At 42.0% G+C, this 56,761-nt stretch overlaps 2 protein-coding genes across 2 annotated transcripts in view; both read left to right on the top strand.

The window, feature by feature from the left end:
* The first annotated feature begins 12,251 nt into the window (after nucleotides 1–12,251).
* On the top strand, nucleotides 12,252–45,276 carry smpd4 (sphingomyelin phosphodiesterase 4). Its single transcript, XM_080728910.1, has 20 exons — nucleotides 12,252–12,362; nucleotides 13,507–13,585; nucleotides 14,044–14,130; nucleotides 17,943–18,079; nucleotides 19,948–20,023; nucleotides 21,618–21,726; nucleotides 22,761–22,813; nucleotides 23,598–23,749; nucleotides 27,509–27,641; nucleotides 29,356–29,427; nucleotides 33,542–33,631; nucleotides 35,249–35,397; nucleotides 37,510–37,600; nucleotides 37,976–38,073; nucleotides 39,427–39,590; nucleotides 40,124–40,329; nucleotides 41,088–41,318; nucleotides 42,408–42,539; nucleotides 43,154–43,282; nucleotides 44,600–45,276. Exons 2-20 carry the CDS (start codon nucleotides 13,547–13,549, stop codon nucleotides 44,912–44,914), a joined length of 2,463 nt encoding a protein of 820 aa, XP_080585036.1. The 5' UTR covers nucleotides 12,252–12,362; nucleotides 13,507–13,546; the 3' UTR covers nucleotides 44,915–45,276.
* A 4,636-nt stretch (nucleotides 45,277–49,912) lies between these two features.
* Nucleotides 49,913–56,761, top strand: part of LOC308287621 (DDB1- and CUL4-associated factor 1-like) — a 61,553-nt gene continuing 54,704 nt past the window's right edge. Inside the window, exon 1 of the mRNA XM_080728848.1 lies at nucleotides 49,913–50,028. The gene's annotated coding sequence lies outside the window, so the exon portion shown is untranslated. The remainder of the gene's footprint in view (nucleotides 50,029–56,761) is intronic.

Genomic DNA, 56,761 nt, shown 5'->3' with positions numbered 1-56,761 from the left:
ACATGCTCATTTTCAGCAATGCCCTGCACATAGGCTTAATACGGGAGGCTCTCTCCATTCCGACATGTCGCCACTCCGAAATGGACTTCTTATTGTCGGAGTGGCGACACTCCCATGGGCCTAAGGTTTAGGGTTAGGGGTAGAGATAGGGTTAGTGTCGGAATGCAGACATGTCGGAAAGGAGACATGTCGGAGTGGAGAGATGCACCCGCTTAATACGCACGCACACACACACATTAAAACCAACCACTGTCTTATACTGTCGTCCACTGAACAGCTCCACTGGAACAGTTTGGGGTTCAGTGCCTTGCTTAAGGGCACTTCACTTCCCCACACAGATTTCTTCCTGCCGATCCGTGGAATCAAACAAGTGGATTCCTCTAATTTGTTTTAAAAAGATTTCCATGGATGTACTTACCAGTAATAACTAGTAATTGTCTTGATCTCTTCCTGTAAATGTAATGTAATGTAATTCCATTTTATACTTTCCTTGAGTTCTCTAGGTATATGGTTGATTGGTTTAATTACAAACAATCAATCAATTAATGTGCATTTTATGGATGCAATATGGTTGTCATTTGTAGTCTCTTGGCCAGTTCACTCTTGTAAAAGAGACTATAGCCTCAATGTAGTTTTATTATTGACAATCTGAAGACACACCTCTCCAGGCCCCATCTTAGGTGGAGACAGAGCTGGATATTTCTGAAGCTAGACATTTCTTTGTGTGGTTGGGGCTTGCAGCCACACAAAGCTGTGAAGCTGGATATTCTTTAAACTGGATAAATAAGTGAAGACATTGAAAAATATCTGATTCACTGGATCCGTGCAAGCATGGAACACGGTTATCTCTGAAGACTGACCTAGACACAGGATGGGACACACATTTTGATGGACAAGATTCAATTTCTCGCCAACAGGCAGGCTAAGAAAGTTACATAGTGCAGTTTTAAGTTGCTCTGGATAAAGAGCTTCAGCTAAATGCCTAAATAGTAAATTGTAATTGTAGATAGCAATAGACGATGCTAGACAACAAAACCAAACATGCAAATAATGCAGGGGCTCTTCTTCCCCCAGCGGAACCCAAAACCACAGATTTTAACTATTTACTGACCCAAAAACTGTCAACTGTTATAGTGAGTTCTTCAGCATATATATGATAAAAACAAAAAAACACACAAAAAAACAAACATATTTTCCTAAATATCCACGATTTCAGGAATGCCAACAGGAGGCACCAAGTGCTGGACCCGGCCACATAGGCTATGTGGAAAAAAAATCCATGGAGCTACACAAGGAATTTTATTTCAGGACGCTGGACACGTGATACTAATGTATCTCCTCTATTTGTTGCAGAGACACTGAGGAATCAGAACCAAACAGGAACCCAGGGTAGAGGGCTTCAGTGAATGTGGTCTGGATGGTGTACAGGTGTGTCCGTGAGTCAGTACATACTCTGTAAAAACTCAGAGTCCCAGCATCCCAGTCCAGATACACTCCTATTCTGTTGGAGATGGAGGGATAAAAAGGGACCTTAGTTAGCCTCCTATCGTGTCGAATACTGTACCTTTTACAATGACACAATTCATAACATTCCAGACTCCATGACCGGTCATTGAATCCCAAACCACAGTCACCGCTCAGTCCTTTCCTGTGGATTCCTCTGTATGTCACTGCTATAGAAACCCTTCCACTCCACTCTATGTCCCAGTAATATCGTCCGGTCAGACCCTCCCTACAAAGAACCTGTTCCCAGGAGTCAAATCTGTCCTGATGGTCCGGAAACGCCTGATTGTCTCTAACGCGCGTCACCGTCCTGTTGTGGTCAGAGAGAGTGAGGTTCCTGTGTGCCGTGTTTGGGTCCAGCGTGAGCTCAGAGACTGCAAGTTGTCTCTTTGTGAACTCGCCGTGTTGCACCGGAGAGAGGAGCTGCACCAAAGACTGTTTCTCTTTTGTCAGCAGGGCCTTCTCTCCCTCACATCTCTTCTTGTCCTCCGCCCATTTCCTCCTCTCGTCGCTCCTCTCGCCCTCTATACCTTTAATCTTGTCTTCCAGTTTCCGGACCGTCATGTGCAGTTCGTTTGTCAGGTTCTCATTCTTCTGCTCTGAGGCGAGGAGCCTCCGTGCCAGAGCCTCCTTATCTTTGATCAGATGGACTTTCTCCTCCTGCCATCGCTTCTTCTCCTCCCTCTCGTCCTCCATGTCTCTAATCTTGGATTCCATTATAGGAGACCTTGTTCTCTTTATAGGAGAACAAGCGGAGCGGAACTTGTGTGACAAGTCCTCGTTTTCTCTCGTGAGTTGGATTCTCTGCTCCTCCCATCTCCTCCTCTCCTCCCTCCTCTGCTCCTCCATGTGTTCCATCATCTCTCTCATTCTCTGGACCGTCGCCTTCAGTTCGCTCGTCACGTTCCCGTGCGTCTGCTCTGCGCTGAGGAGCTTCTGTGCCAGAGCCACATTTTCGTTTGCCAGCTCAATGTTCTCCACCTCCCATTTCTTCCTCTCGTCCTTCTCTCCCCCCAAGCTTTTAATCCGCTCGTCCTTTTTCAAGGCCTTGCTTTCTGTCGTCTTCAACTGTAACTTCTGTGTTGCGTCCTCTTTTTCTCTTGTAAGTTGGAGTCTCTCCTCCTCCCATGCCTTGCTCTCCTCCCTCCTCTCGCCTTCCAAGTGTTTAATCCTCTCCTCCATCTTTTGGACCATGTCCTCCGTTGTCTTCGTCTTGCGATGCATGTCTTCATTCTTCTGCTCTGCCGACTGGAGCTGTTGTGACAGAGCTTGTTTTTCTTTTATCAGCAGGTGGAACCTTTGTGACACATCCTGTTTCTCCTTGGTCATTTGGACCTTCTCCTCCTCCCATCTCCTCCTCTCCCCCCTCCTCTCCTCCTGTATGTCTTTAATCTTCTCGTCCTTTCTCAGCACCTTGGTGTCTTTGGTCTTCATCCTGCTCTTCATCATGTCACTCTTCTCCCTGGCGGAGAGGAACTTTTGGGACAAGTCCTCTTTGTCTGTACTCAGCCGGGATCTCTCGTCCTCCCATTTCCTCCTCTCCTTCCTCCTCTCGTCCTCCAGGTCTTTAAACCTGTGTTCGATCCTCGCGATCTTCTGCTCCGTTGCCTTCATGTTGCTGTGCATGACTTCATTTCTCTGCTCTGCAGAGTTGAACTTCTGTAACAGAGCCAGTCTTTCGGTAGACAGTTGGTAGTACTTTTGTGACAGTGCATGTTTTTCTCTCGTGAGTTCCATTTTCTCCTCCTCAAATTTCCTTTTCTCCTCCTTCCTCTGATTTTCCTTCTCCTTCATTTCTTCTTCCATTTTCTGGACCCGGTCCTCCCATTTCTTCTTGGACTCCCTCTTGTCCTCCTTGAGGACTGAAATCACCTTGAGGTTCCTTTTCTTCTGATCCTCCATCTCCTTAATCTTATCTTCTTGCGTGTTCTGCATTTCAGCCATTGTGTGTTTCTGTTGTTTCCAGTCAGTCCGTTTGATCAACTTCCTGTTGATGTCGTCCATGGCTTTGAGAAGGACATTCTGTTCACTTTTGAAGATTTTCTTATGAGGCTTCGCCACGGTGAAGGTCCTCTCACTCCGAGGCGATAGAGGTGGATTGTAGTATGCATCTCTTTTTAACGTTGCTTTGGAAAATAAAGGTTTCTTCATTTCACAAAGTAAACTATTGTCATAAATGTGAACAGAGATGCAGTTATATTTATGGGTAAGTGCAGGGCAGGCACGCTCATTTATATTCACAAATTCTACAAAGTTTGTTTGAGTATTGAAGATGTCATGGTTGCTATGGTAGCAAAGGTCAAACTCATTAATTACCACGATGTGACCTATGGTGCGAGCCACCTGGAACTCTAGATCAGGGGTTTTCAAAGTGGGTGACGGGGCACCCTGGGGTGCCGCGACAGCAGTCCAGGGGTGCCGCGAGATCATTTGATAATATTTGTAATTTATTTGGACACTTGAAAATATATTATTTAGTATCATTTTAAACTTGTACAGTACAAAGTTATTTTCAGTCAGTTCTAACCAAAATGGCTGTTATCTCAACGTTTTCCTCACAACATAATCAGAAACCTCGTATCTCCAAGTTTCAAATGTGTACATCTTTTGGTAAAGCAAAGCCCTGCTTCATCATACAAGACTGTCGCACAAAACTAGTGAAAACAGCCGATCTAATGTGTGCTTGTAGATCTGCTGTTTTCACTAGTTTAGTACATTTTATAGATGATAAATACAAAACGAACAGTTTTGGACATACAATGTTTTCACCCGACAATGACGATATGCTATGGGGTGCCTCGGATTTAAAAAATATTTATGGGGTGCCCTGAGACAAAAAGGTTTGGGAACCCCTGATTTAGTCTCTCCCCTGTATGAATTTATGCCCCCCATATTTTTGTGTGTGCAAATTTCTGAGTACACGGCCATAATGCCCAAATACGTTAATCCTTATACAGTACAGTACAGTACAGTACACACACACACACACACACACACACGCACGCACGCATGCACACGCACACACATGCGTGTGCACACACGCACACACGCGTGCACACGCGTGCACACGCGTGCACACACACACACACACACACACACACACACACACACACACACACACACACACACACACACACACACACACACACACACACACACACACACACACAAGAACACGCACACACACACATGCTACTGTATACGCACATTACTGTATATCAAAAGGGGAAGATGAATGTACAGCTGCCACTTTCCAAAACGGAATGAGCGGCAATTATGACAGATGAATGTAAATCATAACAGGTGTATGCGACAGTCACCTCCCATCACATCAGTTGTGAATGGAATTAACTCAGCTGGGATATATATATATATATATATATATATATATATATAATGTGTATGTATATATATATATATACTGTATATATACTGTATATATATATAATATTATATGTTATTGCTTGATACTTTCCCTTGACAGACGTAACCGCTTTAATGTATTATATAATAATTCAAAAACAGCAGATCTAAAAGCTCTCACAATTTGACACGTGAGCTACTGTACATATAGACTATTTTCACTGCCTTTGAACAGAACTGTAAAACGACAAAGTATTAAATTGAGCATTCATTTATGAAACATAAAAACACATTTATTATCCTGTGCAACAAATAGGCTACAACACAAACAAACAAACAAACAAACATCCATTTGTGTTCATGATTCACAAATAATTTTAACACAAGGTTTGTATTTAACATTGACGTTTAATATCTTAAATGAAAGGGGGTGCAATTACATTTAAAAATATTACTTTGTAGAAAGCATACCATAGCAGTTCTAATTGTGATAAAAGCAAGACAAGTCAGCTGTCTGAAGGAGGGAATAACAGAGATAGAACAGTGAGTATAACCAGTGACTGCTCTCCATTCTGTATTAACCATTGGGCCGGTGGGGCCGTTGCCAGGGGCCCTTGGCTCTCAGGGGCCCTTGGGAGAACTGTGCCGTGTGGTCATTGACAATTTACTCAAATTAAATGTATACATTAATCAAATATCAAATGTGTGGGCCCCTCCTCTGTTGTCTACAGATGCTTTCATAGCCCACAGATTATCATCATGGCTTAAAATCCGAACTGGGTAGTGTGTGTCGGGAGGAAAGGGGGGTTATGGTGGGGGTTGCGGGGGCCCTAAAGAATTATAGGCCAGGGGCCCTCGCAGGGGTTAATCCGTCCCTGCCGACATGTCTCCACTCCGACAGTGACTTCTTATTGTCGGAGTGGCAGCACTTCCATAGAGGTTAGGTTTAGGGTTAGCGTTAGGGATAGGGTTAGTGTCAGAATGGAGACATGTCGGAAAGGAGACATGTCGGAATGGAGACATGTAGCTAGCTATAAACTAGAAAGGTGCAATTCTGGGAAATTGCAAGTGTGGTTGCACTAACGCAAGTCTCGAGGAATCCACTGTGAAATGAATTCTGTCTTATCATTTATATATTATATATTGTGAAACAGTGTGTGAAGAATGACCAAAAGCTTCACTTCACGTGTAGCCTTACAACCTGGATAGCATCGCTCTACAAGTTTACAAAACACAGGTTCACACGCTGGCTGGCAAAAACCTCTCTGACCTAATACTGTGTTGCCTTTTTCAACCACACTAATAATAACAGTGCAAATCCAAAACAAAAATGTGTTTTCATTATATTTATTTTGTATTTGGAAGCACTCATGAAAGAAAAAAAAAAGATTTATAAAAAAAAGAAAAGGATGGGTTAAATTCCTCCTCTTATCTTTGTCCAGTGGTAATATTCAGTAATTATCTGCATCCCAGTTGCCTCAAGGATACCAGTGTTCTGTGCATGAGCTTAACCACTTAAACCCTCCATTCTTTGTAAAACATACTTGAGTTCCAATTGCACTCTGACCACTTTGTTCCATCTTCTACACCAATTCTCTTTGCCAGAAATAGCTGAGCTCACAACACGTTGATGTGTTGTGTGTGAGAATCTATCTACAAGGCATGGGGTTCATTCAAGTGCTTAAATCTCCTCAAGGGCCTCCGCTTACAGTACTTCACCTCTTGAACCCCACCCCTGCAAAATCTGGTGCAAAACCGCTAGATGTAGTCTCCTGGTGTTTAGTCCTTGTGTAGAAGATTCAGAATCCCGGTATCATCAGCAAATACGCAATAGTCATAAAACAGTACAACATACAGTAGTAGAGTGTTCAGTAGGTGATAGCACACAACCTTGTTATACCCCCTGTGCCTGCGGTTTGATTTCTGCAGTATCCCACTGACTTTCACTTGCTGTGTCCTAATAGGTTAGAAAATTATAAACCCATCTAATCAGGGTAGTGTTGACACTCAAGTTGCTTGGAGATAACGTGCAAAATACTGGATGGCGTCTTCAGTGCTGCGCTTATACTTATAAGCAAACTGACGTGTACTTAAACATTAGCTCCCCTTCCCTCTTGAGCAGGGGATCTCTCAAAACCTTTCATGACAATCTAGTTTGAATCTAAAGGACAAAAAATATATAATCATCCACTATGGACTGACTTCTTCCACAGAGCTGGAACAGTGTGTCTAAGGGCCGTTGGAATATGGGACCTGTGCTGATTATCCTATAGGTAGCTCCATTTACAACCACCCTGGTGGCATCATGAGGGAGGTCTTATGAATCAATGCTCAAGTAAAGGTCATTTAGGTTGTTTGATTTTTTTGGGTGATAACTTGCTAAAGGCAGCCAGTGCTTTCCTGATGAGCCTCCTAAACTTCTCCCCTTTTGACTTCTTCACCGGCTGCCTGGTGTCCTGACCGTTCTCTGGGTTCACAGCCGTCCCCGCCGCCGAGGGGACTGCATGGCCGCTGTCACCGACAACCTTCTGCGCATCCTCTTCCTCCAGCTCTTTGTGTAGAAAGCTCATGACTTCACCCTTCAAGGAAATCTCCTGAGGCTGTTGTTCCCTGATGTTCTCCATGGACGAGGCTGACCGGGACTCCACAGGGACCGTAGCAGGCACCACGTCGATAGCCGTGTCTGGAAGAGGTGCAGATTGACTGCACCGTTCAGGACTGCAGTCTGCAGCCTCCAGAGCCTCATGTCTGGGTTTCTGCGTCTCGGTCACTGGGCTGCTGGTGGAGGCCTCATCAGCTTCCTCATCTACCTCATATAATGTCTCCAGAGGTGGTCTAAAGCCGGTCTCACTATCTATTGAGTACGCATCCTCCTCCCCACATATGCCAACAATATAGGGGAGATACTTGAGGTGATCATTACCACTCAAAAGGCGCTCATTCTCGCACGTGCACTCGTACTCACACGGACACTCGTGCTCACATGTGCACTCATGCTCACATGTGCACTCGTACGTGGACAGGCACTCGTTCTCGCACATGCATTCATACTTGCATGGGCAGACATGCTCGCACGTGCACTCGTACTCGCACGGGCACTCATGCTTGCTCGTGATCGGAAACTCAGCGAATGAACCGAGCTCTGAATCCATATCTGAAGTACTGTAGACTGCAGCCGCAGTTGGGTGGTGGTGTGTACTGTTTAACAGTAGTTCTAAGCTACCAGGAAATGACTCTTTCAGAATGTGAGACAAGAGTTTTTATACTCCTGGCACAACGTATGACGTCAGAACTGTGCAATGACATGTGTCTCCACTAGTAAGAAGACCTTATATATCTCTCTACCAGGCTGAAGGCAAGGTGGAGATTATGTTTTCATTCTTGTCTCTCTCTGTGTTTGTGTACTTGTATGTCTGCAGCTAATCTCTCAAACTATTAATTGATCAGCGTCAACAATTCCTTTTTTGTTTGTGGCACTGCTATGGGCAGAAGTGAAACGAAAGCGTTTTCGGAGGTGTATAGCAAGGCCCCTCAATAAGGCCCCTCTCGACCCCTCCATGAGGTGTTAGTGGGGCGACCGAGGCAGTAGGGGTTTGGGCTGATTCATCTTCCCTCAATCAACTACGATAGACTTGGTGGCCCGAAATTCCCTGCCCCCAGCCATTCTGGTCCATAAAAAAACAATCACACCCAGTGTGAGATGAGCGGTGCCTTTTATGAATTGACTTCATTGTGGGGTATGGGCACGGGACGTAGCCTATGTACACACAGACAAAGACAGATGTAGGAGCGGAACCAGTAGGCCACCGAAGTACCTCCACTATTTAGTGTGGTGCCCAGACTATAGTACCTGTCTCATAAATAACACCGCTCACGTCACACTGGGTGTGATTTTAAATATAGATTAAAGACAAAACCCCCAAACTCCATTGAGTTTAACTCAGCTTGACTTTTGCTGTTCCTTTTCTGATTGGACAATATATAATGGATTTGAGGATTGGTCAAGCTTCACGTGACATCACAATATTTCATATAAACCACACTTGCAATTTCTCAGAATTGCGCCTTTACAGTTTTATGTTTTATTCCAACTGTAGGTCGCATTTAGTTTGACAAGTAGGGTGATGAGGGCTGTCTGTGGGTGTGTGTGTGTGTGTGTGTGTGTGTGTGTGTGTGTGTGCGTGCGTGTGTGTGTGTGTGTGTGTGTGTGTGTTTGTGTGTGTGTGTGGCCATATCTTGGCTTTTAGCCAGAGAGCAGCGTTTTCGGTGACGTCACACCACTAGACTGCACTCTGAGTTGCCAACATGTATCAGGTTGCTCTTGTTGGTTGGTGGTGACATCACCGAGATAGATACCCACATACACACCCACCCAGACAGCCCTCGTCACCCTACTTGCGCACTGCTGGCGTGCAAGTAGGGTGATGCACCCTAAAGTGTGACCTGATACAAGGAGCAAGTTGGCACCTCGACAGAGTGCAGTCTAGTTTTATAGGCCCTAATGCAGGGGCGTCAATTGGGTATGGCAGGGGTATGCAGCTGCCATACCCTGGGTCCAGAGGGGTAAATAAAAGTTTAAATATAAATCCATGAATGTCTCTTTGTCTATCTGTGCTGGTTATTATGTTGTTAAATTACAGTAAAATAACTACAAATGCAAAATTTTACAAAATGGTCACGTTTACTAACATGCCAAGTTTAGCTGCACTTGAACAACCATTCCAGGCTGCCATATCCAGCCCAAGAAACTGTAGAAACTGTGGGAAAATAGAATGTACTTAAATGTATCATGCCTGTTGCTAAGGTATGGCAACATGACTGGTGTCTTGCACGCACGCCTCAGTCATGTTGCCATACTTCAGCATTTTCTGAACTGACGCCACTGCCCTAATGGAAATCAATGTGTTCTGTGATCACACATGATGCCTTGGCCATGAGGGCCCTCAAAGTCTCCTGGAAATGTGCCTCACCCAGGTGGCAATGAGGGGAGTTCCAGTTCCCTAAATTGGGTAATTTTCTTCTGAGAACTGGTTGACAGGCTTTTAAGGATCATCATCATCAAGAGGATGTTAATGATTGTCTCCAGCCCAATGATGAGAATCATTATTTGTGCTCTTTGGAAATTATAGAGTGCACATCGAAAAACAAGACAGCAGAAAACTTATGATAAATGCCTTCTTTTATGTCCCTGAAGCAATAATTTGCATGATCCGGTTGTTCTTGTTGTACTCATAAAGGTTGTATTCATTCAGAAATATGCCTGGTGTTTTATTCATGCACTTGTCGACTTGTGTACCTGCCTCGCATTAATGCATTGCATTCGATGATTCCATCGATTGTTATGGCCTTACCCTCCCCCTGACCCTACTATTGTAAATGTATATTTCTTTTGCACTGTTTTCTTTTTTTTTCTTTTTTTTTTTTTTTTAAGCGGTGAAAACCGCTTCCAAGGTATAGCTTTGTCTGTCCCGTATATGTCCCGTGCATGTCCAGTCCAGAATGAAGAATTGAGGATTGGTCAAGACTCAAGCTTCACATGACAATTTGGCTCTCCAGCGTCAGGACAAAATCATTCATTCATTCAGAACTAACTAAAGCACATAGAAAGTATAGATCTAGAACACAGAATGTATAGATCTAGAACACATAGAATAAAAATTCACCGCTTCACTTCGAACTGAGGTTCGATTTTTTTTCCTGACGATATCTACTGTCTGCATGCATAGTAGGCTACTGTGTTCTAACCAGTCTGTCATTCAATGTTATATGAGATATAAAGGTTTCCTGTGTAAATAAGCCGAAAAGCTTATTAGGATCTCCTTTTAGTTGACCTTGTACCAGTTATGTGTACCGTCATGAAACTGTACCTTTTCCTATGCAAACTTCTAATAAAGTCTTCAATCAATCAATGTTAAGCAGTCTTCTTCTTCGACGCTTACCAGGCGTTAGAACGTGACCTAGACGGCCTTTCCTTCTTTTGCACGAATCTGCCAGCCTTTTACAGCGCGTGATTCCTAAACCCACCAGGCTTGAGTTAAGACCCGCCCCGCCTGAGAAAAGCCTGCATTTGCACAATGCACAGCTATTAATTTGTCACTACAGTGCTCAAAATAAACTGTAAAATAATAATAATAATAATAAACTTACTTTGTACTGTGCTTTAAAAAGGGAAAACTGTAACTCTAAAGAGAAAACGGACACATGCATTTGGCACAATGCACAGCTATTAATTTGTCACTACTGTGCTCAAAATAAAAACTGTTACTGATTATCAGTTAAATTGTTATAGTTTGGATATGGCATGGTTGGTATTAGCCTACCGATCCATTACAATAATACACCTATACACGCAGCATAATACCAACCATGCCATATCCAAACAATTTAACTGATAATCACTAACAGTTTTTATTTTGAGAACAGCAGTAGTGACAAATTAATAGCTTTGTCAGTACGTTTTTGTTTTCTCTTTAGAGTTACAGTTTTCCCTTTTTAAAGCACAGTACAAAGTAAGTTTATTATTATTATTATTATTTTACAGTTTATTTTGAGCACTGTAGTGACAAATTAATAGCTGTGCATTGTGCAAATGCAGGCTTTTCTCAGGCGGGGCGGGTCTTAACTCAAGCCTGGTGGGTTTAGGAATCACGCTTTTACAGCGCAGTGCCGTTTAAAACCCCATATCCCGGAGGGGTGGTTGCGCCTCATTGGCTAATAGGTTGCCCAGGGAAACAAGCTAAGTGTGTTTTCTATGACCAGAGATGGGATTTATGGTTCTTTGAAGTGAGCTGGATCTCTGGGATCCGTTCCTTTCAAAGAGCCGTTCAAAAGACTGGTTCATTTTAGTTATAGTCTACTTTGTAGATTTAGATTGTGATTACAAATCAGGCTACTTAAACCCTATGTACATTTCTGCCATATATACATTTCTGCCATTTGAAAATAGCCGTCACGTTGCAACGCATTGATTGCGAGCTTGTAGATCCGCTATTTTCTAACAATTTTTCTACATTTTATCCTTGGAAAACATTCTGTATAAATAATGAGTACTTTCTACTGTTGGTACTTTAAGTACATTTTGATACCAATACTTTTAATGTGTAGGCTAGCCTACTTTACATTTTGAATTCCGAACTTCTACTTGTGGCAGAGTATTTCAACATTGCATTATTGATACTTTTACTAATAAGTAAAGAATTTGAGTACTTTTCCCACCACTGTTCATTAGAAAGGAACGGCTCCCAGCTACTGCGAACCGGATCTCATCGTTCATTTCAAAGAGCCGTTCAAAGGATTCGATTCGTTCGCGAACGTCCCATCTTTGCCTGTCACAGTCTAACCTCGCCTCACCAGGCTTTCCCCTGTCACAGTCCGTGCGTCCCTCCGGGCTATGGGATGTTTGGATGTTAAGTTTAGTGTTGTGCTGATGGAACATAATAAAGCGCGGCTCTTTGGAAAGTAATTAAGAAAGGCTTAATTGTTATAATTAGTAGCAGGTAAGAGTTTTGATTTATCAATAGTTGTCCTCTTTATTAAGACGAGGTTGTTGTGGTAAACCAGGCACGTGCTGCTGGGAGTTTGGATGTGCTAGCCGATGTGAGCTAACTGAAGTTAGCATGTTTGAGTGGTCCTCTTTCAACATGCATTCATTCTGCTTTTACTATCATATTTTTACTGAGTCATATTTATGGAAATGTATTTAGTCTATGAAATGAAGAGTAGGCTGTATTGAAATATATATCATAAGTTAGTTAGCGTGTAAAATGTCTGCGTCTCTGTTGTGTGTCAAAAGGTTTATATTCTTGTCATTCTTGTCACATTAGCCACACACACACACACACACACACACACACACACACACACACACACACACACACACACACACACACGTTAAATCCTTTAGTGGGGGATTAACCTCTGAGTCTTGAGTGTACTAAAAGGTACTACCTATCATTGACTCGTAAAGGTCTCATTTACAAATGGATAATTGAAAACTGGGATTTACTCTGTTAAAATGTAAATGAATAATAATACATGTAGCTTATTTGATTTGTAAATAATAGTTAAATACAAGTGGCATAGGTGAGTTTTGGCATCCATCAATCAGTCACTCCCTGGTAAAAGGTTATTAGTCTTGTTTTCCATGAAGAGGCCATGTGTTTTAAAACCCCTGAGAGTTGTTTAAATGTCTTAATGACTTCAGTAAGAGACATCTGGGTAATCTGCTTTCTGGGCAATGTCACATAACCCAGTGGTAAGATCATCTGATCTACAAGATCACAAAACAAAACATACAATGCGTTGTGAGCTTGTAGATCAGCTATAGGGATCAAGACAAGTGCATACACTGATTTTGATGGCTATAATTATATTGACTCATTTGGCAGGGGAATGGGGACCCCTGGAACCCCCTCCTCAAGGACCCCTGGGAGTCCCCGCATCCCACCCTGAGACCCACTGATGTAACACATAATAGCTGTAGTCGAAAAACGCCTACAGGGAGAGTAGTGTTTCTGTAATTCACTGAATGAACTGTTGGTAGCCTGTGATTAATTATAACAGTGTACAGTACAGATTAATTATAACAGTGTACAGTGTGTTTTGTTGTAAGTCGAGAAAGTAACCCATGTTTATGTATAGGAGTGCCGCTCATCGCTAGAAGACCTCTACAGGGTCCACAATGGCTGCTCCTACTTTACAACAGCCCAGTTTCCTGCTGGTATGTTGCTTTATGTTTGTAATGCATTCTGAAGAAACTAACTGGTCTATAACAGTATGTGTTTTGTTTAAGACCATGATTCGTATTAATGTAATTGATAGAATAATGTGGAGGCCCAATACATCATATTTACACAGCGGCCAAAATGCCACACTGTTGCCGGCCGTGTTTTTTATTAAAAAAAATTCCCTCAATGCAAAATACCAACATGGCTGCTGTGTGAATGTGGTTTATTGGCATTACCTGTCACCTGTTACCTTGTTGTGACATTCATTGCATTCTTCTCTCTGTTCTATGATGCTTTTTACTGTACTGTATATGATGGCCTCGTGTCAATGTGTTGTTAATGACGCTTGTAACCATGTCTGTATCAATGCAACAGATTAATGTATCATCATTGCTCAATTAATTCATTCTGTCCATTCATACTGATCTATTTATGTGCTATTTCTACCCAGGCCAACCTTAAAGCTGATTCACTCAACAAGTCTCTGCTTCAACGATGCCAAGATCTGGTGAAGATCATCGATGATTACCCTGCAAAGGTACAGTAGCTCGTTAATAGAAAACAGTACATTTTTCATATCTGTGTTGAAATTGCAATGATGCTGATAGCATTGGGTGTGGAATAGATATAAATAAACTATGCAAAACATTAAGTACAAAATCCCCCAAAAGATTGATAAGAAAGGACATGTAACTATTCAGAACTGACATCTAGAAACAATAGTGCATTCATTGACACTGGCACTGCATGTTATGTATAATAGTTGTACTTGTCTGTCTGTCTACATTGTGTTCCAATTAGCTGGTGGAATAGACATGCTTACAAGGGAATGTCATTGTATTTCATTGTAGATGTCACTGTGCTGGCAAGCTCACGCTGCAGCCCATACCCTTGTTTTGCCTCTTGCTTGGGCAGGGCAAAACCCAGCCATCCATTGAACTGAATGCCTTTAGTGTCTAAAGACAGCTGCTGCTGTGTGTTACTGTGTTAGGCCTGCTTTCACTTCCAGTAGTTTGACTATAGAGTGAAATTGCTGAGGGGTTCATTTGATTGCATTCTAAAGGGGAGCACACACTGAACGCGGACGGCTGCGCAGCGTCGCGGTATCGACGCACGTTAAGTGCCGTGCGGTAACCCCAACTAGATCTCGCGTCTGACAGGCGGCAGACGGATGTGCGCGTCTGACACCGCCGGTGTGGGTTAGTTCATTGAAAATAATGGAGCCGTATGTTTTGACACGCCGCCTCCGCGTCCAGTGTGTGTTACACACTCACAGAGTTACAGGGTTTCCTGCAGGGAAAAGTCTTGACCAGGGGGGGATTGCGCGTGCGCCGAAATTTTTTGATAATTAATTAATTAATTCGAGTAATTAATTCACTTAATTTTTAATATTAATTCTTATTTTTGCCCTATAAAAAACACATGAATGTGCCCATGATGACGGAAAACACAACTACATGCTATCATCCACATTTATTCAACATTGAATAACTTATATTGCCGGTTCGCCACCAAAGGGTTAAAAAAATAGTGTGCACGCTGGTGTACGAATTTGTGCACAGATGATGCACTATGCATGTACACGCTTTTCACAGCTTTCAAACAAAAAAATTCGCTTGGAAATCCGTGCAGGCATTCAGGGGATACCAGCCCTTATGTTTTCTTCAAATGTAAACAAACATGGCTGCCATGTTTGAAAGATAGGGTTGGTATGGGGGTTAAACATGCAATTTCGCGATCGCGATCATGCCTAGTACATTGTTGGAGGTCCAAAAAGTTTTTTTGAAAAAAAAAAAAAAAATTGAAAAAAAAAAAAAAAATTTTTTTTTTTTTTTTTTTTATACCCTTGGGGGGGCGGGGGGGTTTTCTGGCCAGGCGGGGCGCCTGGCCTGTAAAGTGCTGCAGGAAACCCTGAGTTATAACTGGATGAATTAACGTTGGGGATTGTGTATAATATGTAAAAAACAAACTATTCAAAAAAAAGTGCAACTCTAAAAACTAGGGCACTGTGCCACTGCCTACACATGTTATCTCAACCTCAATGGGTTACATTTTAATTATGTGACATTTCTACCAGACCAGTTGCTTAAGCCAGTGTTTCTCAACCTTTTTTCTGCATGGGCACAATTTTCATGTCCCAAGAATCCATGGGCACACCAACATAATATCGTCACTGTCGGGAAGAAATCTTGTACCTCCAAGTTTCAGATTTGTACGTTTCTTCGCAAAGTAAAGCCCTGCTTCATCATACAAGGCTGTTGCACAGGGGCGTTGTGTGCTAAGCTTGTAGATCGTCTGTTTTCACTAGTTTAAATCATTTTTAAAATGATAAATACAATACTGGCTTTCAAGCAGTTTCAAGGGGCACACTTGACCCTTCTCAGGGGCACCAAAGGCACAGTGGTTGAGAAACACTGGCTTTTAATAATTGCTCATCTTTCAGGATACTGCCTGCGTTTCTTTTACATTTGGTTCTATTAAAGGGGAGTTTCGGTCAAAAACGACTTTCCTACCTTTAAAATGTTGATTCAGGAAGCTTCTGGGTTGATCCTGGTTAGTTTTGACCCATAGCAGCATTTTGTTCTATTTTGGATTTTCTCCCCTGCACCCCACGGCTCCAAACGGCACCTCTTGGGTCACTCCATAATCCGGTTATTATTCTCGCTCAAAACTCACTTTTCTCGCTCGGTCTCAGTCCCTGGTAACGTTGTTAGCATATACGAGCTACAACAGCCCCTGGTCGCCGCCATGTTTGTTTACAAGAAGCTCAACTCTGAACTCTCAGCCCTGCAAGAGAAACACTGGGAAATCCCATACCCGTTGGGAAACGCGCGTTCACAAGCTGCTGCTGCTGCTCACAGCTCCACCTAGGGTTGTTCGATATGGCCAAAAAATAAAATCTCGATTATTTTCTCTGAAATCCCGATTTTCGATTTCGATTTCGATTTTTTGTTAAAAGAATAATACATTGTTTCAACTATTTTGTTTTCATTTAAAAAATGCAAGGAAATGTTTTTTTTTTCATTATTGTTTCATTTTTTGATTTTTTTTATATAGCCAAATAGCAAAATGCAATAAAACAATAAGGGTATTAATAATAATAACTTTAGTTGTGCAACAATCACATACAACTTAGCGTCCTTAGTGTTTCATTATCAATAGTGAGTGACAAAACAGCCAAAACAAGCCAGCTCTTGGAGGCTGGTGAGGCATTTTGGTAGGCATTTCGCCTACCAAAATGTAATTCCTGGCTACGCCCCTGCCCTGCACCACTCATGCACGGAGATGTTGACTGATTGTAAACGGAGGCGAAGCGCTTCGCTTCCCGACGCAAAATTAACACGGTGACAGGGACAGTAGGACTAGGAGTAGACTACAGTCAGTAGGTGGGTAACACAGAATTAATAAGCTTCTTTCAAACTACAACAAGTAACTAAGTTTACCAGCTCAGCAGCGTTTTGTTCTGTTTGCTGCTTGAACCATCGCGAGTGAGCGCAGTGCGCTGGTGAACTCTGCTCAGTCTGACGTGCGCTAAACGCGCATCAAAGAAATTACACATCAGATAGAAAGTAGTATTAATTTGGTGTCGGACCTTGTCGTCCTGCTTTAGGAGGACGGGGCTGTGTACTTTTTGCGCGTGCAAGGCTCCAATGAGTAAGAATTTCCCTAATTAAAGTGAAAATCGATTTTACGATTTCCATTTTTTTAAATCTTCCAAAGGAAAAAAACCGGGTTACGATTAAAAATCGATTAATCGAACAACCCTAGCTCCACCCCCCTCCCCCCACAGCCTGTTGTGCCTGTTGAGGTAGACAAGAGGCTACACCATACATCACTCTGCAGACTTTGTCGACATAGTTACATCTTTTTTCTTTGGCTAAGAGCATTTTTGTGTTTTATTGTTCGTCGCGCGTCGGGGAGTCACGCGATACAAAACGTGATTTCACAGTGTTCTCTCCTGGGCTGAGAGTTCAGAGTTGAGCTAAAAGTAAACAAACATGGCGGCAACCAGGAGCTGGTGTAGCTTGGATTTGCTAACAACGTTACCAGGGACTGAGACCGAGCGAGAAAAGTGAGTTTTGAGCGAGAATAATAACCGGATTATGGAGTGACCCAAGAGGTGCCGTTTGGAGCCGTGGGGTGCAGGGGAGAAAATCCAAAATGGAACAAAATGCTGCTATGGGTCAAAACTAACCAGGATCAACCCAGAAGCTTCCTGAATCAACATTTTAAAGGTAGGAAAGTCGTTTTTGACCGAAACTCCCCTTTAACATGATCTGTAAAAAAGTAAAAGTAAAACATATGAAGACACGTAATGTCTAAAATTCTAAAACACACTTGTATGTCCAGGAGTTGCACTCTGTCTTACCCTGGCTGGTGGAGAGTGTGTTTGGCAGTCTGGATGGGGTCCTTGCCGGATGGAACCTACGCTTCCTGCACCCCCGGACCAACGAGTACAACATCGTCAAGGACTTCCTGGACCCCAGGTTCGTTGGCTAGGAAACAAATTAATCGATCGCCTTGACTATCAAACTGATTTGAAAAGGAAATAAAAATAATGTGACAGAAAATTCACAGAACAGAAACCTGGTTTGCGTACATTTTCACCCCCGTTGATCCATTTTGGTTAAACTGTCAAATCTGAAAAGAAAAAAAAAAAAACATGTACATTAGGAGTTTTTAACTATATTTCCAGTCAAATTAATTAGTAGGAGTATAAGATTATGCTTCTCATGAATGGTTTGAGGTTTGAGGTTTCAAAGAAAGTAGAACACTTAACTCTTTCTCAGCCTGATCACACTTTTACACAATTATAGCTAAGGTGTTCTCAGCCTGATCATACTTTTACACAATTATAGCTAAGGTGTTCTCAGCCTGATCATACTTTTACACAATTATAGCTAAGGTGTTCTCAGCCTGATCATACTTTTACACAATTATAGCTAAGGTGTTCTCAGCCTGATCATACTTTTACACAATTATAGCTAAGGTGTTCTCAGCCTGATCATACTTTTACACAATTATAGCTAAGGTGTTCTCAGCCTGATCATACTTTTACACAATTATAGCTAAAGTGTTCTCAGCCTGATCATACTTTTACACAATTATAGCTAAGGTGTTCTCAGCCTGATCATACTTTTACACAATTATAGCTAAGGTGTTCTCAGCCTGATCATACTTTTACACAATTATAGCTAAGGTGTTCTCAGCCTGATCATACTTTTACACAATTATAGCTAAGGTGTTCTCAGCCTGATCACACTTTTACACAATTATAGCTAAGGTGTTCCCAGCCAGAACACACTTTTACACACTTTTTCTAAATAGGTGAAATAAATGATAATGATCGGAAAAAAAAACTATCGGTAGCCCTTCTCTGTCTCACCACCGGTCTAACCAATAGCATGATTCTTCTCTATACATGAACCGGAAGTGCTTTTGATTGCTTCCGGGGCAGATTAGCCTTTTCCCATAGACTTACTGTATAGACGTTAGCGTTAGCATAGCCGTTGTCCTAGCGGCTAGGCTAATGAAAACTTTTCCATGGATTGTACACACGGAGATGATCACATGCACCCACATAGATGTGCACGGATCGTGCACGTGAAACGCACGGGTGGAAAGACGACTCGGCCAAAATCCCCACTATATGCCAATGCAGATCCAGATAGTTATGGTGAGTTTATGACCGTGGGATCGAAAAAAAGAAGGAACAAATGGCGTCCAAGAAGGAGGGGGGGTGGGCTGATGTTTATAAACATAATATCAGATCATAATACAATATTAGAAATTTCCGGCTAGTCCACAGACAAGCCCATTCTGACCAGGCTAGTCCACAGACAAGCCCATTCTGACCAGGCTGTGAAAGAGTTAAGAGGAACACACACTGGACACGGAGGCGGCGCGGAAGCAGCGCGTCCAAAAATACGGCCCCATTATTTGCAATGAACTAACCCACACCGGCGGCGTCAGACGCGCGCAGCCGCGGGTCTGCCGCCTCGCCTGCCGCCTCGTCTGCCGCGCCGATACGCCGCTGTTCTATTTTTCCAGCGTTGCCGTGTGGTGAACATGTTCTCCCATGGTTCTCCCCCCACCGGGGGAAATGGATGTGCTGTGTGGCAGCACGCCGCATCCAGTTGGGGTTACCGCACGGCACTTCACGTGCGACGATAGCGGTGACGCGAGGCTGCGCAGCCGCCCGCGACCCGCGTCCAGCGTGTGCTCCCCTTTAGCTTTGAGGCCCAGCCCAGGGATCAGCTTCATGAGATGTGATTGTCTTTACAAATATTGGGATTTAAAGCCACATTGATGATGATGATGATGATGATGATGATGATGGGATTTGTCGTTTCAGTGGGCCAATGATGAAGCTTGTGTATAAACTTCAGGCAGAAGAGTACAAATATGAAATACCTGTCAATTATCTTCCGGTAAGAGCTTGGTTTTATTGTATCTTTTTATAAGCCATTTGTATTTGTTCAGGGGTTCCAGGGGGTCCCCAGCTAAAAACGAGGGAAAATGTTAACGTGATTATACATCTGTTATATCATAGTATAACATATGAAATCTTTTGGACCATCTACAAGCTCACAACGCTTCAAAATGTGACACGTTGTGAGCTTGTTGTAGATCCTAGATTGCCTATTCTCGATAATGACAAATCATCGTGAAAGGTTTTGAGACATTGCTGTATGTATAGTAAATGACTACATGTTTGGTGGTCCTCTCCGCTGCAGGGTCCAGTGAAAGGTTTTGAGACATTGCTGTATGTATAGTAAATGACTACATGTTTGGTGGTCCTCTCCGCTGCAGGGTCCAGTGAAAGGTTTTGAGACATTGTATAGTAAATGACTACATGTTTGGTGGTCCTCTCCGCTGCAGGGTCCAGTGAAAGGTTTTGAGACATTGCTGTATGTATAATAAATGACTACTGTACACTTAGCTTGTTTGGTGGTCCTCTCCGCTGCAGGGTCCAGTGAAGTCCTCCATCCTTTTTAAATGCATGGTGTATCACCTTTAAACATGTTTGGTGGTCCTCTCCGCTGCAGGGTCCAGTGAAGTCCTCCATCCTTTTTAAATGCATGGTGTATCACCTTTAAACATGTTTGGTGGTCCTCTCCGCTGCAGGGTCCAGTGAAGTCCTCCATCCTTTTTAAATGCATGGTGTATCACCTTTAAACATGTTTGGTGGTCCTCTCCGCTGCAGGGTCCAGTGAAGTCTTCCATCCTTTTTAAATGCATGGTGTATCACCTTTAAACATGTTTGGTGGTCCTCTCCGCTGCAGGGTCCAGTGAAGTCCTCCATCCATATCTATGTATAGTATATGTATGTATAGTAAATGACTACTGTACACTTGGCTTGCTGCAGGGTCCAGTGAAAGGTTTTGAGACATTGCTGTATGTATAGTAATGGTGGTCCTCTCCGCTGCAGGGTCCAGTGAAGTCCTCCATTTAAACATGTTTGGTGGTCCTCTCCACTGCAGGGTCCAGTGAAAGGTTCTACCTGTGATAGGTGTTAGTGTTATTGTGTTAGGTGATAGTGATAGGTTCTATCCTCTCCGCTGCAGGGTCCAGTGAAGTCCTCCATCCATCTAAATGCTGTATGTATAGTAAATGACTACATGTCTGGTGGTCCTCTCCGCTGCAGGGTCCAGTGAAGTCCTCCATTTAAACATGTTTGTGGTCCTCTCCACAGGGTCCAGTGAAAGGTTTTAAGAACCACTGCTGTATGTATAGTAAATAACTATGTTTGGTGGTCCTCTCCACAGGGTCCAGTGAAATCCTCCATCCATATGTATAGTAAATAACTATGTTTGGTGGTCCTCTCCACAGGGTCCAGTGAAATCCTCCATCCATATGTATAGTAAATAACTATGTTTGGTGGTCCTCTCCACAGGGTCCAGTGAAATCCTCCATCCATATGTATAGTAAATAACTATGTTTGGTGGTCCTCTCCACAGGGTCCAGTGAAATCCTCCATCCATATGTATAGTAAATAACTATGTTTGGTGGTCCTCTCCACAGGGTCCAGTGAAATCCTCCATCCAGGAAGGAGTGGTCCCTGACTGTCCACTGTTTCACAACAAGCTCCAGTTCCCCCTGTCCGGCCTGCTGTCACTCAACCTGGCCCTCAGTATCCTTTACAGCAGAACACAGCAATTATTGAATGCTTTAACCAGTGAAAAATAGCAGATCTACAAGCTCGCAGCGCGGCACTCCGCTTGTAGATCTGCTATTTTTGAAAAAGTCGTGAAAATGTGTGCAAATCTTTGAATATACTGTATTTTCAAAGCGAACGTTTGTAACTCAAATTTTGCTTCTGGGGGGGGGGGGTCCCTGGAACTAAATATTTTGAGATGGGGGTCCGTGGCCAAATACATATCCGTTTGGGGGTCCTTCAAATGAAAAGGTTTGAGAACTACTGACATGGTAGTCTCTCAAGAACAGACTAACTGAGCTCCAGTTAAGTGAAAAGGACCGATGGCTGGCCAGATTGCTGACATAGAAACATAGGTTTTTCAAAAAATCTTAGAAGGATTCAAAAGACACTTATTAATTTTCAAGATTTTTAAAAAAGTGCTGCGCTGTTATTTGCCGCGATGCGAGCTTGTAGATCTGCTATTTTTCAATAGTTAAAGCATAAAATAATGATACACAATAATGTGTACCCGTTCTAAATGGGTTAAATGTCCACAGTGGTATGGGTCAGTCAATGTGCTTTACAGTTTGTACATGAATGAAAACAAAGGGCAGACTCAGACTTGTGCCTCGTGACAGGAACAGCAGACCCACAAGCTCACAGCGCGTCAGTGATGCACTGAGTTGTGAGCTTGTAGGTCTGCTGTTCTCAGCCGTTCTCACGCAACGGGGCATAACTTGTGCTTGAGGATTACTGACGTTTACATGTTCTATTCAGATTCATGAATCATTTTGATGGGTTCAAGACATCGTTTTTTACAAACTCATACAATTACTCATACACAACTATATTTATATTATATTTGTAAAATTACAAAGTGGACGCCTATTAATATATTTTTTTTTAATAATTAATGGTACTTAAACAGCTGACTTACAGATCTAATGGCATTTTTATATTGACAGTATGTACATACTGTATATGTACGTACAGTTTATCTAGGCTAGCTTTTCCTTAACATTCTTCAGATCCTTTTGAATTCTATATGTTTAACTTCGCCCACTGCCTTGTCGCACCAAAGGTGAGTTTGCTGTTATTTGAATTGCCCGCTAATTCACGCTGTATTAAAACAATTAAGAATAATAATGATAATAACAATAATAATAATAATAAACCACATCTTATGTACACTGAACCTGCTGCTACTATTAATCTTGGCCGCACCGTACTGTATGTACAGATCTGCATATGATGCTATTGTTCTAACTTCATGTACATGCCTGCTACTAACTTCTTTTGGTGTATGTCCTTTTGATTATTTGACTACAATAGTACAATAATTTGACTTTTCTATCCTGTGTTTTTCTCCTTGCTCTTCCTCGATCTCCATCCTACTCCCTTCTCACAAAAAAACGACAGCGTGCACGGAACAAAAAGAATTTGACCCGCTTCTTTGATTTGAATGTAAACCTATTGGCCATTCTCTTCTCCCCTTCCCCTTGCACCCCCTATCCTCCCCAGTTATAGTTAATCTTTATTAGAATGTACATTTTACTTACTTTCACTGCCAATTTATTCACTCTTAGTAATCTAACGATAACTGGTCTGTTTCCCCGTCAATTATGTTAGAGTACCAGTGTCTTTGGTGTTAGTTTTTTTGTGTGTGTGGTTGTCTGTTGTGTATGTGTGTATAAAATATGGTGACATTATTCAATCAAAAATATTTGAATAATAATACACCTGCTGTAAACCTGTGATGTGACAATACAGTTGATTGTGATTCTGAATAGCTTCCACTCTAGTAAACACATTTGCTAAATGTTTAAGATCTTGTGAAAAGTCATACTGTTTTCACTTGCCCTCAGAATTGCCCTCCCGGCCAGCAGGGGACGAGCACAGACAGTGCCTACTTTGTGCTGGTGGACACCTACCTGAAATACTTCCTCCCCACCGAGGGAAGTGTCCCCCCTTCTCCTTTCTCTGACTCCAGAGGCTCCATCACTGCACCTTCTACAAGGTACTGTACATCACTGCACCTTCTACAAGGTACTGTACATCACTGCACCTTCTACAAGGTACTGTACATCACTGCACCTTCTACAAGGTACTGTACATCACTGCACCTTCTACAAGGTACTGTATGTACATCACTGCACCTTCTACAAGGTACTGTACATCACTGCACCTTCTACAAGGTACTGTACATCACTGCACCTTCTACAAGGTACTGTACAGTGCACCGTAGCCATATTTTAGACTTTACCAGGTTATACTGCTAAGTATGGGTACTGGGGTGCAATGGTGCATGCCACTATATTTCTTTGAGTAAGGTTACGTGGGTGCGTACCTTTTGCGCGAAGCCCGAAAGCGCGAAGTGGGGAAATGTCCGATACCGTAGCGATCTGGCGAACGTCTTCTGGACAGGGCGTTTATCGTGCGCTTGCCCAGGCCTTACGGCCTGGGCATAAATATAACGATTGCATTCACCACGGCTTCGTAACTCGCGCGGCGCTCCGCCGGCCGCGCGGCCCTGGCCCGCTCTTCGCGGCCACTCGCGCCTGCGGCGCTCGGGGGCGAAGAGCAGGACCAAGGTCCGCTGGCCTTCGCGCCGCTTGCAGTGTCGTTTCCCCACTTCGCGCTAACGGTGCGGTAGGAGACATTTCACCACTTCGCGCTTTCGGGCTTCGCGCTTTCGGGACTTTCCCGGTTACGTTTACAAGGCAACGATCAGAACAGAACACGAGTAACAGAACACGAGTAAGGTTACGTTTACAAGGCAACGATCAGAACAGAACACGGCAAAGTGCTGGTGCGTTCACCCTTTTTGTTCTGCGTTTACTGCCATTTGTTTACATCCACACTTGGCGCGAACCACGACGTCACACGCATTGCCGTTTACTCCGTTTAAGTCTCGGGACGCGGATACGCTTTCTAGTGCGTTTCTTCAATGGCTACGCTTGGCTACGATTATTTTCTGCAGGTCACACTTGACTATGTATATGTTACAGTTAGATTGGGTAACTCAGTTAGATCGTGGTAAGAGTGCTCGTTTTGAAGCGGTGACATATATACTGTAGCGTACCACGGTAGAACACACCTCTGGCCTAAACATACTGTATCTGATGTACAGTTTGTGTGTTTAAATGTACTGTATCTGATGTACAGTTTGTGTGTTTAAATGTACTGTATCTGATGTACAGTTTGTGTGTTTAAATGTACTGTATCTGATGTACAGTCTGTGTGTTTAAATGTAGTGTATCTGATGTACAGTCTGTGTGTTTAAATGTACTGTATCTGATGTACAGTCTGTGTGTTTAAATGTACTGTATCTGATGTACAGTCTGTGTGTTTAAATGTACTGTATCTGATGTACAGTCTGTGTGTTTAAATGTACTGTATCTGATGTACAGTCTGTGTGTTTAAATGTACTGTATCTGATGTACAGTCTGTGTGTTTAAATGTAGTGTATCTGATGTACAGTCTGTGTGTTTAAATGTACTGTATCTGATGTACAGTCTGTGTGTTTAAATGTACTGTATCTGATGTACAGTCTGTGTGTTTAAATGTACTGTATCTGATGTACAGTCTGTGTGTTTAAATGTACTGTATCTGATGTACAGTCTGTGTGTTTAAATGTACTGTATCTGATGTACAGTCTGTGTGTTTAAATGTACTGTATCTGATGTACAGTCTGTGTGTTTAAATGTACTGTATCTGATGTACAGTCTGTGTGTTTAAATGTACTGTATCTGATGTACAGTCTGTGTGTTTAAATGTACTGTATCTGATGTACAGTCTGTGTGTTTAAATGTAGTGTATCTGATGTACAGTCTGTGTGTTTAAATGTAGTGTATCTGATGTACAGTCTGTGTGTTTAAATGTAGTGTATCTGATGTACAGTCTGTGTGTTTAAATGTAGTGTATCTGATGTACAGTCTGTGTGTTTAAATGTACTGTATCTGATGTACAGTCTGTGTGTTTAAATGTAGTGTATCTGATGTACAGTCTGTGTGTTTAAATGTACTGTATCTGATGTACAGTCTGTGTGTTTAAATGTACTGTATCTGATGTACAGTCTGTGTGTTTAAATGTACTGTATCTGATGTACAGTGTGTGTGTGTTTAAATGTACTGTATCTGATGTACAGTCTGTGTGTTTAAATGTAGTGTATCTGATGTACAGTTTGTGTGTTTAAATGTAGTGTATCTGATGTACAGTGTGTGTGTTTAAATGTAGTGTATCTGATGTACAGTGTGTGTGTTTAAATGTAGTGTATCTGATGTACAGTCTGTGTGTTTAAATGTAGTGTATCTGATGTACAGTCTGTGTGTTTAAATGTACTGTATCTGATGTACAGTCTGTGTGTTTAAATGTACTGTATCTGATGTACAGTCTGTGTGTTTAAATGTACTGTATCTGATGTACAGTCTGTGTGTTTAAATGTAGTGTATCTGATGTACAGTCTGTGTGTTTAAATGTACTGTATCTGATGTACAGTCTGTGTGTTTAAATGTACTGTATCTGATGTACAGTCTGTGTGTTTAAATGTACTGTATCTGATGTACAGTCTGTGTGTTTAAATGTAGTGTATCTGATGTACAGTTTGTGTGTTTAAATGTACTGTATCTGATGTACAGTCTGTGTGTTTAAATGTACTGTATCTGATGTACAGTCTGTGTGTTTAAATGTACTGTATCTGATGTACAGTCTGTGTGTTTAAATGTACTGTATCTGATGTACAGTCTGTGTGTTTAAATGTACTGTATCTGATGTACAGTCTGTGTGTTTAAATGTACTGTATCTGATGTACAGTCTGTGTGTTTAAATGTACTGTATCTGATGTACAGTCTGTGTGTTTAAATGTACTGTATCTGATGTACAGTCTGTGTGTTTAAATGTACTGTATCTGATGTACAGTCTGTGTGTTTAAATGTACTGTATCTGATGTACAGTCTGTGTGTTTAAATGTACTGTATCTGATGTACAGTCTGTGTGTTTAAATGTAGTGTATCTGATGTACAGTCTGTGTGTTTAAATGTAGTGTATCTGATGTACAGTCTGTGTGTTTAAATGTACTGTATCTGATGTACAGTCTGTGTGTTTAAATGTACTGTATCTGATGTACAGTCTGTGTGTTTAAATGTACTGTATCTGATGTACAGTCTGTGTGTTTAAATGTACTGTATCTGATGTACAGTCTGTGTGTTTAAATGTACTGTATCTGATGTACAGTCTGTGTGTTTAAATGTACTGTATCTGATGTACAGTCTGTGTGTTTAAATGTACTGTATCTGATGTACAGTCTGTGTGTTTAAATGTACTGTATCTGATGTACAGTCTGTGTGTTTAAATGTACTGTATCTGATGTACAGTCTGTGTGTTTAAATGTACTGTATCTGATGTACAGTCTGTGTGTTTAAATGTACTGTATCTGATGTACAGTCTGTGTGTTTAAATGTACTGTATCTGATGTACAGTCTGTGTGTTTAAATGTACTGTATCTGATGTACAGTCTGTGTGTTTAAATGTACTGTATCTGATGTACAGTCTGTGTGTTTAAATGTACTGTATCTGATGTACAGTCTGTGTGTTTAAATGTACTGTATCTGATGTACAGTCTGTGTGTTTAAATGTACTGTATCTGATGTACAGTCTGTGTGTTTAAATGTACTGTATCTGATGTACAGTCTGTGTGTTTAAATGTACTGTATCTGATGTACAGTCTGTGTGTTTAAATGTACTGTATCTGATGTACAGTCTGTGTGTTCTCCCTCAGGTCTCCCAGTGTTACTTTCACTGGCTACGGCATTCACAGTCCCAGCCTCCTCAAACATCACATCTTCCACCAGCCTTCTGTCAACGCAGACCCTGCTGCCCAGGAGATATGGAGGTCTGAGACCTTACTACAGGTAATACGGGAGATATGGAGGTCTGAGACCTTACTACAGGTAATACGGGAGATATGGAGGTCTGAGACATTACTACAGGTAATACAGGAGATATGGAGGTCTGAGACCTTACTACAGGTAATACGGGAGATATGGAGGTCTGAGACCTTACTACAGGTAATACGGGAGATATGGAGGTCTGAGACCTTACTACAGGTAATACAGGAGATATGGAGGTCTGAGACCTTACTACAGGTAATACGGGAGATATGGAGGTCTGAGACCTTACTACAGGTAATACGGGAGATATGGAGGTCTGAGACCTTACTACAGGTAATACAGGAGATATGGAGGTCTGAGACCTTACTACAGGTAATACAGGAGATATGGAGGTCTGAGACATTACTACAGGTAATACAGGAGATATGGAGGTCTGAGACCTTACTACAGGTAATACGGGAGATATGGAGGTCTGAGACCTTACTACAGGTAATACGGGAGATATGGAGGTCTGAGACCTTACTACAGGTAATACGGGAGATATGGAGGTCTGAGACCTTACTACAGGTAATACGGGAGATATGGAGGTCTGAGACATTACTACAGGTAATACGGGAGATATGGAGGTCTGAGACCTTACTACAGGTAATACAGGAGATATGGAGGTCTGAGACCTTACTACAGGTAATACGGGAGATATGGAGGTCTGAGACATTACTACAGGTAATACGGGAGATATGGAGGTCTGAGACCTTACTACAGGTAATACGGGAGATATGGAGGTCTGAGACCTTACTACAGGTAATACGGGAGATATGGAGGTCTGAGACCTTACTACAGGTAATACGGGAGATATGGAGGTCTGAGACCTTACTACAGGTAATACGGGAGATATGGAGGTCTGAGACCTTACTACAGGTAATACGGGAGATATGGAGGTCTGAGACATTACTACAGGTCAGACACAAGCTCAGAGTTATTGAATGATGACTATTTACACTGCCACTTCTAACCACTTCATCATTTAACCCATTTAGAACGGGTACACGTTGTTGTGTATCATTATTTTATGCTTTAACTATTGAAAAATAGCAGATCTACAAGCTCGCAGCGCGGCACTCGTGGTTAAAGCATTCAATAATTCTAGGCCTAAATGGGTTAATAATTCATGTCTAAAATGAATGAGCAAAGCCGTTGTGCTTTAAATGATAATTAGACAATAAGAGACAATGAGAGTAGTAATCAAAGTAGCTAAAAGCGGATGTATTCAAAGGGAACAAGAAAGATTGCACTCAATACAGTGTACACTTCCACCAGTGATACTGTATGTCTGGTCTATCTGAGATACTGATTATGTATTTTGACCTTGCCCTGTGACTTTGGCTTATGCCCCTTTTGATCCAAACTTCATAATATTATATCTTCTATTATATCTAATATTATAACTCCCACTTAGTTAAATACAAATCTGTGATTAACTGCAGGTTAATGCTACTGTACAGTATGTATGCAGACAATGAATTGAAGTAGAGAAAAGTTAAGGTACAGTATACTTGCTAGGGTTATGTCACAAGAGTGTAGGATAATAACCTAATGTTTTACATTTGTGTATCAGTTATTAACTTTGTCACTCTGTAAGGGGCAACAATTACTTTGTTTGATAGCTCTGTGTGTGTGTGTGTGTCTGTGCCTGTGTGTGTGTGGCGCACGTGTGTGTGTGTGTGTGTGTGTGTAGATGTTTGTGGAGATGTGGCTCCATCACTACTCCCTGGAGATGTACCAGAAGCTCCAGTCTCCCCAGGTGAAGGTAAGAACGAGACACTTGGCCAAAAGTCCCCCGTCTCCCCTTCTGTCTCCTCCTGTCCAACCCCCACCCTTGCATCGCTACGTCACCGCACGGCTGACTGGCTGATCACAACCGTCTCCATTACACCGTCACCAACACCAGCTACGCTCCTCTCCGTCCAACTCGGGGTGAACTTGTTCTCCATACGTTGTGTAGTGGTAGGTTTCCCCGCTCTGCAGGCATGGCGTGGTGACCGGGGACGCTGGTACATAAGACTAGGGCTGGGCAATATATATGTATGATGCAACGATCTATTTTTATTATATTTATTTTTATATGAACGAGGATATAATTACTTTAAGGTGAGACATTGCAGGTGAAAACATGTACAAATTCTAAATCTTAAATGTTTTACTATTTTGCTCCCTAAACATGTCTTCTTTCAAACTAATAAACAAAACGAACGTTAAAAATAAAGGTTAGAAATACACATATAGATGTTTATCTTAATGTCTGAATGTGCCGTGTTATTTCAATTACTTTTTTCATTTATTTTTTATAATACAATAAAAAATAATAATTAAAAAACATGGCCCCAGCCCTGACACTTGGCAACTTCACCCTATTTTGTGTTCACACATCTAAATCTTTCAGGCCTCTTTTACTCTTGTGAAATGCTAGTGTTTCTGTAGCCCTGGGGTGATATATTGTACAGCTGATGCATACTCCATACTAAGGCGCCGGCTACACGGAGCTGGATATTTCTGAAGCTAGACATTTTTTTATGCGTTTGGGGCTTGCAGCCACACGGAGCTGGATATTTCGGCTGCGAAGCTGGATATTTTTTAAACCGGATAAATAAGTGGAGAGATTGAAAAATATCCGATTCACTGGATCCGTGTAGACATGGAACCCGGATATCTCTGAAGACTTTACTGTGTGCGTGCTTGTTAGACCTAGATATCTTTGTCGTGTGGACATAGATATTTTTCTATGTGGATATCTGAAAAAACAGGATATATGAAATATCCAGCTCCGTGTAGCCATGGCCTAAGTCAACCCTTTTTTGGCACTGCAACACAGCCTGGTGGAGACCTGCGTACCGAGGAGCATAGTTTATAAGTTCTTACTCAACCTGCTGGCTTTGCTTGGAGTATGCTGCAGGTTTTGATGACCATCATAGACTGATTTCTCATGTTGCTTGCTTGTCACATGAACATGCTGGTGAGCTTTTCTTCAGGAAAGGCAGTACTGGATTTTCTTTCGTCTTGTGACAGATGAAGTGACCGTTTTCATCACTTGTTTGGTATAAAGGCAATTGTTGAGCATGAATCTTCTTATAGTAGTGCTTTTGCTTTCTGTCACGACCGATGCATGCAACCTGTCCGTCTAACGGGGCTCTGTCTGTCTGTCTGTTCCTTCTTTCTGAAACACCAGCATAAAGTCAACCACCACTAAAGGGCTTCTGGTAGTTTGGTGTGTCGGGGTGTATACATTATGGGTGATAATCTTCCTGTGTATAAACTTGACTGTGGACCAGTCGGTGTGTGACTAATCCGTGTAAAAAGTAAAACAACTCAAACTCTTTTTGGCTGTCCAGTCTTTAACTTTGTCTCTTAATATGAAACTCACATCCTTTGTGACTGAGCAGCATGTGTGGGCAACCATTTTGTGTCCTTTTACTGGAGGTGTCTTTTGATTAATTATGACAAAACCCCAACCAGCTCCAGAAAGGCTGGTTCCTCCTGACCGTCAGTAGGCGCTGAAAACGCACACAAAAGGAAGGCAGGTTCAAACCCGTGTCTCAATATTCAAGATGATCAATGCCTCCGGGAGATGAGGTCAGAAATTGTTTAATTGTAGCAACCTTTAAATGAGAGATGAAAAATCAATCAGTTGCAATATTTGGGCCCACAAAATAGACATTTTACGATATAAAAGTCAACAACGTTTTGAGTCCTTTATTCAATTGAATGTGCATATCTAGTTCCCATGTCATTGTATGGGTGGAAGTCTTTATGGTGGTGTTTCTGTGACTTTGGCTGTACCGTTTATACAGGAGGCCTCTGTGTGAGCAAAATGCCACCAACCCTGTAGACCGCATGGTTTAGCAACTCCCTAGAGCATACATGGGCAACTGGCGGCCCGGGGGCCACATGCGGCCCTCACCTTTGCTTAATGCGGCCCGCAGGTTAATACCGGAATACTGATAAATTATTATACTATATTAGTAGCTTAATAACTAGTATAGAAGTATTTTTTTATGTCCAATGTATTTGTATTTAAGTTAATAAAGTTAACATGAGTATATAACTAAATGCGTTTGAAATTAAATCAAAATGTTACATTTCAATATCCAATTCAAAAGAAGCAAAAATAGCTGATTTACAAGCTCAAAACGCATCGCAGCTTGTAGACCTGCTATTTTTGCTTCTTTTGTATGAGATAGTAGAATGACAAAGTAGGACGTAACAATATGCAATGTGGCCCTCTGGAGTGAAGGTGGAAATATAGTGGCCCTCACCATCATCAAAGTTGCCCACCCCTGCCCTAGAGTATGACAGCTGCAGAGTATGACAGCTGCAGAACACCGTCTATCTTTGGTCTGATCCAGTCTTAACGTTAACTTGCACACTGAAAGCGGTGCCGGCCAGACCGCCATTGTTGGCGAGGAATTTGCCTCCTACCACGTAGATAAAGAGAGGCGAGCACCACAGCACCACGGCACTCAAGCAGTGGGAGGCACTGGCGCTGCTGACTAGGGGTTTAACAGTTAACCGAACATCGACAATAAAACTGAATCAATACTTTAATGAAATGATCGATGAATACCGGTAATCAATCCCTGTTTTGGGTATGCCATTAAATTGAAAAGTTTCAAAAATGTATCTACTGGCTCAGGAGCTTGTAGATCTGTTATTTTCACATTTTTACATGACACAATTGGCTACGATGTATTAAATTGGATCCATGCCGTGAACAGTGAAGCTGGCAATTGCAAAAACAAATACATACCGTTTTTATAAAGATCTAATCATTATTTAAAAAATATTATTGTCAGGTAAATCTACATGCTGAAATATATTTACTATTGTGCGTGCTTGCATATACCGGTACTACTCACATGATCTACATTTCGCCATGCTTTGTTGACCGCTTATCAGTGTGCAAGCACTTAAATGGTGTTTTTAATTTAAAGTGGGTCCATGTTGCTACAGTCTGTAGAACCAAGCATCATTCCTGAATCAAGTTAAAAAACAAGTAGCGCTTCACTCTTCTCTTGCAGCAGCCTGTGTTACTGAAGCATTCTGCAGTTTTCCTGTCCTCAAATCTTACACAAACTTCTACAGTTTAATCACGGTGCTGTCCTGGTCTCGTGTCCACCTCATGAACTTGAATCACAAGATTGTGACCAGATTGTCTCGCACAAACAAACACGGAAGAACTGATTCGTAGTGGTCTTTTTTTTAGGACATAAAACCCAAATGCTGTTTTTAATTAATGTGTACATTTCTAGGGTGACTTTTGGGGGCACAGCAAAATCGTGTGGTTCAAGTTCACCCTAAATGTATTATTATTATTATTATCATTGCTGTTATGATTGTCATTAACTAGGTATTAACTAGGTACTGTATGTACAGTAGTAGAGGGCTCCACTCCTGCATCGTCCCCTAGGTGTCATCACTATTGTGTTTTTTTTGTGTCTCCTCTCTTGTTCTGTGTTCTTCCACCCTGTGATGCTTCTGGCCTTCTGTGTGTGCTTGTACTTTGTCCTTTATTCATGTTTACCATCTCCTTTTCACCTGTTCTCATGTTTACCTTCCTTCCTTCCTTCCTTCCTTCCTTCCTTCCCCCTCCACTTTCCTCATCCCTTTGTATTTCTGCTACTCGTCCTCTGCTTCCTCTCCTCTCCCCCTCCCGTTGTGGTCCTCGCTCCTATCCTATCTATTTCCTCCTCCCTCCTACTGTTACTGCTCCTGTATCTCCTCTTCCTCCCCTTCCTCCCGTCCTAATACATGTCCCACCTCCTCCACTTCCCCCTTCCTCCTGTGTGTTCTCCTCTTCCTCCTGTGATCTCCTCTTACGTCCTCCTCCTCCTCCTCTCCCTCCTCCTGGTGGTAACCGTGGTGACCAGCTGGCAGTGCTTCAGTACCGGCTGAGTATGTCCAGCATGCCACTCAGCGCCCACGTCCCACCAGGCACTGGGAGCCTCCACACCTACCAAGTACTTTTACCTTGTTATCATTCACCCCCGCCCCTCCGGGGCGTCCTGGAGGTAAAACCAAGGCCTGCTGCTGCCAGAGTTAGGACTGAACGTTACGCGGTCAAGGTTACTTCTCTGTGACGCAGTCGGTTTCTTTTGGTTTGTTTTTTTGCTCATGTAAACGTATGGCAGAAGTAGCGTTTCCAAATATGGGTTTTTACAGTACAATTCTGAACAAATGTTTAATTAAACAAAGGGTTGTATTACTGATTTAAAGCGGTCACTTTCAGCAGCCAAATATATTTTGAAGAATCTATCATTTTTGATTACCTGCAGACTGATGCTGTGTCTGTTCCTTTGCTCTTGGAAACATTTTCAATCTAGAGCTAAAATGAGAAAGTATTTCACTGTGGGTTGAAGCTGATGCTTAAAGCTTAGTGCCAAAGATACCAAATAATGCCTTTGTGCTTTTAATTTATGGCCTGGAGTTCCTGTGTATTGACACAAGAACTCCAGGGCTTTGGTCACATTAGTACAATATGTAATTGTGACGTAAATATCAGAGTTGACTACCACAGAGAAGTATCCTTGACGGGTAAATTATGCTGGAATGAGGTTTTGTCATTTGAATCAGTTTGTTTTTCACCTAATTTGTGTGTGTTTTTATTTTTTTTTTTTAAGCATGCTTGTGTATGTCTGGTGTTGATTTTTGTTGCTTTTCACTTTCTTGTGGTTAATAAGCGTGTGCTTCATCTTTATTTAACCTCACAGCATTTTCAAATTAAAAGCAAACGCTGCTACTTGAGAACACCCAGTGCCAAACTGCCTGATCACAAGGATTCATTTGTTCAATGTTCAAAGCCATATTTTGTTATTAGAATAACTAAAAGTTCAGTTCATGTAAGGAAGTACTTAATTTACACAAGGAAGTATTGTGGTTTAATTGTCAAGATTGTTAGGATTATCCTTTTAGATAACACAACTACTCTTAAAGTAGTAAAATGAAAATGAAAGCATGTCATATTTATGGAGTGGTTACCATCAAGTGTATCAAATGTAGTGAAATTATAAAATGTTTATGACTAGCCCTCTTTTAAATACAACTTGAACTACACAATTTAGGTTTTTGTTTCATCATTGCATGTCCACTTCATATCCACTCCAGACCTGTCCCTTTTTAGAATTATTTTACAATAGAAATACATTTTGCAACATTCCAGGTTAAGTGGCAATTTTAAGTTTGTTATGCCCTCGCTGATTGATTGATTGATTGGCTGCTTATGAATCAGGGAAGCATTGTGATTTGTTTATATTTAAAGGACAACTTTGGTTTTTTACAACAAGGGTTCATATTTTAGATTGTAATTAGAGAAAAGAAAAAGTGAGTGTTAAAATGTTTTAAAATGTGGGGCATGCGTACGCATTGCGGCATGCCCCCAACCACTGACATAAGAATCTCTAAAACAATAGAAAGAAGTAAATTAAATCAATTTAACACTCATCTTTTATATTCTTTAATTACAATCTAAAATATGAACCCTTGTTGTAAAAAACTAAAGTTGTCCTTCTTCAGGGCCCTGTGTGACTGTTGACTGTTTTTCTTGGGGGTCCCTGTGTGACTGTTGACTGTTGCTTCAGGAGCCCTTCACTCCGACAGAGGAACACGTGCTGGTGGTCCGTCTGCTGGTCAAACACCTCCACGCCTTCACCAACAGCCAGAAGCCAGAGCAGATCTCACCGTCCACCCACTCCCACACCCAGACCAGCCCACTGGAGGAGTTCAAGAGGTCAGTACCCACTCCCACACCCAGACCAGTCCACTGGAGGAGTTCAAGAGGTCAGTACTACCCACTCCCACACCCAGACCAGTCCACTGGAGGAGTTCAAGAGGTCAGTACCCACTCCCACACCCAGACCAGTCCACTGGAGGAGTTCAAGAGGTCAGTACTACCCACACCCACAACCAGACCAGTCCACTGGAGGAGTTCAAGAGGTCAGTACCCACTCCCACACTCAGACCAGCCCACTGGAGGAGTTCAAGAGGTCAGTACCCACTCCCACACTCAGACCAGTCCACTGGAGGAGTTCAAGAGGTCAGTACCCACTCCCACACCCAGACCAGCCCACTGGAGGAGTTCAAGAGGTCAGGAGGAAAGATTGAAACCGCAGATAAACTAAGCACAATAAGAAAGGGAACTTGACTTCAGTCAATATCATTGTTATCGTTGATTTGTCACCTTTACAACAAGGTACAGATTGTAAGGATCTGGCATGCGTGGAATGAGCAACACAGCCAAACGTGTGGGTAGCACTAGGGTTGGACACGGTAACCGCCGTACCGCCGTACCGCGGTAAACCGAGGTCTACCGCGGTGTCAGTGTGCTTACCGCGGTAAAAAAAGACAAAAAAAGTCTATTTTTTATTGGAAAACAAGCGAGTTTTAAAACAGGGGAGAAGCGAGGACCGCATGCGCTCCATGCCGCTCTGCTCTAGGCCGTGTACCACAGTTTGGAAGCCACATACGTCACTCTCACTCTCAGAGACACAGACAGTCACTGCTGCTGCCTGCGTAGAGGAGTACAGTGCAGCGTAAACTTTCTCTGTAATCCACACGACACAAGGATGTTAATACATACCTTGTGTTGTGGCATATCTTTTTTTATTCATACGGATTACTGGCGGAGCGCGGGCCGCGTGGACTAAAACCTAAAATGAAACTATTTTACTTTTTCCATCGCGTCACACGTTGTGCCCGTTCGGCGGCGCGTCGGAGATTTTATAACCTTTTCTGTCAAGTCTTGTAACTAAAACCTGTATATAGCAGCACTCAATCACTGGGATTTGAGAGTTGAGACGTGACGTGAGTTTACAGAATCACTGTACACGATCTGACTACCCGTCCTCCTCTGGTTTGTTCACACAGCTGTTTGTGTCTGAAAAGCCTACTAGCTAGCCTACGTTACTATGGTAACCCGACAGTGCAGATCTAAAAGCTCAGAGCGCGTCGCGGATGCAATGTGTTGTGAGCTTGTAGATCTGCTCCTTTCAAAGCCATACCCGCTGTGCTGTACGGAGAAGTATAACTCGGGCGGTCAGGCTGTGTCGCCTCTCCACTGTGGAGAGGCGACTTTAGGGAAGATGATTGCAATATTTTGGCTTATCGCCGAACCTTAATTAATAGATACGGGGGTGCGGTAATTACCGCAGTACCGTCGGTAAATGGGAAGACGGTAATCGCGGTAACAAAATGTCGATACCGCCCCAGGCCTAGGTAGCACCCCTCAAAGAAATGTCAAAATCGCCGGGCAGGCCTGCAATACTGTTCTTTTGGTGTTCACCTTTGTTGCTTGGTGAGTTGAATGATTGCACTCTCCCACAGTAATAAGGAAAAGAGAAAAACAGCACATATTGACCATTTTTACACTTTGTTAATTTTAAGCTCAGTGTCAGGGAAGCCCAAAACGAGATTAAATGCCAGAACAGTGTTGCAAGCCATTTTGGCAAAATGTTGGTCGGCGCCACCCACACGTTTGGCCGTGAAGCTCATGCCTTGAATGCCCGATGCTTACAAGCTGTACCTCGTAAAGGTGACGAATCAACGATAAAAACAATATAAAACACAATACAAATTGGTATTATTAAAGGGGCTAAATAATGGACCGAAGTCAAGTTGAATTTATTTTTGTGCTTCGTTTATAATCAAATTACAATGCAATACTTCACTTGTTTCAGTTACTAATGATTAACTAATTTGAGGAATTCCTACATTGACATTCCTCAGGATACGTTTTGAGAGAATCCAGGGTGTTCTGTTCTAAATAAGTTGGTATCGTATTCGTTTAACATAATTATTTAGCTGTTGAAAATGTCAATTAAAACTCTGTTTTCCCGTCCTCCAGAGTGGTGGTTCAACGCTTTGTCCAGCAGAAACTCTACCTGTTCCTCCAGCACTGCTTCGGTCACTGGCCCCTGGATGCATCTTTTAGAGCGGTAAGTAGCATTATTTGTTTAACTGTTTCTACCATTTACTACTGCTACCACTACTTCTAGTACCACCACGACTACCACTACTTCTAGTACCACCACCACTATTACTACTAGTAATTTTAACGATAAATAATAGTACATTATTACATTTTTTTATTTTATACGTTTTGTGATGTGTTGACTAAATTATTGCATTTGATTACCGGTAATTGCACATGCATGTAACGACCATGTAGGCTGCACTATGGTGTATGCAGTTACCTTTGTGGGGGTTTTGATTTGAATATGTTGATCGTCAAACAGCTACAAGACATACAACAACATAAAAGGTGTGCTGCCCTACGATGCACTCACTCCACCCGCTGTGTTTGTGTGTAGGTGTTGGAGACGTGGCTAAGCTACATCCAGCCATGGAGGTACACAGGAGAGATGGCCGCTCCACAGGCAGACCAGAACAGAAATGTTCCAGACAGATGGTAAGGGCAGGGGTTAAAGTTCTCAGTCCTGGGGACTGATTTCAGTCTTGAGGATTCAAAAGGGCTTTTTCTGAGTTCAGTGCAGATCTGCAAATAAATGAATAAATAAGGGGGAGGTGTAGCGATGAATAACAAAGTCGTCAAAACGCTAATCAAGTGATCTCCAAACTAAGAAGCAGAATTTTAAGATATGAGTATTTGAATTGCCCAGACTAGCAATAGAATACAACAGAACTTCAGAAGATACTTCTATAAAATGAAGCATGGATTGGCACACACACATTCAGTGAAGACAGTTCAGAACTTCAGGGAAACACCCCAAATATTGGTGTGCACTGCAAAATCACATAGAAACTTCAGAAGATACTTCTATAAAATGAAGCATGGATTGGCACACTCACATTCAGTGAAGACGGTTCAGAACTTCAGAGAAACACCCCAAATATTGGTGTGAGCTGCTCGCACCATGTTTAAATAAATCACATATTGGGACGTCGGTCTGAAAATACATTTCAGTCAGGGATTTTTTTGGGTGGCCTGTGTTTGATACATTTGCAAATCTTAGTAGGCTAATATTACTACTTAAGACAGATGGGTGACCGGGTGGAGCAGGGGTAAAAGGTTCCTTCCTACCCCCTGCTCTGGACTGGAGGTTGATTCCTCCATGATTCTTCCACCTTGGTCAGCCTGGTGCCTGCCGATACGTCCTCCCCATAAAACTCTTCACTGTCAAGAGGCTAAGGGTCCATTCATACTCCATTTTTAGAGCCTAATGTATTTCGGTTCGGCTCTGTCTAAACTATGATATGGCTTCATTCGGAGCCCAATTAATGACGTTACCGCCCCCCCTGATCCTCTGAATGACACCATATCATAGTTTAGACAGAGTCGAACCGAAATAAATTATGTATGTTACGTTACGGTCGACCGTAACGCTCCATGTGTGTCAGATTAGACGTGGTTGTCTACACCCTCCCCAAGAAAGCAGTAAGGGTTGGCAGTGACAGGGACTAAAGACACACACACACACACACACACACACACACACACACACACACACACACAGAAGGAATTGGCATAATAATGACTAAATTAGGGAGAAACTGGGACAAGATGGAAATTAAAATGTTGTACAGTCTACATGCACAGATCAGGACAGGACTGAAGGTGTACTACATGTGAAAAGTAAGTTAGTAGGCCAACTAACAGGGCCTTCAGCTTCAGAAGACAAGTGGAGATATTGATGTGTGTCGAGATGAGAATAGAGATAATTCTGAGGATGATTTAACCCTGTGATGTCAATGAGAACACTGAAGTAGTTCTAACTGAGTGCTGTAACTTGTATTCCTGCAGGGCATCGTTTGTTCAGGAGAACTTGTTGATGTACACCAAGCTCTTTGAGGGTTTTCTGAACAGGGCGGTCAGAACAGACCTGGTCAACGCCAAGAACGCCTTGATGGTCTTCAGGGTGGCCAAAGTGTTTTCTCAGCCAAACCTAGCGGAGATGATCCAGAAAGGTTTGTGATGTTATATATGGTTAGAATCAGCTTTGTTTGCATTGTTTATGTCAGGGGTCTTCAACGTTTTCAGGCCAAGGACCCCCTAGTTGAGAGAGAGATGAAGCAACCTTTTCATAATTCCATGTAGTGTCAACGTTTGACAGCACAATCATCAGTGTATTTTGGATTCATGTCAATTACCGTTAGTGTTTTCGGATATTTAACCACTTGAGCCGCCATTACTGTACCTACTAAACTTGATCGTTTACTCTGTACTTTACTCTGTCAGCTCTTGTTTCCCAAACCCCTTTGCCAAAAATAGCAGATCTACAAGCTCACGTGAGCTTGTAGATCCACTATTTTTGGCTAAAGTTCTCAGAATATGGACACTAGGGTTCAAGTTGTTAACATAAGGTTTGGAATATTTGGAGGACCCCCTGTAGTAACCCCTGTTGAAGACCCCTGGTTTATGTGCAGAAATAACTCATTAAGCTTTGTTGTATGTACTGAAATGTATGAAGTGAAATCCAGCTAAAACATCTTCCCCTCAGGTGAGCAGCTGTTCCTGGAGCCGGAGCACGTCCTGCACCACCGCCAGCCCCGGGGGTACCTGACCCCCAGCCAGGGCGGCAGCTACCTGTCCCCACGCCAGAAGGTGGTGACGGACACCGTGTTCCGGGTGAAGAGCCACGTCTACGCCCTGGAGGGCCAGGACTGCCAGTACAAACAGATGTTTGGCAGCGATCTCCGAGCAGCGGTCAGTTGGTGTTCTCTTCTTATACAGATATAGTACAGTATGTCGGCTTGAGGGTTTAAACACTATTAACCGTCTAGACTTTGTAAAGTAAAGTGGACTGCCGGCGTAGGCTGGATTAACATTTAGGGTGAGCAAAATGGTTGCTTAAAGTTGAAATCCAACATTTTATGATGCATATTATTTACATTTTATTTGAACAAATTTGCATGGGGGGACACTGTGGGCGCTGGGGGCGTGTTCTCTCCTCCTTGTAATCAGCACCCACACCCTAGGTGGGGTTGGTGAAAGGGCCTTTCTGTGTGGAGTTGGCATGTTCTCCCCGTGTCTCCTAGGGTAGATTGTCACAAAAACATGCAGTAATCCTGGTCTCTATACTGCCTCCCCCTGGCCAGCCGGGGCGCCTGATTTAGGGGAAAGGAACTGGTTGGAATAACGTGTTCCTTCCCCCTGTCTGGTGATAAGAAGCGGCATGTTCACTACTCATTTTGACACTTTATGTTCACTTATTTGAAAAAGATCTTCATCCAAGTATAATCATAGTACCTGATGATCATGTTTTAGGGGGGAAAGATCACGGCAACCCGTCTTTAAATTAACTGTTGCTGAATCCCTACAAGAGATTGGTGTTGAGGGAAAAATTTGAGGACGGGGACTGCGGTCAATGTAGTTTATAGGGTTTAAGCCAATTAGATCTGAGGCCGATTTTAAAAAAGCCTTCTAAAACATGAGTTTTCAGCTATGATGGTTTGACTGTGCAGGTCCTGAGGCTCATCCAGATCATCGCCCAGGCCAGACAGACAGCCAGGAGGATAGCAGACCACTCAGTGGAAGTAGCAACCAACAACTCCTTCCTGTCCTGGTTCGGTCTGGGCTCCTCTGACCTCAACAACACCTTCAATGTCAACGAGCCGGAGGAGAGCGGAGAGCTGGTGAAGAAAACACACGAGTTCCTGGACAGAGCCCTGGAGAACCTCTGTGAGATATTCAGGGTGAGGGGTTTTGGCTGTCATATCGTAAATCAGGGGTCTTCAACGTTTTCAGATCAAGGACCCCCTGGTTGAGAGAGAGATTAAGCAGGGACCCCCACAACCTGTTCATAGATTCCATATAGTTTCATTGTTTGACAGCACAATCATCAGTGTATGTTGGGTTCATGTAAATGTGTGTTTCTAGATATTTAACCACTTGAACCGTCAATACTTAATAAACTTGACCTTTCACTCTGTACTTAGTCTGCTCTTTTCCCCCTCTACACCAAAGCTCTTTGACAAAAATAGCCGATCTACAAGCTCACAACGCCTCGCAACGTGAGGCGTTCAGAGCTTGTAGATTGCTATTTTTGGCTAAAGTTCTCAGAATATGGACACTAGGGTTCAAGTGGTTAATATAAAAAAGGAGAAAGAAACTTCCTATCACTCAAAGATTTGGAGGACCCCAGACCCCCTAGGGGTCCTGGACCCCCTGTTGAAGACTCTTGTCTTAATTTGTCTTTATTGTACCAACCAAGATATAAACCATGTGTACATTTTTATGTTGTAAAATAAAAGGAGTAATACTCCTGTGTATGACTGAAGAGTTAACTTTGAAACAGGTCTTCCCTAAAATGCTTCATTTAAAGGGCATGATGCATCATTCTGCATCATATGATGAAAAATGCATCATTCATGCTGAAATACTAAAATATCTCAAAACACAGATTGAACACAAAATATTACTCAGGATTGTGTTGATTGTGTCCCAAACAACAATAAAATAAGATCAGGTTGTCCCAGAGGTGAACTTTCCCTTTAATGTGTGTAAAAATAAACGCATCCAGTCTGTAAAACAGTACCACAACGTTTACCACACATGATACAAAAAAAACACCCATCAGAGAACACGTTTTTGATGTCACTGGATGATGATGTGGTGTCAACACATCCAGTGATACAACCTGAAGCGATGGCCGTCACCCTGAAGACAATGGCTTTACTTTAGTGCAGTAGGTGAAGTACCTCCTAATAATGTATCTTCATCGTGTGTGTGTGTGTGTGTGCGTGCGTGTGTGCGTGCGTGCGTGCCCATTTTGTCTCATGTAGCTCAACCCTGGTCAGCTGAACCACCTGATTGCCAGCCTGGGTTCATCTCAGGACGATGTGAGCTCCAGACAGCTGCCAGACTGTGTCCAAGGAGAGACAGGACTGGTCCTCACTGACCTGGGCAGAAGACAGGTCAGTATGGACAGCACACAGAGACATTACCACCTGGTTCACATGTTCTTTATACCAAACAAATGCTGCTGAAAATGTTTTGTACATTTTTCAACATGGAAATGATTATGATTTTTTCAAATAATTGCGACTAGGCAATTATGTAATTACCTTGTATGTTTTCCTATGTCTTTGCAACGATGCAAGACACAGGTTAACATAGTTAAAGAGATATGCTGACTCTTCAATCGAGCAACTTTAGAATCACTGACATACGCATCACTGACTAGGGATGGGACGATGATAATCGTATCGTGGAGATTTAATTTATCGTGAGATCGTCCTCCGTCATGCACTGGGATCAATTCACCTTTTATTTGCCGAGCTGCATATCCGGTACCACTTAAACCCTTTATACTTATAATATACGTACTTGATAGCCTTTTTTTCCACCCCCTTATCAAATGTCTAAATTGCGATTTCTTTTGTCACAATAATGATATGAAATTGTCATATCCCTATCACTGACATATGCACAGTACAGTAAGTGAATGTGTTGTCCCTTGTGCAGATCATGAATGGACTGTACAGTAAGTACAGTACAGTAAGTGAATGTGTTGTCCCTTGTCGTGCAGATCATGAATGGACAGCGGAAGTTCGAGATCGAGTACCAGGGAGACCCGGAGCTCCAGCCAATCAGGAGTTACGAGAACGCCCTGCTGGTCCGTCTGATGTTCAGAATATCCTCCATGGTCAATGACAGGGTAGGTGGTGTAGAATATCCTCCATGGTCAATGACAGGGTAGGTGGTGTAGAATATCCTCTATGGTCAATGACAGGGTAGGTGGTGTAGAATGTCCTCCATGGTCAATGACAGGGTAGGTGGTGTAGGATATCCTCCATGGTCAATGACAGGGTAGGTGGTGTAGAATCTCCTCCCTGGTCAATGACAGGGTAGGTGGTGTAGGATATCCGCCATTGTCAATGACAGGGTAGGTGGTGTAGAATCTCCTCCCTGGTCAATGACAGGGTAGGTGGTGTAGATTATCCTCCATGGTCAATGAAAGGGTAGGTGGTGTAGATTATCCTCCATGGTCAATGAAAGGGTAGGTGGTGTAGAATATCCTCTATGGTCAATGACAGGGTAGGTGGTGTAGAATATCCTCTATGGTCAATGACACACTAAAATGCTGTCTCTCTCTCCCGTCGCGGGCACACGGCCTTGTACTGTATACAGACTGGACTCAGCAGCAGTGACTCTCTCATATTATCTGGACTTTATTTTTTGGAGGGGGGGTGTGGGTGTTGTTGTCGTTTTCAAGGATGTATTTATTGGTGGTGTAGAATATCCTCTATGGTCAATGACAGGGTAGGTGGTGTAGATTATCCTCCATGGTCAATGAAAGGGTAGGTGGTGTAGATTATCCTCCATGGTCAATGAAAGGGTAGGTGGTGTAGATTATCCTCCATGGTCAATGAAAGACTGGTAAGCAGATTTTTTTAACACCAAGTCCAATATCCAAATCTCTCAATACAAAATATTAATTCAAAGTATTAGAAAGACAGTTTTTATTATTAAAATGTTAAAACCATTGTTCCCTAACAATTATATTATGTCATGGAGAAGTCTGAACATGTAGGCTGACTCCTAATTAGTTGGTGAACACGTGGATATGCTGTGCTCGTGTATGACTTGCCTATAGAGGGTATGCGCATGAGATCATCATCATACCTGGAAGTTATGCGGGAACGCTTACTGAGTGGCAAAAACTACTTTCTGGCCTTGACAGCCCATACTGTACATCCAAACAGAAAAGTCCTTTCTGATTGTATTAAACCGCATACCCTCTATTTTGTAATTCTAAATATAAGTACCGGTATACAAATTACACAAAGTTGCTGCTAGAAATATACAGGAGGAAAAAGGGCAAGGGATATCAGAGCGGGGATGAAAATTAAATTCTCAGGTTGATACATTGTTATATGTATAAATATTTGTATAAAAATGATCATCAGCTCACAACAAAGTATAACTCGTGCTTTAGCTGGGGTGATTGACATTTCCTCTCTTCTCTCCACAGTTCGGAGGGCACATGGACACTCTGTGCTCGCGACCAGACTTCCTGGGTCGACTGGGCTGTCATTACCTGTCCAGCCCAGAAGTGAGACCCAGACAGAGCCCGTTGAGCAGGCGCGCCCTGGAGGCCCACCGCGTGTCCAGGCTCAGCCTCCGCCCTCTGGCCAGCTACAGAACACTGTTGATACTGCTGGTGTTGTACCTGTTGGGGATGCTGCTGTCACTGGGCCCCGTGTCCAGCACCCTGCTCATCCTCACGGGGGGATTCCTCTTCGGGGTCTTCATGACCCTGTTTGGAGACAAACTCAAGACGCACTAAGAGGACAGGCAAAGAACTCGTCTGGCAGCTTAGAATTCATGCTTCATGTTAAACAATGCAGCTTGTGTTTTTTGTTCTAATGAATGTTGTCATAACTGTAAATAAATGCAAGTGTGTCCTGAAGCTCTGATGTCGGAGCAAATGCTTTTTCTAACCGTGGAATATACTACTTTTTCAAGAAGCCAAATTCAAAGTTCCCAAATAAATGCATTTCTGTTGACCTCAGGCAATTGTTGTGATGGCTGGAGAATGTTTAAATGTGTTTAAATTACAGCAAAACCTTCTTTTTCCCTTTTTATTTTAAAATATTTGTTATTACCTCTTGTTTTCCTTTGAGGCAATAAAATGTGATATAAACACGTATACAACTTTTAAAGTAGCTGTTGTGAATATAAAATGAATCGATGTTGAGCAACTACCATCACTTGGCCTGTTTCTCAGCTAAAAGAAGAGAAATATCACTTCCAGTTAAGTACTTTTTCTTCAGCAGCACGCTATGCCTATGAAGACCAGCTAAACTAAGCACAAAAAGAAAGGAAACTTGACTTCGGTTCATTATATCTCCCCTTTAATAATTTGTATGGTGTTTTATATCATTTTTATCGTTGATTCGTCACCTTTTACAACGAGGTACAGCTTGTAAGCAGCGGCCATTTGTGGAATGAGCACCACAGCCAAACGTGTGGGTAGCGCCGGCCCAACATTCGGTCCATTATGTCTCCCCTTTAATTATGCCACAATGGTATTGTGTTTGATATCATTGTTATCGTTGATTAGTCACCTTTACAATGATGTACAGCTTGTAAGGATCTGGCATCTGTGGAATGAGCAACACAGCCAAACGTGTGGGTAGCGCCCCTTCAAAAATGGTCAAAATGGCCTGGCAGGCCTGCAACACTGTTCTTTGGTGTTCACCTTTGTTGCTTGGTGCATTGATTGAATGATTGCATTCTCTCCCTGTAATAAGGAAAAGAAGAAAAAAAACACTTATTGGCCATTTTTACGGTGTCAGGGAAGCCCAAAACGAGAGTAAATGCCAGCAGAATAGTATTGCAAGCCATTTTGGCAAGATTTTGGTCGGCGCTACCCACACGTTTGGCTGTGTATCTCATGCCTCGAATGCCCAATCAACAATGACAATATTGGTATTATTAAAGGGGAGATACAGTATAAAGGGGAGATATAATGGACCCATTGGACCGAAGTCAAGTTTCCTTTCTTTTAGTGCTTAGTTTAGATTGGTAGATGGTGCGGATAGGGGCCAACTTTGCTGCTATGATGAGCTCAAGTAGAGAGCAAAGTGTCAAGAAAGTAAATATTGACAGCTCCATCTGGTTGTATAATCCTGGCTAAAGTGAGCTTGTAGATTGTCTGTTGCCACCTTGCTGGTGCGTGATGGGGATGCGCATCTGTATAATGCGGCTTAAAGTGTATAGCTACTAGACTTTACTACTTAAAGGAGTAGTTCACCACTTTTCAACCTGTCTTCATATAATAGGTCCTCACTAATGTTCATGATAAAATATCACAATTTTTTTCTACTCAGTCCAAGTCTCCTAGGAGATCTGTGGGAAGTTCAGAATCCATCGTCTTGTGACATCATCATTTTCCAAAAAAATAAATAAAAAGAAAATCAATATTTTTGAAAAAAATATTTAGATTTTTATTATCGCAAGAACAATGGCTTCCACTTTAAAATTGCAAATTTTCAGAAATAGAAAGCCTGCAGTTTCTATAAGCTGGATTGGCAATCGATGATGTCACAAGACGATAGGTTTCTGACCTGCCCACAGCCCTCCTCTGAAAAAAAAAAAGAGAGAAAAAGCTATTTTTGAGTGAGGACCAATTATATGAACATAGGTTGAAAAGTGGTGGAGTGCCCCTTTAAGTACTATGTTCCCCTGGAGAAGGCTGTGTAGAGCTGGCCCTGAGTGAACACATAACTGCCAACTTGTTCATTCTTGGCCCTGACAAAGACTGTAAGCCCAACAAACAGGAATATTCATATTTCATACTAATAATAGTCTAATATTATTACAATTAATACATGTTATATACAGACGTGCTCTCGCTCTATTTATAATTATATACACTGTATATATATACACAAGAACACCACCACAGCCTTTTCAACTCTCCCAAAGTTGCATAACAGACACACTACCATGTCACCACTCGACCATACCAGTGAGTAACCATTATTTGATTAATCGCTGGCCAGAATCTATATGAAACTTCATGTGGTTTTCCCTTTGGATTACATAATTTATATCAGGGCGCCCCTTCTCATGGTCCTTATATGCCTCGATGTTATGATATATACTGTATATCAGGGGTGCCCACACTTTTTTGACGTGAGATCTACTTTTAAAATGACTAGCTCAATATGATCTACCCATCCAAAATGTTTTAGCTGAGGGCCTGAGGGGGGCTTTGGAATAGTAGCACTGGCGTTACATTTTAGACAAACACACTTACTGTAAGGGGGAAATAAATGGGAAATACTGGGAGAAATGTCTTCATCCCATTCTGTTTGGAAGTGCTAGGGTTTGGGGTTCTTTGTAATGCTACTGACTCTTGAACAAAGTGTTGCATTGGAGGTTTGCCTACTTTAGAAGCCATGAAGGGAGCTGACAGGCCCTTCTTGATGTCATATTGACATATTCTTTTTATATTTTAATGATATATTTTTAGAGGCATGTCATGTGGTCTACCTGCACACCCTTGGTGATCTACTGGTAGATCACGATCTACCTTTTGGGCACCCCTGCTATGGTCCCTTTATGCCCATACATGGAGATCCCTGTCTGATCCAGCCACACGAATATGGGCTGTCTTCCTCCATATACTGCATGGGCATTCCCATATGAAGTCCTGTTAGATATGGGCTTAATATTGATGACATCAGGGATCTCCATATATACCGGTAGGCATAAAAGGGATTCTGTTAGAGTGGTTCCCATGACATCACAACATACAATCCCTTTTATGCCCATACCCTATCTGAACCAGCCACACAGATATGGGCCATGTCTTGGCGATCTGGTCAGTGATATATATCGTTGACATCAGGAATCTTCATATATTGGCTTAAAAGGGATTCTGGGGAATACACATATATGGACTTTTACATAGGTGATGTCACAGTGATGCGTCAGGGGAACCACTGTGTCAGGCGTGATCTACAGACGGATACGTGGACAAGATGTGCCGGTTTTCATAGTAAACTACCTACGGTCGCAATCATAACCAAGAACCTATGATCATCAGTCTATTAAAAAGACTAATAATCTGAATATTTAAACTATACTCACTATAGGATGCTAGGTCTACAAATGGCCTGGCATCTAAATGACATTTTAGCCCTTGCATATGCCTGCAAGGTCGGCAAGGCAAGGGAAAGCCTTGATCAAATATGGAGATGCCTGATATCACAGTTCTGACATAGAAGAACTAATGTCATAGGCTGACCTCTGACTAGAATGTGTTCACAGTGGTGACATACTGGTCTCACACACACACACACACACACACACACACACACACACACACACACACACACACACACACACACACACACACTCACACTATGTATGTATATGTATGTCAGGGGTTTTTGACTTGTAGGGCACCTCTGTAAATAACCTTTTCATCCATGGCACCTGAATTGATTGATTGATTGAAGACTTTATTATATTAGAAGTTTGCATAGATATGTAAATAAAATAAAATGAGAGAACAAAAAAAAGAAAAAAGAAAACAGTAAGTCTAAACAAACAGTAAGTATATACAAAGAAGGGGCAGGGGAGGGTAGGGCTGGACTGGGTTAGGTTTGTTTTTACCAGTTGCGAACGGCTGCTGCCTGTAAAGCCGGCATAAGCCTGTATCAGAGTGTACGGTGGAGAGCTATCCACCGCAAATTAAGCTTTCCACCTCAAGTCAGAAAATAAGTGCAGGCCATCATAGTACGCCACGGTGGAGACCTATTCACAGTGACTGACTAGTCTAGATTGACCAATCAGTGAACGGGGTGTAGAGCCTGTCTGTCTGATAGTAAAAACAGAGAGATGTGATGGGACTCGAGGTGGAAAGGCTCTACACCCCGTTCACTGATTGGTCGATATAGACCAGTCAGTCACGGTGTACAGGACTCCACCGTGAGTGACTATGATGTCCTGCACTTATTTTCTGACTTGAGGTGGAAAGCTTTCCACCTCAAATTTGCGGTGGATAGCTCTCCACCGCACACTCTGATACGGGCTTAAGTGGTTTTTCAGGGCAATTTTAAAGAATGCTAGTGATCCACACTCCTTTATGGCCTTCGGTAAGGCTTTCCACATTTTGGTGGTATAGCAGAAAAACGAGTTTGACCCTTTGTTGGTTTTGACTCTGGGTTGGAAGTGATCTGTGGCGCTGCCTCTGGTGTTGTAATTATGGACATCCTTAATGTTTATAAAGTATTTTGACAGGTACTTGGGTATCATAGTGGTGTAGTGTATCTTAGTGAAGTGATATTGATGCAGTGATATTGATGAATTCCAAATATTATCAAAATATTCTTGCTCTTGTAACGTTGTAGTTTCATGACTCAAAAAGACTCGAAAAGACTACACCGCGGTGTAAAGCCTTCCACCGCCCAGGCGACTATGATGCCGGCTTCACCCACTTTGAAAACCCCTGATGTATGTGTGTGTGTGGGTGTGTGTGTGTGTGTGTGTGTGTGTGTGGGTGTGTGTGTGTGTGTGTGTGTGTGTGTGTGTGTGTGTGTGTGTGTGTGTGTGTGTGTGTGTGTGTGAGAGAGAGAGAGAGAGAGAGAGAGAGAGATGGAGAGAGAGACTACAGTCACTACATCGGACTACAAGTCCCATAATAACGCCAACCAAATGCACGTCATCGAGAGCGGACCGTCAGTGAGTGACGTAACGCTCCGTGCGACGGCCGCCGTGCTGAAGAAGTTTTGAAAACAGACTGAGAGAAACTTTGTGCTTCAGTTTGGACGCTTTCTGTCCGCGCTGTGCATGTCTGGTCTGACTGTCTACTGCAGCGGAGAGGAGACAAACCACAGCGTGAACACAGAGTCCACGCAGACAGAACAGACAGAACGCTGCTGAACGGTAAGACACGTTTGTTTTCACATGAGGACAACATGCTGTCTGTCTGTCATAATAACATGGCCATGCTCAACTCTTCATAATGTTTATAAACTATATTCTGTGAATATGTAATGTAGAGGACTGTTCTGTAAAGTTGAACACGGTTCATGTGAACAGAGAGAGTAAAGTCATGTCAGACGGACGTGACTGTCGAGCTAACAACTGACGTTAGCCGGCTATTAGCTGCTGCTTATCTCTGTCAGCTGTTACACGGAAACCGGTGACCTATCATAATCTGTCACCACTCACCATGACGTGTTGTTCTGCTTTTTCGTTCTGCAGGGCCGGTTCTTGGCATAAGCAATATAAGCAGTCGTTTAGGGCCACAACCAATAAGGGGGCCACATCACAGGAAGAAGATTTTTTGTTACATTATGCCATGTATCCCCTAGCCCCTCTCAGGACCCCAAAATCACCTCTTTTTGTATTTTGATGTCAGTGATTATGGAGTCCCTTGCTCCTTAGTTCACTCTCTCTGACACGCAACGCTACCACTGTCTGGTCTCGGACGAATACAGGGTCGCTCAGATGTTGTTGAGATTCTTTAAAGATACCCAGAACTGCACTAGGAGAGCGCGGAAACGTGTGCGAAGCGCCGCAAATCGGCGATGCCGTTAAGTATCATTAATTTATCTGTGAAAATGTAGTTGCTTTTTCCAAACTGTCTCTCGCTTCCTTATTACGTCACATGTCCCGCCTCCCCACGGCGTCTTTTGGCTAGCTGGTAGTGTCAGCCTGTCTCAGATAGATCAGAGGCAGGAACGTAGCCATTCACACCGCGGGGAGGCGTGACATGGAAGCGAGATACAGTTTGGAAAAAAGCTACTAAATTTTCACAGATAAATTAATGATACTTAACGGCATCGCCGATTTGCGGCGCTTCGCACACGTTTCCGCGCTCTCCTAGTGCAGTTCTGGGTATCTTTAAAGAATCTCAACAACATCTGAGCTACGCTGTATTCGTCCGAGACCAGACAGTGGTAGCGTTGCGTATCAGAGAGAGTGAACTAAGGAGCAAGGGACTCCATAATCACCGACGTCAAAATACAAAAAGAGGTGATTTTGGGGTCCTGAGAGGGGCTATGTATCCCCTATCCAAAAACTAGTGTTATTATTTTAACACTAGTTTCCTCCTCCTCCCTCCTGCCCCATAATCCCCAACTTCAGTCAAGCCTGGCTGCCTGATTCATGAGCAAGTCAATATGCCTCCAAAAAGAAATGTTAGATCTGGTGTTGCAGATTATTTTAGGTGGCCCCCCCATTGACGGATGCGCGCCACCTAAAATAATCTTGCATAGGGCCACCTGAGGCTGAGTCCAAGAACCGGCACTGTCGTTCTGTTTATATATAGCCTACACTTTGTATGAAGAAAATAATGCATCTCTGCATGTCAATGAAACTCAACACACAACAATTAATCTGCTTTCTAATCTGTTGCAGTAACCATAAGGTAATAATCTCTTAAAAACAGATTCTGATGCTATGAAAAGGAACAAAACAGAGAGGGCGCTGTTTTTCCCCTTTTCTTTGACGATTGATTGATTGATTGATTGATTGATTGATTGATTGAAAACGTACAGTTTCATAACAGCACAAAACACTGGTACAAGGTCAACTAAAAGGAGATCCTAGTATTTACACAGGAACCACTTCATGTATGGGCTGTGGGCAACAGATTATAATGCTGATTTAATTGATATATAATTCCATGACATAGTCCAAGGTTATTGTTTTGACATTTTCATTATAGTTTAGTTTTAGTTAGTTTAGATTTTTTTCCCCCTAATTCAATTACCGTAGTTTTACGAACGGGCTTTACAGGTTTTAGAGCGGGCTTGCTAGTTTTTCTTAGTTTTAGTTTAGTTTTTATTTGTTTTAGTTTTATTTGTTTTTTAATTTTTTCATGCTTTTGGTTGTCAGGTGCACGATTTCAAAAAGGTCAGTAGGTAGGCCTATTGTGTATTAAAAACTAAACAAAAGATGCAATTAAAAAGTATATACATTCAGTTACTGTTGGTAACGAGAAAAACTAAAACTAAGGGCAATTTTGTCTACAATTTCAGTTTGTTTTAGTTTGTCTTTGCGACCATCAGGGAGCAATTAGTATGAGAACGCCGAGCCGATGTCTGTCAGTCAGTCACGCAGCCTCACGCTAATCAACAGCTGCTTCTGTTTGGGGACGTTACCGCTGTGGTAGCGAGAGGCGGATCATGTTACCGCTATGCATCGCCTCAAACGCCATGGTGGTTGGACAAAGACACAACGTCAAGTTTGTGCCGTATTTAGAAGCTCTAACTTGACGGTCGCCACTCACCATTGGCGTGTTACTTGTGTAGGGGTCCGCTCACTATCCCGACGGGCCGCTGTTCCGACTAGCGTCGGCAGGTTAGTTACTGAGGTACGGTTACTGAGGTTAAGTTTAGGGTTAGGGGTAGAGTTAGGGTTTGTTTTAGTGTCGGAATACCGGCCCGTCGGCACACTGATGCGGACCCACTTGTGTAAACACACAATACAATTTCAGTTATCGTTTTTAATTTTTTGTTATAGTTTTTATTTAGTTCAGTTAAGGAACAATTCTTTTTTTCTTTTTCAATTTAAGTTTTAAATAAACGGCCTTAAAATAAAAAATAACAGCCCAAATCTTTTCACGGCAGTGACCTGTGGAATCCCAAGTTTCAATAGGTAACCCATTTCGGTGTAACCAGGCTTGTTGGCTCTGAGTAGCTTAGCTCACAGAGCACACATTGTACTGTCTGTGCAGCTGATGAACGTTAGCTGTCATGGCCACCTGTTGGAAGTTGTAGGGGTCCAACAATAACTGTTTATCATGGTCCCATATCGATTTATCAATGAGACTATAATTAACCTATAATATTGTGGCCAAGGTTCATTAGTGATAACTAATGAAAAAAGTATATTTTGAAAGTGAGATGTACAGTAACACGAACTACAGTGATGTTACTAGGTTTTCAATGTAATGGGTCCCGGGACCCACAGGTGGTCATTCAAATGGGTCCCAGAAAAGTTTTATGAGTCCTCAATACAATGTTTTTCGAGCGCTGTGAGCTTGTAGATCAGCTATTTTCAAAATGTTTGCCTATTTCTTATATTTATTTTACAATTTGGCTAATGTTTGAACTTAGAACTAGGATTTCTAAATACACTAGGCTACAGACACCCATTTAATTATATTTATTTGACTGGGACCCCAATTTATATTAAATGTTAAAATACTAGAGTACAAATGGAACAGGTCCATTTGGTTCCATTTGTTCACCGAGTTACAGACCCATAAAGTTCTATTTGGTTCCTAACTATCATTTATCTGGGGACCCCCTGGAACTCCCTCAAGGACCCAGGACCCCACTTTGAGAACCACTAGTGAAAATAGTTTTTAGCTGTTCCAGGTTTAACTGATAACAAATCTTTACAGTGTTTATCTTACACAATACATTAAAAAACAAATTAAACTATCTAAACTAATATAGCAACTTAAGTAGAAGAAGTAAATTATTTTAACATGGACTCCAATGGAGGCGCATCCCTGGGACCCCAGGACCATGACATGAATGAGTCCCTGGGCGACTTGAATGAGTTTTTGATGCAGGATGAGCACGTAATGACATCACTGAACTACATCATCACAAGGCTTCTATTATTATGATCATTGTGTTTCATTAAACCATATGTATTATAAATTAACTTGTGAAAAGGATTCATGCAAAAACTTGAACAAACTTAATGGAAATTCAAAATTGAATACATTACTAAATCGCTTCCCAAAAAGAACAGATTGAAAATACAATGTTGTGGAAATTGAACATTTTCTCAGTGAGAGAATGAAGAGTTAGACACTGATATGTCTATAACAAATTTATTCAATACAACAGATGACAATAATAATAATAATAATATGACAATAATCCCTATGTAATACAATAATGAGAAAATGAGAGTAAAGAATAGAAAGAAGAGAGGAGAAAGGAAAAAGAGATGAAAGAAGGATAGGTGGACAGGGTCCAGTTGTCTCGGAAGGCAACGGGAGTCTGACACCGATCTGGATGTTGAGGCACCTTAAATACAGATTCTGCAAGGATACATACACATTGTTAAGATAATTCTGAGGACTGACATTCCTTCTCTGACCAAAAGATGTATTCTCTAAACACTTGAGTATGTAAGGTCACTTCTGCCTGACTATGAAATGTGCTGCTCAGCGTCTGAGAGTGGCGACACTACCCTGACCAACTACTGCATGAACATGTGTTGGATTCTTATCGACTGAGAATGTAAGGCCCACTGCTATAAGCCGAGGCCGTAGTCACTGCCCTAGCCAGAATACTGACGCCTGATATAAGAAACATTCTCCTTGCGTTCATAACACCTTAACTTGTCGTCTTGCTGTCTGGGTCTGCCGCTTGCCTACAGGGGAATACTGTAGCTAGTGTACTTGACCTTACTGTATGAGCCTGCTGCTGCATAACTATGTGTAGACAGTACACTGAGGCCTAAACTCATAAGACATATTATCATACTCATTTACTTCCCTTGCTTACATATTACATTCATAACATCAGCATACAGTCATATATTAATATAACAGAAGTAAGATGAATATTAAATATATAATCTATATCAATAATCGATAACTCAATAATCGATAGATCAATAGCCTCAAAGGGAATATAAATTGTATTTCCATTACATACAAAGCACAAGCACACAAACAAATAAACACAAGATAGGCTTTGCAAGCTATTAAGTATCATCTTATTTATGCATGCATTTATTTTGATCTATTTACTATTTATCACAATTGACAATTTGCACATGACGACAACACAGTAGCATCACATATGACCAGTAGCCTATTGTACATGTCAATCACAGATTACATTTCATACTGTTTTAGTGAACGGGTCGACTGCAATGTGGCAAAAGAAAAAGCCTCTCTTGTGTGCTCCCATGTTTGTTTATGTGCTTCATTATTTTTGTAAAGTACTTATTTTTTATTTAATTTTTTATTTATTTTAATTCTTTTTTTGGCGAGGGGGGGGGGGGGGGCGTCTAGCACCATCAAGAGCAGTCCAGGACAACAGCTGTCATCTGAAGTTGAGTGTGTGAGCTTGTGAGAGTCTTAAAGGACAAGGAAAACTTTGGTTTTTACAACAAGGGTTCATATTTTAGATTGTTGTAAAAGAATAGAAAAGATGAGTGTTAAAATGTTTTAATTTATTGCTTTCTTTCGTCATAGCCATTTTAGCGATTTTAATTTTGGTAGGATGAGGCCATGAGGGCATGTGTACAAATATGTATTTTTAGACACAATAAGCTGCCGATTTCTTTGATACTATTACAGTAACACTACCACTAGCCCCCATAAGTCACATCTGCCCATGAAAGATTGTGTCGCATCTTGAGAATGGGCTTATTGTGTCTAAAAAGACATATTTAGCCACTTGTACGCATGCCCCCAACCAATGAAATTAACATCATTAAAAACGCTAAATTAAGACATTTTAACCCTCATCTTTTATTTTCTCTAAATACAATCTAAAATATGAACCCATGTTGTAAAAAAACAAAGTTGTCCTTTTAAGTCGAAGACTCTCACAAGCTCTAAGAAAAACTGTGAAAGGGAGAGAGACTGAAATTATCGATCACATGATATTTGTAACTTCAGTATGTTACTTTTGATGACATATGAGGGGGTTACACAACTGTAGCATGCTCTTTCTTTCTCAGAAAAACAACCCTTTTGTAGTTCGGCCAAGGAAAATATTTCAGCCCTGGAGCTTGGGACTTTCCTACGTTTCTTAAACAAATACAAAGAAATACAGGGAAGAGTGTTGGAAATACAGGGAAGAGTGTTGATCGGCTATGTACCCTTCATTATCCACTGTTGGCAAGAATCTCGCGATGCAATACATATCACGATATATTGCGAATCTTTGCGATACGATACTATTGCGATATATCAGCTTTAAAAGCCAAAGGCGCTGCTCTAATGTTGTTGTTTACGTCGTTCGCAGCCGTTTTATCAAGAGACCTCACTCACTGAAGGGGAAGTAGCTACTATAGTACAGCAACATCTAGAGGCAGCTGAGTGTCAGGACCGAACTTCTACCATTGATTCCTATGCATGGGAACATATTTTATTTTCCTCAAAGTATCGCGATACTACTGCCTGAAGTATCGATACAGTATTGGCAAATAAACTATCGCGATGTATTGCCATATCGATTATATTGCCCACCCCTACAGGACACTGAGCCAGACTACAAAAATACCTTTCAGAGAGAGTGGTGGCTGCTGCATCAGAGATGGAGTGTGCATGACTTAAAAAGGACTTAAAAGAAATTGTCACACATGATGTCAGTCAAAATAGCGAATTTTGATGATTATGAAATGATGATGATCACATCTGATTATCTGAAGTTCTTCACGAGTTCACGTTGTAGGAAAGTAACATTTGACTTCTGGTCAGGGCCAGCAGAATTCAAAATATGAGTGTAATTGAATTATAATCTGCTTTTTAAGAAGAAGAAGCTTCCCTGTTATTTTCCTTTTTAAAATAGCAAATAACAAATGTGAATTCATTGTGATATTGTATATCATATCACTATCTTGATATTTGGCATAAATATCGATATATGAAGTCCATGTCCATGTTGTTCAGCCGTAGAACCAAAGT

Source organism: Nannobrachium achirus (genome assembly GCF_963921795.1).
Source record: "Nannobrachium achirus genome assembly, chromosome: 6".
In the NCBI taxonomy this organism is placed as follows: Eukaryota; Metazoa; Chordata; class Actinopteri; order Myctophiformes; family Myctophidae; genus Nannobrachium; species Nannobrachium achirus.
This window is presented reverse-complemented; position numbering and strand designations above follow the sequence as displayed.

Coding starts and splice junctions, on each gene's coding strand:
- smpd4 (XM_080728910.1), top strand. CDS start 13,547: ATGGCTGCTCCTACTTTACAACAGCCCAGTTTCCTGCTG. Junction 29,428..33,541: donor TCCAGTCTCCCCAGGTGAAG/GTAAGAACGAGA, acceptor CGTGGTGACCAG/CTGGCAGTGCTTCAGTACCG. Junction 35,398..37,509: donor CCACTGGAGGAGTTCAAGAG/GTCAGTACCCAC, acceptor CCCGTCCTCCAG/AGTGGTGGTTCAACGCTTTG.